This window comes from Oryctolagus cuniculus, chromosome 1, assembly GCF_051225735.1.
Source record: "Oryctolagus cuniculus isolate XC-2025 breed Fujian yellow rabbit chromosome 1, ASM5122573v1, whole genome shotgun sequence".
Lineage (NCBI taxonomy): Eukaryota > Metazoa > Chordata > Mammalia > Lagomorpha > Leporidae > Oryctolagus > Oryctolagus cuniculus.
In genome coordinates, this window is record NC_142867.1 from 83,080,192 (window position 1) to 83,152,280 (window position 72,089).

General features: G+C 36.7%; 1 pseudogene; it reads left to right on the forward strand.

Moving 5' to 3' along the window:
- Nucleotides 1-6,508: 6,508 nt before the first annotated feature.
- LOC100354498 (eukaryotic translation initiation factor 5 pseudogene) lies at nucleotides 6,509-52,965 on the forward strand (annotated as a pseudogene).
- The last annotated feature ends 19,124 nt before the right edge of the window (nucleotides 52,966-72,089 follow it).

Consider the following 72,089-nt stretch of genomic DNA (forward strand, 5'->3'; position numbering starts at 1 on the left):
CAGCGCTCCCCTACGACACCTGGAATGCTTACATTCAGCTCCAGATGGAGAAGAATGAAGGATCACTGAGATATTTTCAAGGGCTACATCTATAGGAACCATATATCACTTCTAGTATTGTTCCATTGGCCAAGAACTAGGTCCCATGACCTATAACAGAGGATATAAGACAGGATGAGACACGTCATCTAGCAACCTTATTCAGAAGGAAAGGAAATATGAACTATTGTAAACAACTTAGCCAGACTACTCAATAGTCAATTACCACGCAGAACCTCTGCAAGGAAATGGTCACTGATTACTTGCTATGAGCATTTTCTGAACCAGTGTTTTAATACAGGTTCCAAGTTGTAAAGAAAACAGATGCAAAAGAAGGCACATATCTGTCTTGAAATGTTACTAAGCAATTTTTATTTTACACTTAAAAGGATATATGATTTATGGAAAATGAAGATGAGAGCAAAAATTCAAATTTTGTATCAATGTATTTCTTTTTTAAAATTTCTTTTAAGTGATTAGATACCTAAGAAGTTGAAAAACAGTACAACAAGATTAATGTATTGTTGACCCATTTCTCCTCACTAGATACCACTTACATAATCATAGTAATACACAGGTTCAATACATTGGGCTGCATCAGAGTTTTACTTCCCCTCTACCACCACCTACTGAGCTCAGAGGGATAGCACTGCCATGCTGCATTCTCCATGTGGCTTTTTCTGAAGCCTTGTTACCACCAGCCAAAGTCCTAACTCTCTTGGTCTGTGCAGATGCGACCATTGCACAGAGACAGAAAAATTCTTAACTTCTTACTATCTAACAGGCTCTCCAATTTGTCCCCACTGACATCCTTGGGGACAGAGTTCATTATCACGTGGCGGCATTGTATTGAGATGGATCTAGAGATTACAAATAGACTCAAAGGGAAATATCCATGGAATCATTTAAGCGATGGCAAGGTTGGAATTCTAGACTCTCAACTTTGCTAATGCAGATGAAGTAGGGGTAAAGTGTGTTCCAGGGTAATGAGCTGCAGTAAAACAACTATCTAGAATTTTCGTGTCTTGCTAAGATGCCTCTTCTCTGGTCCTTTGCCTAGAAAAAGCAGACTTTTCCAGTTCTTTCTGTATCTGCACCTGTGTATTTTGGGTTGCTTGGTTCTCCTGCCCCAGATCTAACATAGAAGAACAGCAACAACAGCAAAACCTGAAAAACTACCAAGCTGTCCCTTGGATCTCAATGCTCCTATCTCATCTACCTTCTTTCAACCACCTCTTAAGAGTTTTTTTATTTTTATTTTTTTTCATATATGATGTCCACAGTTTCCAGTTCTACTTGCCAGGAGGAATAGGGAAGAAAACTACACACTGCAGCACCTTCTGAGAAGTTGTAATTTCCTCTATCTTAATTTAAAAAAAAAATCACCTACTCTCTTTATAACAAAAGCCATAGGTTTTAAGTTTCATTCAGTCTAGACATCTGTTCTGTACAGAAACACTTATACTTTTTGACAAAATATTTAGTAAATACTTTTTTTGCACAGAATCATGACTTTTACAAAATATTTCAATGTTTTCATTCACGTATTTTGTGGAAAAACAAGGCGTAAACAAATACTGTAATGAAATTCTCACTTGTAGGTATTCAGTAAATCCTGAATTGATATTTACATAAAGTAATATATTCATAAACTAGTAATGATTGTGAGTGCACACAAATAGCTAAAAAGCCTTTTTCTGATACATCTTTAAGCCAGTAATTTTCTCCAACCCATCTGAAAGTGAATGCTGCTGGCAGGCTATTTCTCTCCCCATCAACACCAAAATGATATCAAGAGTTAGGGACATGGTGACTTTGCTTCACAAAACATAATTAAGGCTTCTTGTCTAAATTAAACAACAGAAAATGTTTAGTGCTAAATATCAGTAGAAAAACATAAATTGGAGAAACTGAGTTCACAGCAGAAGATAATCTGCATTTGTGATAAAACCAGGCAGCAAAGAGAACCAAAAAATGCTAGGCATTCTAGAACTTTCACTGTTTCCCCAACATTCGCTCTTTAAATGTCGGATACAAGGTTACAATGACAGTTGTCAGTGGAGAGGAATTACAGATCTGCAAAATCACTCACTCAATTCCAGTGATTTAGCCCTCTTCCCTTAGGGAAAAGTCTAGGTAAACAACACACAGATAACATTTACCTGACATTTTCTCTTTCTTCACCTTGATTGGTAATACAGCAGTAATTCATGTTCCCTTGGGCACACCTCTTAGGATCAACATAATTCTCAGAAATCTTGAGAGAAAGAGAAAATGAACAACTTCCTCATGCCTCCCGCCTTCCCACAGGGTTCAGCTTGCTAAATGACCTCCCTGGAACCTTGGATTAAGAACACTCAACCTGTTAGGAAAGCACAGACAACCACAGGCAGACGGGTGGGGTCTCAGAGTCCACAAAAGCCAGCTGACTGAACTAATACAATTACCCTGAGTTGTTACTGCCAAGTCCATGCGATGGGAACAAGTGGCTTGTGTCTTATCTGGATGGAAAATCATGTGAGAATTCCTCACCCCCACTTTGATTATTCCCACAAGAACGGCAAAGTGATCACTGACCACAGTGTTCCTGGGAAGCTCTGACAGAAAACACTTGACTCAGGATGAACGCATCTTCTCTGATGTTGCTGCCTGGGTCAGCACTCAGTCTTTTAACCAGCCCTACCTCCTCACAACTCCCAGTGAAGCTGGGACATGCTCTCAGCAACAGACATGTACAAAAGCACAGGTTTTGCTGCCACTGCTCCCACTGGCACTCAAGAGTCATGCAGGTCACGCAGGGTCAGGGTTTTTGATTGCTTGTCTCCCATTTCCAACACCTTACCGTTTCCACTGATAATAATGGACTGTGACTTCCTTGCTTTTGACACCATGTGTCCCTAAGAACTTGCAAAGCACTTTCTTCCTAGTTCTTTCTATAACTGGATTTTTTTGCATGCAAAATAACCAGAGCAAGCTCTGAAATTCATTTTTTTAAACAAATGTTACTGCACAAGCCAGACTCTCTGGCTTCTCTAGGATGACTTAAACTACATTTCAGAGAAATAATTACCTGAAAATTGTAGCATCTTCATGACAGTTTTTATAACATTTTGATAAAGTATCTTTATCATAGATCAAATGACTAAAAGTACTAAAACAAGAAAAGATTAATAGCATCTAAAGATTTTTAAACACATTTTATTTTTTATTCCAATTTTTTTCACTTTTTGTATGTCTTTATTTCTTTTTTTAATTTATTTTTTATTTAGTAAATAGAAATTTTCAAAGTACAGTAAATGGATTACAATTTTAAAAATGGAAGAATATAGAAATTTTAAGATTCCTTGTTTCCCTACTTATTCCCATTCTACTTTTTTCCTCCCTAAAGGCAATTGCTTTCAGTAATTTGGTGTGTAATCTTCTTAATAAGTTTGGGTTTATTCTTAAATAATATGTAGTATTACTGTGAGTAGGTTTTTTGCAAGGTAAGTACTATCATGCTGCATATTTCATTGTAAAATGTTATGTTCTCATTCAGTATTATATCTTCAACATATATCCTTCATTCTATCTGCATATCTAGAAATAATTCAGTCACTCATTTTAAATCAATAAGCAGTATTATATTATACTACTAAGTAATATGTTATAAATCCATTTTGTTGTTAAGGGACATTTTAAAAGTTTTAATTTTTTAAATAAAACTTTAGTGGGTATTATAGCACTATTCTAAACTTATGTCCCATATATGCTGCTCTTTTCTAGTACATTGGTTATCAAACTGTGTTTCAAAATTATTTGTAGTATTATCATATCAATTTCATATATTAATAAAAATATTTTTAAAGAATGACAAAATAAAATAAACCCAGATAGATACATGGAATACAGTAGATTAGAATACCAGCACTCATAACACATGTATATTAGATTGTTTACACAGAAAATCCTGTAAGAAAAAGGGGGCAGAAACAGAGAGGAGACAGAATATGATCTCATAGTCAGACAGAATTTATTCAGGGAAAATAAATCTGCAGAGGTGGGTGACCAACTGCCAGTGTGCACACAGACTACACACGTGGCAGAGGACCCAAAGGTTCCTGTAAGAACGTTTGCAATAAGTTAATGATACATGGCACAAATGGAGCACTATTATTATGAAATTAAAAGGAGATATTAGAGATATTGCCATGGTGGAAAAGATGGCCAAAAAGAGGCAGAGCTAGAATTATTTGGAGAAATCTGTGAAATTTGGGAATTGTCAGAGACATGAGACAGTTCTTCTGGTATTGTGAGGAGCCTTGTCAACCTGAGAGAGGTGGGTCCTGTGGTAGTAGACCTATATGAGGGAGATGTTACTAGTTTTAAGGAAGTAAAATGTACCTGAAGGGCATGCCTGTTGAGTTTGGCAGCAGTGAGGGTAGTCAATATCACCTGCTGCATTTTTTCTTTAGAAAACCTCATTTTATTTTACATAAACCCAGTCACTAGGTTGAAAAGTAGTATAGCTGGAAGGCAGAGAGTGTGTTTTGGGTAGGTGTGTGTCTGCATAGGTCCATAACTGAGAGTGTATTTCAGTAAGAGGAAGGAAAATGAGAGGAGGAGAAATAGCTTCAGAATGTTGTAGGAGAGAGAAGCTGGGTGAAAGAAGAGGTCTTCCATAGAGAATTTCAAATGGGCTAAGCATTAATGAATTCTGAGGAAGATATCTAATTCTTAACAGAACAAAAGGAAGTTTTATCAAGTCAAAGTAGACCTGGGTGGAGAGTTTAGTTAGAGCCTGTTTTAGAATTCCATTTATCCATTCTGCTTTTCCTGAAGAGGGGAGACATAGGGAATGTGAAAATGCCATGAGATATGAAAAGAGACAAATACTATTTGAATAATTTGAGAGGTAAACTTCCATCTGTTATCTGATTGAATAGAAGCCAGTAATTCAAATCTTGGGATGATGTCATTGAACAGTATACTGGAAACAGGGGAAGCTCTTTTATTTGTAGTAGGGAAAGCTTCCAGCCACCCCAGAAGGTGTCCACCATAACCAGAAGTTAACATGTTCACCAACCGGTGGCATATGAGTGAATTCAATTGTCCAGTCCTCCCCTGAGAGTGATCTGTGGGACTGGAGAGTGGTGAATGGGGGTGGCCTGATATTAGAGTTAGGGTTACTGGTTTGACAGATGCTACATGCCTAACATATATTACGCAGAGTTTCTCGAATGGGGGAGTTAGGTGTGTGATCTCAGGAAGTCAAAAAGAGAGTTTGGGATTGAGTGATAGAGTGGAGCTTTTTAGGATGGTAACTTGGAGAAAAGAAGGAAGTATTAGTTTTTCATCTAGAAACCACCATGAGTCCTTCCTAGATGCCCCTTGTTGTTGAAACTGACAGATTTCTACATCTGAATATACAGGAGCTAAGTTACAGAGAAAAGATGGGATGGTTTCCCCTTGGGCCCCTACTTTAGCTGTCAGATGGGCCTGATTGTTAGTTTCAGGTAGGTATTGTTTATCTTTCAGGTGGCCTTTGCAGTAAATAATAGCAGCTTTTGTTGGCAACTGGTCAACATCAAGAAGAGCTTTAATCAGCTTGCCATTTATGATAGGGGTCCCTTGAGCTGTCAGAAAGCCCCTTTCTTGCCATATCTGGGCATTGGAATGGATGATATCACAGGCATATTGGGAATCTGTGTATATATTAACTGTATTTTCTTTGGCTAAGGTGAAGGCTCTATTCATGGCCAAAAATTTGGCCTGTTGGGAAGTAGTGCCTTGAGGTAGGGGCCTAGCCTCTATGACCCTCTGGGGGGAAGTAGAGGAGGTATCTTCACAATACCCCTCAATTATTACATACCCAGCAGAAAAAGGGGGAGTTTCAGAGGCACTGCCATCAATGAAACAATCCATTGTTTCACTGTTTCATAGTCTAACTATACTTAGCACACCGGAAAGGAAGAGAGTATATTGCCTTTTTTTCAGACTGGAGTAATTGGGCAAGTGTCTGGCATCATGAGAAGTCCCAAGAAGGTTGACAGCAGCAGAAACTGGCTGACCTTCTTTTGAGATACCCTATAACCTTTTTAAGCTAGAAATTTCAAAAGATTAGTGGTATGTTGGAGATAGGTCTCTCAGAAAAGAGGGTAGAAACAGAAAGGAGACAGAATACAAACTCACAGCCAGACAAACTTTATTCAAATATAAATCTGCAGAGGTGAGTGACCAACTGCCAATGTGCACAGACTGAACACTTGGCAGAGGGCCCAAGTGTTGGGTGACCAACGGCCAGCATGCACACAGAATGAACATGTGGCAGAGGGCTCAGACCCCAGCAGGCTGGGCCTTTTTATCTTAGGTGGGCTAGGAGTATGGGTAGGGGTGGGAGGCAGTAGGATGAGGTGAATTCCTCCGTAAAGGTCTTTCAAGTTTGGTGTTCCATCCTGCTTCCAAACCTGGAGAAGAAAGTGGAAATGGCATGGAGACAATCAGGTATGGAACTGAATTGAGAGATCCCCTGTCCTTCTGCTCCAAAATGTTCAAGCTCCCCACTACCCCATCAGGAGATGGTATCTGTGTCCACTCCCTTTCAATATGGGAAGGCTTTCTGGCATGCTTTAGCCAGATTAGGATGATGCGCATTGTACAAGTTCTGAACCCTGGATCTAAAGAGATCTGGTATCTTCTCTCTTGTTCTTTTAGGGCCCTGAGCCACCAAGTAAATAAATCAATATTTGTAAACAACACACATGGAGACTCACACAGTGAAGAAGGAAAGAAAGGGGGAGGGGAGAGGGCGGAGGAGAGGGGGAGAGGGGGAGGGGGATAGGGAGGAGAAGGGAGAGGGGGAGGGAACACTATTCCAGGCATAGCAGCTGAGGTTCTTGACATTGCACCAAAGCCAAATATGATTATCTAGTCCCAGTCTAGCTTTCAAATGATGTCTTTCAATGAGTAATCCAGCAGATCTAGAAATTGCAAGGTGTCCAGCGCATAACAAATCTTCCCAGGCAGACAAATCAACCAATTCACAAGCTGTTATTGGAATTCCTCTCCCAGGTGAGGTTCCCCTGTCCCAACAGAGCGGGGCCGGGGAATTCATGCATCAGAGTTTGGGAGGGCTCCTTTTAGAGATACAGGATGTGGGGGTTAAAGGTTGAGGCAGGTCTGATCCTCATTGGTTGACCTTTAGGCACCCGTGGGGACCTTGACAAGGACTTCTCTTTCCTGAAAGTACGGGTAGGGACTCTCCATTCCTGGAAGTATAGGCCTTTTCTCCTTGCAGATCCCAATGCCACCAGAAGTCAACTTCCCGCTGACTCCAATCTAAAATACAGCATCATTAGCAAATAGTTTGTTCTGATTTTATCTGCTCGGCTTTACGGTGTTGTATCTATGTAATAAGAGTAAGAATATTCTAACAGTGAATATGGACTATATAAAGTTGCAAGACCACAAACTTTAAAGTATTAGTAGTTTATAAAATCAAAGACCTGTTTTTAAATCAGGCCAAATACCAAGGACCTATTTTTCAATCAGCCGGTTTTGGATTGGTTGAGTCTGGTCCTGTATCTACTCACCTTAGGACACAGGTTGAGATAGCCAGAATCATCTCAAAAGCTTTCAACTGCCATAGTAGAAGAAAAGTACGTAAGATCTTGCACTGCAGCTACAATGAAATGCCTTAGCACAGGTGTCATAAAAATCACTTCTGCCCATCAGTTAAAACTTGTCAGCTGACACACCTAAACTCAATGGGAGTAGAAAGTTCAACTCTTTCATGTAGCAAAAAAGCAAGAAGCCTGCAGTATTTGATGAACTATACTATGTCTGTGTGTCTACTTTAATGTGACATTTGTTTTTCATTGTGTTGCATTTTTATCAAAGTTGGAAAAGAAAAACAGTTCTAAGTCATATTTCTCATAGTGACTAGATGATATAGAGAGTACATTTTCAACTCTTCACATTTCTATTAAAATGCTTTCCAGGATGGATAGACTCCAGAGTTTTGAAATGCATCCATATAAACAACTACTTTTTGTGAATTCTCACTCCCGCATATTCAGCCAAATTATGGTACTTTTAAATTTTATGGTCAAGTAATTTGATGTTTTAAAAATTATGTTTTATTTTTATGTGTAAGTCCTTAAATATTAGTAAGTCAAGTATTTATTAGCTGTATATTTTTTTGATTTATCTATTTGGATTTTCCACTTTTGTACTATATTGCTTGTCAATTTCTTATTGGAGTTTTTATGTATCACAGATACTTATCTTTTGGTAGTAGTAATATATCCTCCCCATCTTTCTTTTATTGATACACATTTCCCTTTTTTTTTCTCAGAAAAGTTAAATGTATCAGCGTTTTCCTTTAGGATATGCTGTGGCTTTACAAATTTTGAAACTATATTAGTTGATGCATATTACTTGCACATTACAGAATTTTGTGGTGATATAACACTTGGTAATTACTTTTGCTTTAAAGGCTATTATACTGATATTAGCTTTACCACACTATCTATCTTTTGTGTAGTGTGATTTAAAGCATTGCAGGTATGTCGCCCATCTAGATTTCCACATGAGGAACATCAAGCCAATAAAATACACAATTGTGCTTTTAGGTAAATATTATTTGTAAATGACCATCATTTGCCTCATTTATATAATGTGAACTTTGACTATAATGATCTCTAATATCTTTTACCACACTGATAGTATATGATCTTCTACCTTTTCTATCTATAATTACACTATGCCAAAACTCTTCAATTATTTTAACTTATATTTTACTAGTATTTGAACATAATAAATGTCCGTAATTTCCAGGTAATTCCATATCTCCAGATGGAAAAGGAATCAGAAGCCCATGATATTCTTTTGAAACTACCGAGAAAACAGGCATTCTTTTTGTTCTGATTTTTACAATTCTGGCTTTCATTGTAGTTATACAAGGAAAATACTTGTTAGAATCTGCCTTGGATTTTTATCATTTTACTAAATCTATGGATTATAAAAATGGCTAAGTAGAAACAGAGACGAAGTTCAGCATGAGGGAAATAAGGGCAGGGAAGATACCTTTATCTCAGCAGGGGAGGGTAATTTACAATAATTTGTACACCGTTACCTGTATTCCTGCCAAGTACATTTCATTCAAAGGCTGCTGGCCAGCAGTCTTATCATCAACTATGACAGAACATAATAAATAAATATTAAATCTCTCATATCTAGCACAAAGTGTAGTATGAATTTAAAGCCAGAAAGGACAATAGAAGCCATCAATTCTAAAATCCTCATTTTCAGAATAGAAAATAGGCTCTAAAGAAAGAGTAGGTTACTATACTATTGTTTTTTAACACAGTATGCCTCTGATAAATATGTTTTGATTATTAATTTCCTCTACTTAGACCTGGACAAAGGTCATTATTTTATAATTTAGGCCAGTTTAGGTATACTCTGTTTTCACTACATTAGCCAAATTGAATATTTTATATTATAAGAATTTATTGTTGTTCATTATTTACAATATCTATAAATATATTTGCAAACAATTTAAGGAAGATTAAAAAATTATGTTGAGATACTGGAAATATTTTTGACTAAAAGACTTTAAAAATAACTTTTATTCAAACTTGGAAATGTTTTTCTTTATTCAACTGCTTTCCTCTCCCTGAAATTGGCAGATGTTAGATTATCATTGGCATGAATTATATGACTGAAGAATATTCATATTGCAAATATATCTATGTTGAACTCTCTCCAACTGGATTCTATCCAAAATGGCTCTTCATAACCATGTGTGGATTCAAGGATTTAGGGGGTACATATCACAGACATTGAGTCCTATGACTTGATGTGAACATTCCTAATAGTTTAAGAGATTTAGAATTATATAACATACAGAACTCTAAAAATTAAAAATAAATGTATTCCATGGAAGAAAATAATTACTGAAATGGAAACTTCTAGAAGTTTCTTCAGCTAGCCCTATTTTTGGTAGCACTTCAAACTGTTCTTTATGATCATATAGACAAAAAGTTCACAAGTGCTGTTCCAGGACCAGCACCATCAGCATTACCTGGGAACTTGTTAGTAAAACAAATTTTCAGCAATCCCAGAGTACTCAATAAGAAACTCTGAGTAGAAGGTAAGCAGATCCATCAACCTGCATTTGAATGATGTTCTGGATGATTTTGACACATGTTTGAGGTTAAGCACCATTAATCTTGATCATCTATGCACTCTCTGTCTGCATTTTTTTTTAAACAGGGAAAATGAAACACAAAGAGGTATGAGATCCTCTGGTCCTGAACATGCTGATCTTCTGGCTTTTCTTATGTTACATATGTACTCAACAACAGATCCAGATAAGATCACACATCCCCCAACTTATTTAAAATGCAAAAGTAAAATGACTACAAAAGATAAGTAAAAGAGACTTTGAAGATCAATGTGTTTGACGTATTTTGTGCTTCCATGTAATTCTTTTTAATTTAATAGTTAGTATTACCAAAATTGCTTATAGACATCTATCTTTTTTACTGAATTAGAAACCTTAGGAAGCAATGGATGATACTATTTTGATCACTATTAATTTTCCAATGTCTTCACAGTAATTTTAACATCCTAGCTACTTAATATCTATCTATTGACCAAAAGACAATTTCCTATATAAACATAAAAGATTTTCTAAAGATCTGGAGACAGATAATAATATTGAATTCCATTCTCATACTCTGTCTAATCTGGTGAACCTTTAATAAAACATCTCTAGCCTGTTGATTCTTATACATACATAAAATTACTGGCTTTGACAGAGTCACTGCAAGGTAGAGAGTTGATTTCTATTTAGAAATATGTTTTGAAATTTCTCAAAATAGAAAAAAAAATATGACACTGATTTATCTCTGACTTACAGAGACTCCTGGAACAAATAAAAAATATGTTTCTATAATAAAATAAAAGTTTAGGAGACAGAATAATCAATTTTTAATTTCTAAGTACACACCTCTGTTTATTTAACTAAAGACATTTACAAAAATGTATCTTCTCCTTTACAAGTTAAGTCAGCTATAATTCATCTTGACACTAATTTAAATGTACACACACAAATATCCATCATAAGTGATATTATTTGGATTTATTAAGGCCATATCCCTACCCCTACTGCCCAAAATCAGAGGTTTACAAAATTTCATAGAAAAATCATTTATTTTTATGAAGACATAAAAATAAGCCTTTTGGGAAAAACATTTAGCATGTGGTGATACTCTTCTTGGGATAACCAAGTTCAAGTCCCAGTTTCACTTCCTATTCCAGCTTCCTTGTAATGCAAACCCTGGAAGACAGCTATGATGGCTCAAGTAATTGGATCCCTGTCACCCATGTTGGAGACCCAGATTGAGTCCCTGGCTCCCAGCTCCAGCCCCAGCCATTTTAGGCATTTGGGGATTGACCAAGTCAAGAGAACTCTACATATCTGTTTCTTTATTCCCCTCTCTGCTCCCTCTCCCTCTCCTTCTCCTTTTCCCACCCTCCCAGTCTGAAGCAAATTAAAAAAATAATAATAATAATAAGGCTTTAAATGTAAAACAAATCATCACCATTTAGACAGCATAAAAATAAGGGCAAGACTATCTTACACTTTATCTCAGTAGAGGAGTTCTGTAGACAGATATCTATATTCAAATTCTACCTCTGATATGTACCAGTTGTGTGACCTTAGACATGTACCTACTTTATCTGCTCTGTGAAATGTTACATAATAATAGTACCTTCCTTGTAAGGGTAAGAGGATTCAATGCATTGTTAAATGTAAAGCAGTTAGACATAAATATTAGACTTTTTTAATTTTCAAAAACAAATTTATCTTTTCATTCAATTTTCCAAAAACTTTTGGAGATAATCTTGCATTTTTATATAAACTTTCAATATTTAATTTTGGTTACCTAAAAACCTTTTATTTAAGGTATAAAAACCCCATGCATTTCCTATATACAAATTTAGGAACATAGTGATTCTTAAATGTTAGTTATTATTTTAGAGAACAGGAACTTAACCAGGTGCTGTATATTTAGTAATATGCTCTGAATATTAAAAATAAATGGGCTAAAAAGAAGCTACTTCAAGTAACTTGAGAATAATGTTGCAAATATAGAATATCCAACCCTCTGATGTCTCCAGTGAACATCTTGTGAGTTCCACCTAAACTCACAAAATCCAGTTCAATTAAATGATATCTCATTAGTGAAAGTACTTTGGAAATGGAAATTCAGTCCAGAGATGAAAGGTAATGACAAAATAACAAATCTCCAAATGCTTTACATGGCCTGCAAGGCTCTTCTCTGCCTGCCCAGCCTCTTCCCTTGCTTCTCCTTGTTTCTCTCACTAGACAGGCCTTCAATGGGCCTGTGTACATGTTATTCCTTCTTGTTCTTGGATAGCTGCTTTCCAACCAATGTCCTAATCACTAATGGTTCATCCTTCACATTTTACTTAAACCACACTTACACAGAAAATATTCTTTAAATCAGGAAAGAGGTAAATAAGTAAGTTTCCTTTTAAATGCTAGTACATTAACAATACATTAACAGTAGTGACATTTAGGTTATAATTATAGTGAAACATATATTCAGTTTCTGTCTATAGTGTCAGATCTCAAGCTCCCAAAAGTGAGATCACTGCCTACTTTGTCCTACATATAGCAGGAATTATTTAAAAAAATATTAACTGATAGGGCCAGCACTGTGGCGCAGTAGGTTAATTCTCCACCTGCAGCACCGGCATCCTATGTCAGCGACGGTTCTAGTCCCAGCTGCTCTTCTTCTGATGATCCAGCTCTGTGCTCTGGCCTGGGAAAGCAGTAGAAGATGGCTCAAGTCTTTGGGCCCTACACACACATGGGAGACCAGAAGAAGCGCCTGGCTCCTGGCTTTGTTTAGGCACAGCTCCGGCTGTTGTGGCCATTTGGGGAGTGAAACAGTGGACAGAAGACCTTTCTCTCTGTCTCTCTCTCTCTCTCTCACTGTCTGTAACTCTAACTATATTAACTGAATTAGCCATCTGTTTAATCTGGTAATGAGTAAAATAAAGGTTATAAAGGGATTTTTAAAAAGCTAGATTCCCTGTGTTCCCCAACACAATCTCTATTTTATTGACACAATGTGGATTTGTTTTCTTTTCCTGTATCCTTGTTTGCCTCGAAATATTGTTTTTAAAAACATTATTATTAAATTATTTTTAGAGTAAAAAATAACCCACTAGTACCCATTCTCATCAAACCCTAGTGGAAATCTTTCAACTACACAAGACCCACAACACTCAGCAAATGTAGCAACTGCCAAAGAACAGAACTAGGATCCAGGTAATGACTTCTAGTTGGATTCTTTTTAGTTTGATAACAATGTTGGCAATCTGGATTTTGTCCAAATTCTGAAGAAAGAGCAAGAACATTTGAAATATTATCTTAGGCCCAATGACTCTCTCACAAGGGACACAAAATCATTTATTTAAGAAAGGGCAGAGTGTATATTTCATCCTCAGAAAACCTTACAATAACAAGATTTAACGTGAATATGGTGAGAGTTGATGTACCTGGGGAAGTAATATAAAGGAGAGCTTTTCAATTGCTGTAAAAACTTGTGAATGATATCAAAGAATAAAGTCAGGTGTTAGTAACAGGAACCAATTGGTAGGAATTAGCCATAAGGCAGTACAGAGTCTGCAGAAAGTCAATTAGGAAACCCTGCAGAGCTCCAGGGAAGAGGGTTTCCCTGAGCTGAGCTCTGCAGCCACTCTTCCTATCCAATTAAGCTGTGTATCAATCGACACCTCTGTGTCTGCTCTCCCGTCTGCATCTTGATTTTCTAAAGCATCCTCCATCTCTCTGATGTCTACACTTTGCAAAGTGTCAGTGCAGTAGAAGATCGTGGTAAAGGATGAAGGGAGATGAGGGCAGGAACAAATGTTTAGCTATTGAGGTGGCCAAGGAAAAGGCCAAAAGAAAAAGCATCAGGGGCACCTTTGTTGTGCAGTGGGTTAAGCCACTGGCTGCAATGCCAGCATCCCATATAGGTGCCTGTTTGTGTTCCAATTGCTCGACTTTTGATCCATTTCCTGGGTAAAGCAGCACAGGATGGTGAAGTGTTTGGGTCCCTTTCACACAAGAGAGACCCAGATAAAGCTGCTGGTTCCTAGCTTCAACCTGGCCCAGCGCTGGCCATTGCAGCCATCTGGGTAGCGAAGCAACAGATAAAATATCCCTCTCTCTCTCTCCCTCTCCCCTCCCTCCCTCCCCCTCTCTTCTTCTTTCTCTCTCTTTCCCTCTCTCCCTGTAACTCTGATTTTCAAAATAAATAAATAAATATTTTAAAAAAATAATCCAGCCTTTTACTCTGATAGTTTTCACTTCTTATAATGGCCTAAAAATAACTCCTACACAATTTCATCACTCATCCTGTAGTCCTTCCCTCTGATTCTATTTTCTTCTTTATTCCCACCTCACCTGGTCTTCTGAATGGATAGAAATCTGGATATAAAGACTCAGCTTGATCTTAACTACCCAAAAGACTTGTTAGAACACAGATTGTGGGGTCCCCATTGTTTCTAGTTCCGTAGTCTCAGGAGGGGGAATCTAATTGTTTCCTTTTCTAGCAAATACCAGGTATTACCAAAGAAGTATACTTAGAACCATACTTTGGAAATGATTGGATTCTAAAGATGCAAAGATTCAGGTAAAAGAGACACAATAGTTATATTTTTACCACCAAGCCTGGTAGAGAGGAGAGAGAGAGGACAGACAGATAAAACAGTTCAACACATCTACAAAGTATATCCAGGAAAGAACTGTGGTTGTGGCTGCTGGCATATAGGAGTTAACAGAAATCAAATAGATAAGAAGCCTTCCCAAAAAACCTAGGATCATTTTACAGGCAAATAAATCACAATATTGAACTGTTAAAAGTAATATGGTTGTGCAATTAATTAAATCCTGCCTTTGTGGCTTCAATCAACTGTGTGGAAATATCCCCCTATTCTCTAAGGCAGGTCTGTCTTCATGCCCTGCTAGTGAAGCAATGTCCCTAGGAAATCAGATCCATGGGTCAACATGAAACACAAATTGCAGATACCCTCCCATGTATCTAAATGGGACCTTCGCAAGATCAGTGTGAAGTTATTTCAAAGTTACCGAGGACTAGTGACCACCAGGAGACTCTCACTCTCATCAGTTCTGAATGGGAGTTTTTATTATATTTATTTTCACATCTGATCCAGCATTGTGTGTTAGTTGTGTTTGCAGAAGATTATTTACCTTTTTAATTCAAGTCTCTAAATTAGCAGTTTTGCATCCAAAATCCTTGTAGCCTTTCTGTGTCAGGGAAACACTGAGCAGTTTCACAGTGTAAGGGAGAATAAGCCACACATACTGGGATGTTTTGCCAAACATTTCAAGACTTCTGCCCTTTCAGATGGAATTGGGCATCTCTACCCATACCTTGTACTTAGGTATGTCCATGTGATTTGTTTTGGCCTATGAAGGACAATGTTTTTTGCTTACACTGAGGGGGTAGGGAAGGAGTGTACAATATCTCTCTGTCTCCTATATCGACGGCAATGTTTGAAAGAGTGCCTGTTCCATCACCCTGCGCCAATGCATGACTGTTCTCAGAATCTTTGTCAATCACACTGGACACATAGCACAGGAGAAGTAAACATCTGTTTTGGAATCACTGAGATATGGGGTTCAGTTTTTACCTCAGCATCATCTTGTTTTGATTTTTTTATTTTCATTTACAAATTAGCTAACGTGAAATTTTTCAGAAAATATCTATTACCTTTTATACCTTTCTTAGTACTGAGAACTAAAATTACAAACTTGAAATATATTTCTAAATATATAACAGTTGTGGAATATTGACCAAAATGCTTTTCTACTTACTGTTCTCTTCTCTGTTCAATGAGGAGATGGACCCAGAAAAATCTATGAATCCAGAGGAGAAAAATTAATCTATAGTATTTCAAGTATAGGCTTCCCACATTGCGTGTTTGAGTACCCAGTTCAATTCCCTGCTGTGAAGATAATTCACATATACCAGTAGGAATTGAAACAAGGAAGTTCAGGAGGGTCATTTAAATGTTTCATTGTGCAATGTCTTGTTGTAGTTCAGCCCACTGTGAAAATGAAAAGATAAAAGAATCTCTGAAGAGTTCTGGGGTTCCACAAATCGCTTTAGTATTAATGGAATGGCAGTAAAATTGGACTAGAGTAGAGAATCATGAGTTCTATGCAACTGTTTTATCTCAGATCTTTGATCCACATGCATAAAAAGAGAACTTAGTAGTTCCCATTATTAAACATCATCCGTCAAACTAGAACTAAGTGTTAGTGACTTTTCATTTTATATATGGTATCAGTTCTACCATGAGGGCTATATCCTTATGACTTCATTACCTCCCAAGGCTTTACCTTCTAATACCATCACATTGCAGATTAGGATTTCAAAATAAGAATTTGAAGAGGACACACACATTCAGCCCATGACAGAAGAAAAGGGAATGAAAGGAAAAGCAAGGTAAAAAGATTACCAAAGGCATATGGGATAAAAATTAAATTAGTCCAGTGATAATTAGCATAAAAGATCCCAAACTAGATTAGATATAACTGGCACATGGAGAATCACTCTATTAGTACTGCTAATACTAACTGGGAAATAACAGTAATACTGTACTGTCCTTTAAGATCTCCAGAAAAATCACGGAAGTAAATCTCACATATTTTGAAAAAATTATTTATATTAACTATAGTCTCTATTTAAAAGAAATAGTTAGGATTTTTTGTTTTTGTTCAATACTTCTAGAGAAGGAATTTTTTTGTTTGTTTGTTTGTTTGTTTGACAGGCAGAGTGGACAGTGAGAGAGAGAGAGAGATAGAGAGAAAGGTCTTCCTTTTCCATTGGTTCACCCCACAATGGCCGCTGCGGCTGGCGCGCAGAGGACAGCGCACCGTGCTGATCCGAAGCCAGGAGCCAGGTACTTCTGGTCTCCCATGCGGGTGCAGGGCCCAAGGACTTGGTCCATCCTCCACTGCACTCCTGGGCCACAGCAGAGAGCTGGGCTGGAAGAGGAGCAACTGGGACAGAATCCAGCACCCTGACCAGGAATAGAACCTGGGGTGCCGGCGCCGCAGGCAGAGGATTACCCTATTGAGCCTCGGCACCAGCAGAGAGGGAAGTTTTTTAAATTTTCTAGGGAAAAGACTTCCCACCCTGAATCCCTAGTCCTATTTCTTAGGAGCAACAAAACTTCAGAACTTGTGAATGTTCCCATTTTTTTCTGTGTAGCAAAAAATTCATCACTAAATTAACATTCATTGCATACCATAAATCTCAGTGTGAAAGACAGAATTTAAACAGAATAAAGTTTCTGATTTTCATTGTGCCTTTCTTTTAGTTCACATTAGCTCATAACTTGCAGAAATGTTTCTTTAAATTTAGTACATCATTATAGCTATTCTGGAGATGCTTTATGATATAGAAGAAATGAGCTCTGTTTTATTACATGAAATCTGCAAAAACTGAATGTTATTCAAAATATTGAGAGAGATGAGTAAGACTCATGTGTGCATTTGAACTTCATAGCTTTTTTGTTTAAACTTCTGTAAAAAGGATAGAGCTAAAACAATAGTTTATATAGAAATAATTTCTTTAGATCATATTTACATTACTTAAAAGTTTTCATTACTACTGTATATAGTAGTATAAAGTATAAGCATAATGATATTCATCACATTTAATAATGACATTGTTTTAAAAACTTTCCTCATGACCTTTGTAATTAACTAATCCCCTTTATAAACTCTTAGTTGATAGATCATAGATCTTATTTTCCCTCTTTGGTTTCACTTTTTCAAATCTTAATACTTATATAACCATACAACGGATAACCTTTTGTAAACATTTTGTTTCAAAAAGTACATTACTGTTGAGATTCATCTATGTTGTTTACATATCAATAGTCCATTGTTTTTATTACTGAATAATAATTCATTTTATAAATTACTAAAATAGGTTTATTCATTCACCAGTCTAAGGGTGTTTGAGGTGTTCCTAACTTGTCACAATTATGCCTATGAACATTTATGGCTATAACCAAACACAGGTTCTGTTGCAGAAAAATATTTCCCTATCTCTCTGACAGAAAGATTAGAGGCAGACTACTAATGATAAGAGTATGCTTAACTTAGAAAACTGCTGATAGTTTGCCAAGGTGGTTATGCTAATTTACATTTTCATTCTCAATAAATGAAAGCTTCAGTTGCTCTATATTCTTGACAACAGGTGGAATTGTCAGGTTTTTTGTATTTGTGTTTCTTTTATATTTATATATTTTATTTAAGTTATACAAATTTCATATATTTCCTTTACACCATTTTAGGAACATAATGGCGCTTTCCTCCCAATTCTCCTTCCCATCCATACTCCAACCAATCCTTCCCATCCCACTTAGATTCCCACTCTTATTTTTATAATGATCTTTTTCCAGTAAACTTAATGATCATATAGCTGACTCTATTCTAAGTAAAAGAGTTCAACAAATAGTATAAAGAGAAATTAAAACAAAACACTGCTCTTCAACAAAATAGACCAGGGCTATAAACAATCTTTGCTTCTCAAGATGTCTATTCACTCCATAAATTATATTTCAGGTACTCTATTAGTTACCTCAGAGCAGGGAGAACATATAATATCTGTCTTTTAGAGACTGATTTATTTCACCAACTATGATGGTTTCCAGTCGCAACCATCTTGTTGCAAAAGACAGGATTTCACTACTTTTTTACAGCTGAGTAGTACCATAGAGTGTGTGTGTGTGTGTATCATAATTTCTTTACGCAGTCATAAGTTAATGGACATCTGGGTTGATTCCATTTCTTAGCAACTGTGAATTATGCTGCAATGAACATGGGGGTACAGATAACTTGTTCATATGCAGGTAAATTCCCAGGAGTGGGAAGGCTGGATCGTATGGCAGGTCTGTATTGAGATTTCTGAGTACCTCCACACTGTCTTCCACAATGGTTGCACCAGTTAACATTTCCACCAACAGTGTACTGGGGTATCCTTTTGCCCACATCCTCTCCAGCATTTGTCAACTACTGTGTGGGCCATTCTAAATGCAGTGAGGTGAAATGTCAGTGTGCTTTTGATTTGCATTTCCTTGGTAACTAGTGATCATGAGCATTTTCTGAACTGTCTATTGGCCATTTCAGTTTCTTCTCTTGAAAAATTCCTGGTCAACTCCTTTGCCCATTTATGTACTGGATTGTTTGATTGTTGTTGCATTTCTTGATCTCTTTATAGATTCTAAATATTACCCTTTTATCAGTTGCATAGTTTGCAGATATTTTCCCCCATTCTGTCAGTTGCCTCTTCACATTTCTGAGTGTTTCCATTGCAGTGCAGAAGCTTCTCAGCTTGATGTAAAACCATTTGTCAATTTTAATTTTGATCGTTGGTGCACCTGGGGTCTTTCCCAAGAAGTCTTTGCCTGTTCCAATGTCTTCCAGAGTTTCCCCAATGTTCTCTAATGGTTTGATTATACTGGGTTATAGATTTAGGTCTTTGATTCATTTTGAATGGATTTTTTGTAAGGTGTAAGCTACATGTCTAGTTTCATATTTCTACATGTAGAGATCCAGTTTCTGCAGCACCATTGTTAAAGAGACTGCCGTTCCTGGAGGTATTGATTTTAGCTTCTTTGTCAAATATAAGTTGGTTGTAGCTGCATGGATTGATTGCTGGAGTTTCTATTCTGTTCCACTGGTCTACAAGTCTGTTTTTGTGCCAGGACCAGGCTGTTTCAATTATAACTTCTTTGTAATATGTCTTGAGATCAGGTATTGTGATGCCTCCAGCTTTGCTTTTGTTGTACAATATTGCTTTAGCTATTTGGAGTGTCTTGTGTTTCCTTATGAGTTTTAGCATCATTTTTCTAGATATGTAAAGAATGTCATTGGTATTTTGATTGGTATCATATTGACTCTCTAAATTGCTTTCAGCAGACATTATGGTGATGTTGGTTCTTCCAATCCATGAACATGGAAGATTTTTCCATTTTTTAATGGCTGCTATTTCTTTCTTTAGTGTTTTGTAATTTTCACCATAGAGATCTTTAACATCCTTAGTTAAATTTATTCCAAGGTCTTTGATTCTTTATGGAGCAACTATGAAAGTGAAAAATTTTAAAAGTTCTTTATCAGGAATGACCTTGTCTTTGTATACAAAGTCTGTTAGTTTTTCCATGTTGATTTTATATCTTTCCACTTTACCAAACTCTTGTATGAGTTCCAGTAGTCTCTCAGTGGAGTTTTTTTTGGATGTCCCATATAAAGGATCATGTCATCTGCAAATAATATTTTGAGTTCCTCCTTTTCAATTTATATCACTTTGATTTCCCTTTCTTGCCTAATGGCTCTGGCTAAATACCCTTGGACTATATTAAATAGCAGTGGTGAGAGTGGGCATCTTTTTCTGGTTCTGAATCTTAAGGGGAAGGCTTACATCTTTCCCCATTCATTAGAATGCTTGCTGTGGGCTTGGCATAAATTGCCTTGATTGTGTTGAGGGATGTTCCTTCTATACCCAAGTTTCTTAAGGTTTTCATCAGGAAAGGATGTTGTATTTTATCAAATTCTTTCTCTGTATCTATTGAGATAATCGTATGTTTTTTGTCCTTCAGTTTGTTAATGTGATGTCTCACATTGATGTGTGAATGTTGAACCATCCCTGCATATCAAGGGTAAATCTCACTTGGTCCGGGTGAATGATCATTCTGATGTTTTGTTGGAGTAGTAACATTTTGTTGAGGGTTTTTGCATCTATGTTCATCAGGAATATTGGTCTATAGTTCTCTTTTACATCTTTTTCTGGCTTAGGAATTAAGGTGATGTAGACTTTATAGAAGGAGTTTGGGAGCTGTCCATCCCTTTCTTCTTTTTTTCCATAAATAGTTTTCATATTTTCAGGTTTTTTTTGTATTATTTGTATCGAAAGCTTTTATTTGATAAATATAAATTTCATAAGTACAACTTTTGAAATATAGCAGTTTTTCCCCCATATCCACCCTCCCACCCCCAAACCATCCCACCTCCTACTCCCTCTCTCACCCCTTTCTTCATTAAGATTCATTTTTAATTATCTGTATATACAGAAGATCAACTCTATACTAGGTAAAGAGTCGATCCCTTTCAATTATTGTGGATAGCTTGAGAAAAATCGGAATTAGTTCTTCTTTAAATGTCTGGTAAAATTCAGCAGAGAAGACATATGGACTTGGGCTTTTCTTTGTTGGGAGGATCTTTATTACTGATTCAATCTCCATCATAGTTACTGGTCTGTTTAGATTTTCTATGTCTTCATAACTCAACTTTGGTAGATTTAATGTCTTAAGAATCTATGCATTTCTTCTAGGTTTCCCTTTTTTTGGCATAGAGCTCTTTGTAGTAATTCCTGATTATTTTTATTTCGGTGGTAGCTGTTGTTGCATTTCCTTTTTCATCCTGATTTTGTTGATTTGGGTATTCTTTCTCTCTTTTTTTTTTGGTTAGTTGTGTCAATAGTGTTTCAATTTTGTTTATTTTTTCGAAAAAAACAGATCTTCACTTCACTGATTTTTTTTATTATATTTTGGTTTCAATTTTGTCTCTCCCTTGTATAATGTTAATTATTTCTTTCCTCCAACTAGTTTTTAGTTGGGTTTGTTATTGTTTTTATAGGTCCTTGAGATGCACTGATAGCTCATTTATTTGGTACCTTTCCAAATCCTTCATATAGACACCAATTGCTATAAACTTCCCTCTTAATACTATTTTTGCTGTATCTCACAAATTTTGATATGATATACTGTCATTTTCATTTGTTTCCAAAAACATTTAGATTTCTTCCTTGACCCACTACTCATTCAGGAACATGTTTTTCTGTCTCCATGTGTCTGCATATAATCTAGAGATTCTTGAGTTGTTCTACCTTCATTCCATTGTGGTCAGAGAAGATGCATGGTATGATTGTGATTTTTTTTTTTTAGTTTAGTGAGACTTGCTTTCTGGCCTAGTGTATTTTATTCTAGATAAACTTCCATGCACTAATGAAAAGATGTATATTCTGCAACTGTGGGGGGAAAGATTCTGTAGATATCTGTTAGGTCCTTTTGGTCTACAGTGTCAATTAACTCTGTTGTTTCCTTGCCAATTTTGTCTGGTTGATCTGTCCATGCTGAAAGTGGAGTACTGAAGCCCCCGTTACTACTGTATTGGAGTCTACATCTCCCTTTAGATAGTTTACATTTCTTTTAAATTGCCAGGTGCTCTGTAATTAAGTTCATAGTCATGTATTCCTGTTGAATTTATCCCTTACTCATTAAATACTGTCCTTCTTCATTTCTTTTAACAGTTTCCATGTTAAAGTCTGATATTTAGATAGCAACACCTGCCGCTTTTTGCTTTCAGTTAGCATGGAATATCTTGTTTCCATCCTCTCACTTTCAGTCTGTATGTATCTTTGTTGGTGAGATGTGTTTCTTGTAGGCAACTAATAGGTCTTTTTTTTTTCAACCCACTCAGCCAGTTTGTGTCTTTTAACTGAAGAGTTGAGATCATTTACATTCAAGGTAACTATTGAAAAGTAATGACTTGGCCCTGCCATTATTCCATAAATATTCCTATTGTTTTTTTGGATTTCTGTTGTACTTCTACTGGGGAATGTTTTGCCTTATCACCCTTTCATAATGATGTCTATATTTCTATGTATCTATGTAGCACCTCCTTAAGCATTTGTTTAAGGCTGGATGAGTGACAATAAATTCTTTCAATTTCTGTTTGTTACAGAAGGTCTTTATTTCATCTTCATTCATAAATGAGAGTTTTGTAGGATACTGTATTCTAGGTTGACAGTTCTTTTTTTCTTTTAAGACTTGGACTATATCTCACCATTCCCTTCTAGACTGCAGGGTTTCTGATAAGAAGTCAGCTGTGAGTCTAAATTGAGAACCTCTTAAAGTAATCTGGCATTTCTCTCATGCTCATTTTAGAACTTTTTCTTGATGTTTTCCTGTGGAAAGCTTGACTAATAATGGGTCGTGGTGAAGATCTTTTCTACCTATGTCTGTTAGGAGTTCTATGTGCTTCCTCTACTTGGTCATTCCTTTCTTTCTCAAAATTCTGGAAGTTTCCTTATTATTTCACTAAATAGGACTTTTAGTCAATTCTCTTTCCACACCTCAGGAATCCAGACTCATATGATGTATCCCATAAATCTCCAACACTATTTTTAAATTTTCTATTTTCTTTTTTTTGTTGTTGTTGTTCTGATTGTAAGATTTCCAAAGATATGTTTTCTAGATCAGATATTCTTTCTTCTGCTTACCGAGTCTGCTGTCAAGATTTTCCACCACATTTTTATTTGATCTATTGAGTTCTTTATTTCTAATGTTTCCTTTTGATTTCTCCTCAAAAATCTCAATTTTATAGGAAAAATTTTCATTCATGTCATGTATGCATTTTCTTTATAGACACGACCAATTGTCTCAAACTGCTGTGAATGCCCCTGCCTACAGTCCCATCTAACCACTGTGTGTGCACAGAAGAGCAGGAGCAGCTGCTACCTGTTTATGTCTGAAATGGCACCTCCCTTCTCACAGCTAGCCACAGGGTGCTGGTGAGGAGGGGGAAGAAGTGGAGAGATGCACCACTTTTTTTTCCCCCCCTCACTGAGTGAGAAGTCACCCTGAGGGTTCTGGGCCAGATTGAAACATGATGCAGTCTACGAGGTTCTCTCTCCAGCTGTATCAGCAATAGCATGGACCAGTGCAATCTGACCTCACCTTGCTATCCCGTGTGGGTGCTGGGTTCTTTTTTGTATATGGGCTCCATGTTCCATGCTTGTTGCTCCACATCTGCTTCTTCCATTCAGGTCCAGACCATTTCCACTGCTTTTGCAAAACCTCCCAATACAGATTTCCATGCACCTTTTCCCTGAGGATGTACCTTCTTGACTTTTTCTGCTACATTCATAGAGCCTAGAGGAGACCTTTCTGTTGCTATTCTGCGATCTTGCCTCCTCTCTCATTTTGTATCTATAGTCACTCCAATAGGTGTAGAGTCATGTCTCATTGTAGTTATAACATGCATTTTCCTAATATACAAAATATTTACATATTTTCATATAGTTGTCATCTTTTTTTGTTTGATAGAATACTTAAAAATTTTGGTCAGTTTTAAATGCTTTAAAAATATTTTAAAGTAGCAGGAGTTGTTTATGTATTATAGATAAAATAACCTTTTCATGTAGGTAATCTGTAAATATTGTTCCTATATGGAACTTGAATTTGGATTGACTTAACATGGTCTTTATAAAAAGATACCAATAATTTTGATAAAATCAAATTTGTTTTTATGTGACTTTCTAGAAATTGCATGCTTTTAAGATTTATATTAAGGTATATGATTAATTTCTAACAACTTTTGCTAGGTTAAGGAAAATACAGGCTGAAGTCTGTCTGTTACATGTGGCTATCCAGTTGCTCCAGCACCATCTGCAGAATACATTACCATTTCTTCATTGAATTGGTGATCCAACTTTGTTAAACATCATTTGATCACATGAATGTCTCTCTCTAAACTTCTTATTTTTTCTCAATGATTGATATGTTTATATGTTTACAAAAATATCATCTTGATTACTGCAGGTTTACAGTAAGTCTTCAACTCTTTGTGAGCACTCAAATTTTTGTCTCATTTTTGCTTTAAGCTTATTTTCATTTTCAAAATAGGCTTGGTTATCCTAAGTGTTTTGATTTTCCATTAAATTTGTAGATTATTGTCAATTTCTGTAAAATACATTCTGAAATTCTAATTAGTGTAGCACTGCATCTATAGATCAATTTGGAAGTAATTAATATTTTCATTGAGCCTTTCATCTATGTGGATACTGTGCATTTGTAATATTCTTTGAGTTGTGTCAGAAAGTTTTGTATTATAATCATTATATCCTATTATGTAATTTAAAGATCCATTTTATTTTTATTTTCTACTTGAGAGGTTAGAAAAAGACAGACTGACAGAACTTCCATTCACTGGTTCACTCCCCAAGAGTACATAGCAGCTATGGCTGACTTGAGGCTGAAGGCAGATGCTGGGTAGACAATCCAAGCCCCTTCCTGTACTAGAAGGAAGCTGGAGCCCAAAGCTAGAACTGATAATCAAATTTAGTCACTCCAATGTGTGATGCACACATATTAATGGAGAGGAGTGAAACAAGATTTATAACTAAATACCCAAGGATATGTCCTCCACACAATTTTTATCATCTCTATATATTTACTTTCACAATAAGATAACCATGTGATATTAATCTTTCTCATTTTATTTCATTTGGAATAACAATATCCAATTCCATCCATTTTGTTGCAAATGTCAGGATTTCATTTTTCATGGCTGAGTAATATTCCCTCGTGTATATATAATACATTTTCTTTATCCAGTCATCTAAGATCATTCCATATCATTCTATTGTGAATTGATCTGCTACAAACCTGGGAGTACAGGTGTCTGTATATATACTGATTTCATTTCTTTTGGATATATTCTAAGAAGTGCTATGGGTGGGTCCTACAATGAATTTATTTTTAGCTTTCTGAGGAATTTCCATATTGTTTTCCATAATGGTTATATTAATTTGTATTTCTAACAACATTGTATTGGGGTACTTTTTTTCTACAAATTCATGGATATTGATTTTTTTTTTATTTTGAATTGATAGCCATCCTAATGGGAGTGAGATGACACCTCATTGTGGCTTTTATTTGCATTTCCCTGATGGCTAGTGATCCTGAGAATTTTTTGAATTGTTTGTTGGCCATTTGAATTTCATCCTTTGAAAAACCCAGGTTCATATCCTTTGTTGACTTCTTAATTGGGTGATTTATTTACACTTATAGAGTTTTTTGCGTTTCTTGTATATTCTGGATATCTATCCTCTATGAGATGAATAGCTCACAAACAGTTTGCCCCTATTCTGTCAGTTTCTCATGTTTTGTTAATCATTTCCATTGCTGTGTAGAAGCTTCTCAGCTTCATGTAACTCTATTTGTCTATTTTTGCTTTTATTGTCTGTGTTTCTGGGGTCTTATCCATGAAGTTTTTGCATAGGCCAATGTCTTGCAGCAATTCCCCTATGTTTTCCTCTGGTAATTTGACGGCTTCATTTCTAAAGTTTAGATGCTTAGTCCATTGTGAGTTGATTTTTGTATAGCATGTTTTGTTTCAAACTTCTGCATATGGAAATGCAGTTTTCCTGACACCATTTGTTGAAGAGACTGTCCTTTATCCAATGCTTTCACCTCATTTGTCAAAGATTAGTTGGTTGTAGAAATATTAGTGAGTTTCTGGGGTTTCTATTCTGTTCCACTGACCTATTTTTATGCCTGTACCAGTATGCTTTGATAATAACAGCCCTGTAGTATGTCTTAACATCTAACATTGTGATTCCTCCAGCTTTTATAGTTTAAGATTGCTTTCTGTGTTCAGGGTCTTTTTGTTTCCATATGAATTTTAGAATTGTTTTCCTAGTTCTGTGAAGAATGTCCTTGGAATTTTGATTGACATCACATTGAATCTGTGAATTGCTTTGTGTATTATAGACATTTTGGTGATATTAATACTTCATCTGTGGACATTGAAGATTCTCCCATTTTTTGTGTGTCTTCTATTTCTCTCATTAATGTTTTCTAAAATGGCTTGAAGAGATCTTTCACTTCTGTGATAGGTTAAACCTATCACAAGGTATTTAAATATTTTTGTAACTATTGTAAATGAGACTGATCTTGTAAACTATTTCTCAGCCAGAAGATTGCTGTTGTATAAGAAGGCTATTAATTTTGGGGTGCTGATTTTGTAGCCTGCAACTTTGCCAATTCTCTTATGAATTTTAATAATGTTTTAGTGGAGTCTATTAGTTCCTCCCTAATAAAAGATCATGTAATTTGCAAACAGGGGTAATTAACTTCTTCCTTTCTAATTTGTTTCCCTTTGATTTATTTTTCTTCCCTAATGGCTCTGGTTAAAGTTTCCAGAATTATATTGCATAATAGTAGTAAGGCTAGTCATTCTTTTCTGATTCTGGATTTTAATGGAAATGCTTCCAACATTTCTCCATTGAATGTGATGCTGGTTATAGGTTTGTCATATATTGCCTTTATTGTGTTGAGGTTTGTTCCTTCTGTACTTAATTTTTTAAAAAAAATTTTAATCATGAAAGGATGTTGTATTTTATCAAATGCTTTCTCTGCATCTGTTGATATACTCATATGGTTTTACCCTTCATTTACTTGATGTGATGCATCACACTTACTGATTTGTATATGTTGAACAATACCTGCATCCCTGGGAAAAATCCAACTTGTTCAGGATGGATTACCTTTTTTATTTATTTTTGATTCAATTTCCTAGTATATTGTTGAGCATTTTTGAATATGTGTTTATTTTGGATATTGGTCTATAGTACTCTCATTCCGTTGTTCTTTGTCTAGTTTTGGAACTAAGATAATGTTGGGTTCATATAATGAGTTTGAATTGTTTTGAATAGCTTTTCAATTGTTTTGAAAAGTTAAAGAATACAAACATTTTTCAAAATACTATTTTATTTACATTTATGGGAATTGTCTATAGTTTACTTCAAAAACATTTGTTGTTTCTAACATATTTTGTTTTTTAGATTATTTATTTATTTGAAAAGTGGCTAGAGATATAGAGACATACAGATAGACAGAGATCTCCCATTCACTGGTTTACTTCCCAAATGCCCACATCAGCCGCAGCTAGGCTAGAATTAAGTCAGGAGCCAAAGATTCAATTCTGGTCTCCTACATATGTGGCAGGGACCTGAATACTTGAACCACTGCCTATTTGTTTCAGAGTGTGCATTATAGGAAACTGGAATCTAGAGAGACTCAATCCCAGGCATCCTAAAGGGATTTGTAGGTACCTCAAATGGAATCTTGGCTACTATACCAAATAATCACTCCTATTTCTCCTGATATATTTTGGTATTGGAGTAATATGGAACTCAAAAGGAGTTGCACAGTGTTTTATCTTTTTTCTACTTACTAAAAAACTTTATGTATACTTAGAAATTTATTCTTTAAATATTTGACTGGATTCAACAATAAAGGTATTTGGACCTATATTTTAATTTCTGAAAATGTAGTCAATAATGAGTTTTTCTTTTTTTTACATTTTTACTTATTTATTTGCTAATGGAAAGTGCTTACACTTTACTTTTTTTTTTTAATGCAAAAGCAAGAGGGTTTTTATTTCTTTTTAAATATATTTTTTTAATCAAGTACTTCTGGCTTATCCACACAGCCCAATATTTTAATAAGCATTTAAATACATAGTATAGGGCCAGCACCGTGGCGCAGTAGGTTAATCCTCCATCTGCTGTGTCAGCTTCCCATATGAGCACAGGTTCTAGTCCTGGCTGCTCCTCTTCCAATCCAGCTCTCTGCTATAGTCTGGGAAAGCAGTGGAAGATGGCCCAAATCCTTGGGACCCTGCACCCACATGAAAGACCAGGAAGAAGCACCTGTCTCCTGGCATAGCTCCGGCTATTGCGGCCATTTGCGGGGTAAACCAACGGAAAAGGAAGACCTTTCTCTCTGTCTCTCCATCTGTCTATAACTCTACCTCTCAAATAAATAAATAAAATATTTAAAAAAATACATAGTATAAGTATAGAGCCATGAGACTGATGGAGCTGTTTAAGTAACAAAGAATTCTACACAGTCAAGTGAGTAGTAATCATCACGAGTCTTTTCTAGGGATGCTACAATGGTTAAGGACAGTCTTGAAATGTCTCTTTTGTAATTACTTTCTAAATTATATGAACTTCATAACTGAATCATTTGGTTGCCAATATTATTCTAGTTCAATCCTCATTTTTTGTTATGTTTTTAAACAATTTAAAAATTCTGAATTTTTTCAACTTTTATCTAATAAATGTAAATTTCCAAAGTACAACTTTTGAATTATAGCTAAAAATTCTAAATTTTAATCACTTTTTAACAAATTCAATGCACTTTGTATTCTAGGAATATAATGATATTCCCTTCCTCCCCCTCTATCCTTCCCATTCTCTTTCCTTCTCCCCTCCCCCTTCTATTGGTTTTTGTGATAAAATATTTTCAATTTACATTATAGTAGCAAGGCTTAATACTTCACCAAGTGAGAAGTTTAACAAGTATAAAGCAAAATCATCCTAGGTTAGTAGAATATAGTCAACAGCTATAAATAATAATTGAATGGGAAAATGATCATTTCACTCATATACAGGATTTCTTTTTATTTGACAGGCAGAGTTAGACAGTGAGAGAGAGAGCCAGAGAGAAATATATACAGGAAATTTTAATCTAATCATAGATAATTAAAACTTTAGTACTATAACATTGTTAACCACTAGTTCGATAAAATTATAAAACAAAATTTTACAAAAGTAATTTGCAGCAATACTAATACACACAGACTTTTGTTTTGCTTTGTTTTGTTTTTAAATTTCAGCTCCCACATATATGGAAGAACAAGTGATATTTGTTTTCTGGGTTTGGCTTATTTCACACAATATGATATCTTCCATTTGCATCCATTTTGTTGAAGTGGTAGAATTTTGTTCTTTTTTTATAACTGAATAATAGTCCATTGTGTATATATACAACATTTCTGTATTCCTTCATCTAATAATGAACACCTTGGCTGATTCCAAATTTTGGCTATTTTTAACAGTGTTGCTATAAACATTATGGTACAGGTATCTCTTTGATAACTGTGTTCAAGTATTTTAGGTATATACCCAGCAGTGGGATTGCTGGATCGTATGGCAATCTGTTTTCTACAGTGGCTGTACTAACTTACATTCCCATCAAGAGCATGTAAGTGCTCCCTTTGTCCACATCCTTGCCAGCATTTGTTACTCTGTGTTTTGAGTTTTAGCCATTCTGACAGTGGTGAGGTGATACTTTCTGTGCTGTACAAAAGCTTCTGAGTTTTATATACTCCCATTTGATTAGCAGTGCCCTTATTGACTGTGCTTTGGGGGTCTTATCCAAAAAGCCATCCCTTACTTCAATGTCTTACAGTTAGCTTCAGAGTCTCAGGTCTTAAATTTTGGTCTTTGATCCTTCTGGAGCTGATTTTTGTATATGGTGGGAGGTAGGGATCTAATTTCATTATTTTATATACATACATTCAGTTTTGCCAGCACTATTTGTTGAAGAGATAATCCTTACTCCACTGTGTGGTCTGAGCACTCTTGTGAAAAATCTGTTTGGTGTATGTATGTGGATTAATTTCTGAGTTGTTTAACTTCTAAATATTTATGTGTTTGCTATATTCTTGTTAATTCAACATCTTTACTAGATATTTGTTATTTAGATTATTTGTATCTTATTAGTGAGCTTTAGTAGTTGTAGCCTTTTTTCAGGAATTTGCTCAGTTCACGTAAACTATCAAATTTATTGGAATACTTATTTTGGCCTTTACTCTCCATAGGATCTATAGTGATGCCTCATCTTTTATTCCTAACACTGATAATTTCTGAATCTACTCCATTTTTTATCACCTAGCTAACATTTGATCAAATTGATTAATCTCTCCCAAAAGTATATTTATTTTATTGATTTGTCATTTTCTTTACTATTGAAATTATTGTGCTTTTATCTTTATTATTCCTTCTTTTTGCTTCCTTTTTGGTTTAAATTGTTTTTCTTGTTCTAATTCCTTAAGATTGATACTTTGTAGTTATGTAACCTTTTTTTATTTTTTTTTCTAAAGTTATGGCTGCATGCTAAGGCTTCCATAGCCCTGGCAACTCATGACAAGAGCCTAGGGTGATTACTGACGCCATAAACAAGAGTGTCAATTTGTTAAGTCGACAACAGGAGTCACTGTGCACTTACTCCTCATGTAGGATCTCTGTCCTTAATGTGTTGTTCAATGTGAATTAATGCTATAACTAGTACTGAAACAGTATTTTACACTTTATGTTCTGTGTGGGTGCAAACTGTTGAAATCTTTACTTAATATATACTAAATTGATCTTCTGTATATAAAGATAATTGAAAATGAAAAAAAATAAAATATTTTTGAAGGAAAAAAACCTTATAGATTATTTGAAATAAAAATATGTGAAAAGAGCCATTATAGAAATTTATTGAAGACAAAAAATAAAGTTTATCTTTGGTATCTTTGCAAATGAAGGTGATAGCAGGGTTCCCCTCTTTTTTAAATAGAGATAAGAACTAAATAACATTTGTGTCACAAAGACACTCTCAAAGAAACACTTCAGAGACAGAAAAACTTGATATTAACCTTAATTAATTAACATTAAAAAGAGTATGCCAATCAGAAAGGAACTTGAGAAAACTTTCAAGCCCTATGAGAAAACTGATGTTGGCAAGGCTTCTCACTGGTCCTATTCAAGGGAGCCATTTTATTATTAGATCTTTCTGGAAAGCATATATCTGCTTCCTTTCTGTTACAATAGATACATCAGGCTATCACAGCCTCCTGCTATTAAACATTCAAATCCTATAATTATCTTCTTTTGTTGATTTCATGTTCAACCAGCGACCTTCTGATAATTTGACTTCCTGAGTGGCTTTCACATGGAGAGGGAAGGTAAAGCTCAGGCTAAAGGTATTATCTATTCCCTCAAGCAGTTGCAGCTGTCACTGAAATTAAAGAGTTCATCATCCTGATAGATAAATCAGCCTTCTGTGAATACTGTCATCAGCCACCATCCCATCGAGGGACCACCTCTGGGACATTGACATGAACAAGTTTTGAATGTGAACATCTAAGTTCCAAACCCTGTACAAAGGAGAATTCCCTGAAGAGAAACATGTAACACTGTGGTGTTAAGGGTTCCACCATTGACAGGAAACTGCATGACATGTAGAAACAAAGCTATTGCTTATCTTACAGGACAAGTAGCTCTGTGGATGTCACTAGGTCTGCAGCTTTCTGGACATTCTTAACTGTGTCATCTTCTTCAATATTGTAGGCAGTTGAGATAATTACTGGAAACCCCTTTGATTCTTGAAATCTCATGATTTCCTAAAATCAGATGATGACTTCCACCTTTCACAGAACTTCCAACTTTTAGCAGCAAATTTTTTGCTTCAGATGTCTATATCGAATTATTGTCCCATATTTAAACCTAAGCTAATAAAAATATATTCTTATATTTGGAGTTATTAGAAATAAAGCATATTGGGGCAAGAGTTGTGATATAACAGATAGAGCTACTGCATGTAACACCACCATCCCATAGCAGCAATGGGTTCATGTCCTGGCTATACCACTTCTGCTTCTGATCCAGTTCCCTACAAATATGCTTGGGAAAAGCAGCGGAGGATGGTCCAAGTGTTAGGGACCCTGTGGCCCACTGGGGAGATCTGGATGAAGTTCCTGTCTTCTGGTTTCAGACTGAACCAGCCCTGGCTGTTGTGGCCATCTGGGGAGTGAACCAGCAGATGAAAGATCAGTATCTCCATCTCTACCTTTCTCTATAACTCTTTCAAAGCAAATGACTACATCTTTCTTAAAAATAAATTTTTGGAGGGTAATGAGCATAAAATTAACAGGAAAACTCAATTTCTCATGATTTTATACCATGAGAATACTCATGTGTCACTAAATGTATTTAAGAAAGTACCACAGTTATGCCTAAAAAAACAAAGCATCACTTAAGTTTTTACATGTACAACTTTTAAAGATGTTTGTTTTAGTTTGTATATATTCACAAAATAAATAGGGCTAATATTCATCAACCAGGTTTCACTAAGTAAAGGTTTGTTAAAAGCAACTATGAACTCAGTTTTATTAAAGTTTTTTATTAGTACAACATCAAAATATTAAACTTCTTTTGGTGAATGCAGTTGAACATGGGTGCAAGGACTTGGGCCATTTTCCACTGCATTCCCAGGCACATTAGCATGGAATGGATGGGAAGTGGAGCAGCCAGCACTTGAACTGGTGCCCTAATAGGATGCTGGCATTGTAGGCGGTGGCTTAACTCATTATACCACAACACCAGCCCAAACCTCCTATAATTATTTAGGTGGATATTTCACTAGATAGAAATCCTATTTCATTACAATAACAACAGAATAATAGGAAGTGTCAAGGACCTGAGAGAAGGATGAAAAACTGTTACAAGGAGAACATAGGTAGGCAGCAATAACAGAGGATCAGCAACAATAGAGTTAGAAGTAGAACAGGCAGGGAGTAGGTATGCTTAAAAACTCAAAGATAACAAAAATTTCTGAAAGCAGATACAAGCACAAAGTGAAATCTCATCGGTGAGCCAGTGGAGAGGAATATGCAGTTCTGGTAAACAGTAATTGCCCATTAGAGAGGCCAACTTCAGGGATTAGCTATGTCTTTATAGCTTCATAGAAAACTTGGGGTGGCAGTAGGTGGTATAAAAATGCAGTAATATTATCTTATTTTATATTTATAAATATTATTGATATACTTGCCAAAGTAAACAATATTCCTTGAAAAAAAACTTTCAAAAAAGGCTCATAAGGAACTTCCAGATAAATGCAATAATCTAAATAATGATCTTTGTTTTCAATCAACTACACTCCACTATAAATAAGGAAAACAGAACAAAACAAAACAAAAAAAACTCCAGTGATACAATACTGCAAAGGCAAAGGGGAGAAGAGAATATAGTAACTGAGAAGAATTCTGCTGTGTGTAAGCAGATGGAAAAATCAGTGAGAAGTAAGTTACACTTTTCTGATGAATATCAGAAAATACAAATTTGGAGGGTCCAATTATTTCTCAATGCTGGGAAATATGATGAGAATGTAACAGAAGAATAAGTTGACAAAGAGAGTTGCTAGAATACAGATTCTCTTAGACTTCTTGGATGAACAAACTTTATTATCTCAGGTAGTATTATCAGAAACATTATAGGTTGAGTAATACTAGTCAATGATGAAAGAAGAGAGGCAATGCCTTATGGAAAACAGGGAATGAACTGAAACACAGTATAATAAGCAATGACCTTGAACCACTCTCCCAGTTCTAGTTTTAGCCCTTGGAATGCTAGCTTCTTAATATTGCCCTTGATTCCCAAATAGGAAGAAACAGGGCTGCTCTCAGGAAAAAATACCTGCAGATATGTTTAGAAGTGATTCAGCACACATCCAAGCATTGTGAAGTGCCCAAGTCAAGAGGCATTATCAAAATATAAAGATCCGGGGCCAGCATTGTAGCACAGCTGGTTAAGGCCCTGGCTTGAAGCATTCAATATGGGTGCCAGTTTGAAACCTGGCTGCTCCACTTCCAAACCAGCTCTCCACCATGGCCTGGGAAAGCAGTAGAAGATGGCCCAAGTCCTTGGATCCCTGCACCCACATCACAGACCCAGAAGAAGCTCTTGGCTCCTGGCTTTGGATCAGCGCAGCTCCAGGCATTGCGGCCAATTAGGGAGTGAACCATCGAATGGAAGACCTCTATCTCTCTCTCTGCTTCTCCTGTCTCTGTGTAACTCTGATTTTCAAATGAATAAATAAATCTTTAAAAAAAATAAAGATCTCACAAATTGCCTTTCAAAATTTGTTTTAATGAGTCAGTCTTATTTGTATATGCAAAAATTTGCTAAATACTTCAAGCAAGACTTAACATAAAAGACAGAGGCTGAAACAAACAGGAAATGCATTGAGAAGAAATAGAAAAATAGAAAAAGCTGGAGACTACTTCAAAAATCTATAACCTATTTTCAGAAAGATATTCTTCAAGCACAAATAATACAGTATTTTTTAAATTATACATATAATAATATGTACATAATGAACACTTGTAAAAATAAAGTTCTTGAGTTGATACTTGTGAAAGTAAATCAAAACTATAAATCAATAAAGTAGAATAGAAATCAACTTGAAGAAATATCTTAAAATATGAAAAAGAAAAATAGAAACTAGAGAAAAAAATTGCAGCCTCAATGGGAGAGGCCCATCACACAACTCAAATAAGAATTCCAGGAAGACAGATGTTAGAAAGGACTCTGGGGGCTGGCGCTGCAGCTCACTAGGCTAATCCTCTGCCTGTGGCTCTGGCACACCGGGTTCTAGTCCTGTTTGGGGCACCGGATTCTGTCCCAGTGGCTCCTCTTCCAGTCTAGCTCTCTGCTGTGGCCCAGGAAGGCAGAGGAAGATGGCTCAAGTGCTTGGGTGCTACACCCGCATGGGAGACCAGGAGAAAGCACCTGACTCCTGGCTTTGGATCAGCGCAGTGCGCCATCCACAGTGGTCATTGGAGGATGAACCAACGGAAAAAGTAAGACCTTTCTCTCTGTCTCTCTCTCTCACTGTCCACTCTGCCTGTCAAGAAAGAAATAAAGGAAGGAAGGAAGGAAGGAAGGAAGGAAGGAAGGAAGGAAGGAAGACGAACGGATGGACTCTGGGAAACTTCTTATTGCTGGGACATATTTCTGATCGAGAATGAAAGGATCACTAATACACAAAAAATAAGTCGAAAACTAAGGCTCTAGCAAACCGTTGTGAAACTTCAGAAAGCAAAGGTCAAAAGGAAGATCCCAGATGTTCTTGAAAGAGAAATATAGATTATTTGCAACATTATAGCAATTATAATGGCATCATATTTTTCAAGCTAAAGAGTGTAGATGGAAAGACATCTAGGTATCGCTCCCAATGTTCTCAAGCAAAATTATTCCAGCACTCTGAAATTCTATACACAACCACAATAACAAGCAAGAATATAAGCAGAATAATAACTTTGCCAGATAGGAATAGTTGAAACAAATTTACCTCCTATGCTTTCTTTGACAAGAAACTGATGATGAACGTTCCATACTATCAACAAACAGCAAATTAAGAAATGAAGTGAAACTGACATTTCAAGATTTGATAACCATCACAGCCCTTGTATGTACTATTGAGGAGCAGTGTTTTTTTTTTTTTTTCCTTCACACTATTTGTTGAACTCTTTGCTTAGTGTAGGGTTAATATTATGAGTATAAAGTAAACTGAAAATAGATCTTTGTAAAGATTAAGAATGGGGATAGAAGAGCAAGGAGGAAGAAGGGTAGGAGCATTGACAGGAGGGAGGGAAGGGTGGGAAGTATCACTATGTTCCTAAATCTGTATACATTAAATATATGAAACTTGTATACCTTAAATAAAATTTTAAAAGTAAAATAAAATTTAAAAAAAATAAATGGAGAAAGAGAGCCAGAGTGACTAAGACAGAGAGAAACAAATCAAAGTAGAACATAACAAAAAAAAATATCCAGGATAGTGATGAAGAGTAGTTTCAGAACAACAGCTGTGTACAAACTGTTTTCTATAGGAAAATGAAGGGCTCCAAAAGAGATGACTGAAAGAGGCAAGAAAATGTTTTTCACATGATCATTTAAAAACAAGTTTTTTATGTTCAACAGAAAATTTATGAAGATTAGACTCATAAATATTAAGGACACAAACAGTACAATTATCAGCTTTACGAAAAATATGTAAGAAAGGAGATACAATCATAATAAAGTATGTAGTAAACAGTAAACATTATTTGGCTATGAAATCAGATTGCTACCTTTCACCATATACAAAAATCAACTCAAACTGGAACAAAGGACTAAATTTAAGACCTGAGACTATAAAGTTACTACAAGAAAGTGTAGGGAAAACACATTAAGACATTGCAGTAGGACTGTAGGTGATGACATTTTGAATAAAGTGCAGGCAACAAAAACAAAACATGACAAATGGGATTATATCAAAATCAGAAGTTTTTATATAACAAAGTAAACAATAAAGAAATATCAAAAGAATTGGAGAAAATATTTGCAAGCTACTTATCCAACAAAGGATTAACATCCAGAATATATCAGAGGCTAAAAAAACTGAACAACAAAAGAACCAATTCACTTAAGAAATGGATAAAGTACCTGAATAGACCTCAAAACAAAAATTCAAATTTCCAGTAAATATATATGAGAAAATGCTCAATATTACTAGCAACCAGGGAAATGCAAGTCAAAATCACACTGAGGTATCTCCTTACCCCTGCAGAATGGCTATTATCCAAAAAGCAGAGAACAACAGATGCTGGTGAGGAGAAAGGGGATCTGGCATACACTGATGGTGGGCATGTAAATTAGTGCAGCTGCAATGGAAAATTGTGTGAGATTTCTTTCAAAACTAGAAATATACCTGCCATATGACCCAAGAATCCCATTACAGGGTGATGACATGAGCACATCGTATCAAATAAATACCTGCATCAATTCAACACAAAGATGTGACTATTATAAATGTATATGCATCTAATTACAGGATGCCTGGCTGTTTGAAAGATTATTAAGGGATTTAAAGGGAGATATAAACTCAAATACAATAGTAACAGGGGACTTCCATAACCCACTTTCAGCAATGGACAGATCAACCAGACAGAAAATCAACAAGGAGACAACAGAGCTAATTGACACTATAGACCAAATAGACCTAGCAGATATCTACAGAGCCTTCCACCCCACAGCCAGAGAGTATACACATATTTCCCCAGTGAACGGAACTTTCTCTACTGTTAACTATATGCTAGGCCATAAATGTAGTCTCTGCAAATTCAAAAAAATTGGAATCATACCAAGCATCTTTTCAGACCACAATGCAATGAAGCTGGAAATCAACAACTCAAGAATCTCTGCATCATATGCAAACACATGGAGAATGAGCAACATGATTCTGAATGAGCAGTGGATCATAGAAGAAATCAAAAGAGAAATAAAAAAATTTCTAGAAATAAATGAAAATTACAATACAACTTATCAAAATTTCTGGGATACAGCAAAAGCAGTGCTAAGAGGAAAGTTTATAGTAATTGGTGCCTAAATCAAGAAACTGGAATGGAACCAAACAAATTAAATCTCTGTGTACCTCAAGAATCTAAATAACAGCAGCAAACCAAACCCAAATCCGATAGAAGAAAAGAAATAATTAAAATTAGAGAAGAAATCAACAAAATTGAAACCAAAAAATACAAAAGATCAGCAAAACAAAGAACAAACAAAATTGACACACCATTGGCCTAACTGACCAAAAAAAGGAGAGAAGACTCAAATCAATAAAATTAGAGATGGTAATGGAAATGTATCAACAGACACAACAAAAATAAAAAGAATCAACAGAAACCACTACAAAGAGCTGTATGCCAATAAACTGGGAAACCTAGAAGAAATGGAGAGATTCCTGGACACATACAATTTACCTAAACTGAGCCACGAAGACACAGAAAACCTAAACAGACCTAAAACCAAGACAGAAATTGAGTCAGTAATAAACTCCCTCCCAACAAGGAAGAGCTCAGGACCAGAAGGCTTCACTGCTGAATTCTATCAGACATTTAAAGAAGTACTAACCCCAGTTATTCTCAAATTATTCAAAATAATTGAAAGTGAGGGAATCCTCTCAAATTCTTTCTATGAAACCAGTATCACCTTAATTACTAAACCCAGAAAAGACACAACAGAGAAAGAAAACTATAGACCAATCTCCATGATTAACATAGATGCAAAAATACTCAACAAAATCCTGGCCAATCAAATCCAACTACATACATATCAGAAAGATCATTCACCTGGACCAAGTGGGATTTATATTTGGTATGCAGGGATGGTTCAACATTCAGAAATCAATCAATGTGATACATCACATTAACAAATTGAGGAACAAAAACCATATGATTATCTCAATAGATGCAGAGAAAACATTAGACAAAATGCAACACCCTTTCATCACCCTTTCATGATAAAAACTCTAAACAAATTGGGTTTAGAAGGAACATTCCTCAACACAATCAAGGCAATTTATTACAAACCCATTTCCAACATCATATTGAATACGGAAAAGTTGGAGGCATTTCCACTGAAATCTGGCACCAGTCAGGGATGCCCACTCTTACCATTGCTATTCAATATAGTCCTAGAAGTTTTAGCCAGAGCCATGAGGCAAGAAAAAGAAATCAAATTGATAAAATTGGGAAGGAGGAAGTCAAACTATCCCTATTTGCAGATGACATGATTCTATATACAGGGGATCCAAAGGACTCCACCAAGAGACTATTGGAACTCATAGAAGAGTTTGATAAAGTAGCAGGGTACAAAATCAATACACAGAAATCAAAAGCATTTGTATACACAGACAATGCTATGGCTGAGAAAGAACTTTTAAGATCAATCCCATTCACAATATCCACAAAAACAATCAAGTACCTTGGAATAAATTTAACCCAGGTTGTCAAAGATCTCTATGACGAGAATTACAAAATATTAAAGGAAGAAATAGAAGAAGACACAAAAAAATGGAAAAATCTGCCATGTTCATGGATTGGAAGAATCAATATCATCAAAATGTCCATTATTCCAAAAGCAATTTACAGATTCAGTGCTATACCAATCAAAATACCAAAGACATTCTTCTCAAATCTAGAAAAAATAATGCTGAAATTCATATGGAGGAGCAGGAGACCTGGAATAGCTAAAGCAATATTATACAACAAAAACAAAGCCAGTGACATCACAAAACCAGAATTCAAGACATATTACAAGGCAATTATAATCAAAACAGCCTGGTTGTGGTACAAAAACAGATGGATAGGCCAATGGAACACACTAGAAACCCCAAAAATCAATCCAAACATCTACAAATATCTTATATTTGACAAAGGAGCTAAAACCAATCGCTGGAACAGGGATAGTCTCCTCAACAAATGGTGCTGGGAAACCTGGATTTCCATATGTAGAAGTATGAAGCAAGACCCCTACCTTACACCCTACAGAAAAATCGACTCAATGTGGATTAAAGATCTAAATCTATGCACAACACCATCAAATTAATCAAGAACATTGGGGAAACCCTTCAAGACATTGGCACAGGCAAAGAATTCCTGGAAAAGACCCCAGAGGCACAGGTAATCAAAGCCAAAATGAACAAATGGGATTCCATCATGAGAAGCTTCTGTACAGCAAAAGAAACAGTCAGGAAATTGAAGAGGCAACCAACAGAATGGGAGAAATTCTTTGCAAACTATGCAACTGATAAAGGATTAATAACCAGAATCTACAACGAGATCAAGAAACTCCACGGTAACAAAACAAACAACCCAGTTAAGAGATGGGCCAAGGACCTTAACAGGAATTTTTCTTTTTTTTTTTTCCACAGGCAGAGTGGACAGTGAGAGAGAGAGACAGAGAGAAGGGTCTTCCTTTGTCGTTGGTTCACCCTCCAATGGCCGCCACGGCCAGTGTGCTGCGGTTGGTGCATCGCGCTGATCCGAAGCCAGGAACCAGGTGCTTCTCCTGGTCTCCCAAGCAGGTGCAGGGCCCAAGGACTTGGGCCATCCTCCACTGCACTGACTGGCCATAGCAGAGAGCTGTCCTGGAAGAGGGGCAACCAGAAAAGAATCCGGCGCCCTGACCAGGACTAGAACCCGGGGTGCCGGTGCTGCAGGCAGAGGATTAGCCTATTGAGCCGCAGCACCAGCCTACAGGCATTTTTCAAAAGAGGAAATCCAAATGGCTAACAGACACATGAAAAAATGTTCAGGATCTTTAGCCATCAGGGAAATGCAAATCAAAACCAAAATGAGGTTTCACCTCTCCCTAGTTAAAGTTGCCCTCATACAGAAATCAACAAACAACAAATGCTGGAGAGGATGTGGGGAAAATTGCACCCTAACCCACTTTTGGTGGGACTGTAAACTGATAAAGGTTCTAGGAAAAACAGTATTGAGATACCTCAAAAAATCTGAATATTGACCTACAATATGACCCAGCCATCCTACTCCTGGGAATTTACCCAAGGGAAATGAAATCAGTAAACAAAAGAGCTATCTGCACCTCTGTGTTTATTGCAGCTCAACTCACTAATAGCTAAGACATGGAAGCAACCTAAATGCCCATCAACCGAAGACTGGATGAAAGAAATTGTGGGATGTCTACACTATAGAATACTATACGGCAGTAAAAAAAGAATGAATTCCGGTCATTTGCAACAAAATGGAGCAAGCTAGAAAACTGCATATTTAGTGAAATAACCCAGTCCCAAAGAGACAAATACCATATGTTCTCCCTGATTTGGGAGAATTAATAGCACTCCCAAAATGAAAGCTACAGAAGCAAAATTGACACTTTTAGAATCAGTGACTTGAATAATCCTTGAATTGACTGTTAAGGGACAGTACGTTATTATTACTTTTCATTTTGTATATTCTTTTTTTGCTCTGTTTTCTTTTTTTTTTCTTTTCTCTTCTTCATACTATATGCTGAACTATTTAAAGAGTTAATCATATATATTTTAAGTCAATTGGAAAAATATCCCAGTTAAAAATAAGAGGGGGAATGAAAGGGGGAGGAGGTAGTCTATAACTGTAAAGCAGTATAGTTCTGCATATAGTCCTACAAATTTGCTTCTAAGGGTACAGCCTAGAAACTTGTCATGGGACTCCAAACCCATAAAAATCGGTGGTATAAATGCCATCTTTACTGTTAAAATGATCATATTAAATGTTAAAGTCAACATATAGATAGGTTTAAGTATAAAAGCGAATATATGAATAACATCAAGTGCCTCCTAATAATAATAGAATTAAAAAAGAAGGAAAGTACAATATGGGAAGCAGTCCACACAGCAGACTCCTAGAATTACTTTCACTGTAAATAACACTCTGACCTCAGAATCAACCCTTAAGGCTTCTTTTTCAGCCATGGAAAGTCAAGACTCTGTGGCAAAAAAAAAAAAAATATCCTACACAGAGGATCTCTGTGAGACCTCAGTGGAAAGAAAGGGTCATCAAAGAAGGATATACTCTTCTCTGAAGGGAGGAGAGAACATTCACTTTGCTTATGGCAGTGTCCAAATATCAGTGGAGTCTATCATCACAAAAGGCTTCCATAGCCTTGGCAGCTCATGGGAAGAGCCTTGGGTGATCACTGACAACATAAATAAGAGTGTTAATTGTTAAAGGAACATCAGCAGTCACTGTGCACTTAATCTCCATGTAAGACCTCCATCCCTAATGAGTTGCAGTATGATAATTGATAGAAAATTTTGTTCCCAAAATATATGCTATATGTTCTGTGTGTGTGGGGGTGCAAACTGTAGAAATCTATGCTTAAAATGGAGCTGGTCTTATGTATATAAATCAAACTAAAAATGAACCATAATGAAGAAGGTGATGGGAGAGGGTGACGAAGTGGGGATGGGAGCGGGGTGGGAGGGTGGTATGGGGGAAAGAGCCACTATATTCCTAAAATTGTATCTATGAAAAAATGCATTCATTAAATAAAAACTTTAAAAAACATAAATAAAAATCTGCTCCACCATGTTGGTAGCAGCACTGTTCATAACATCCAAAACATGGAATCAATTAAGATGTCCATCATCAGATGTTTTATTCATTAGAAGACTAATCCCACACAGACACACAGACAAAAATCTCTTACTGGCTTGTGGCTGACATCAGCCCACTGAGAATGTAGGCTCTAAACATTTTATTTTTGATACATATTATCAGATTCTCCTCCAGAAATGTGTTACTAATCTCAACATTTATCAGCAATACAGAAAGGTTCATATTTACCTATGTTATCAGGTTTGAAAATAAACAATTGATATGTAAATGAAAATTTCTCAAGACCAAGTTCAAAATTATGTTACTTTTCTTATAAATATACCTTTGTACCAAATGCTGGGAACCAAAATATTTACTTGATTCAGATTTTGTCCCACTATTATAGACAAAGACTCATTTTAAACTTTCAAGCAATTTACATTTAGAAAATAACTTCAAAGTGTCACCATGGTTCTCACTACAATTTAGACTTTTTAAGTCAATTTGTTATTGATTCAACCAAAACAGTCAATTATATCCTGCAAAACTTCTTTACATTTCAAATTATTGACCTGGTCAGGTCAATTTGTAATTAGACAACTTTTAAAAAGTGCTTTCTCTCCATGACTATAATAGAGCTTTTATTCTGTTCTTAGTCCTCCAAGACTTGGTGATTATCTGGGGCTGATACTGTTTTTGTCTATAGTAATTACTTTTTATTGAGGTACATGCTGTGTTTCCAAAAGAAATTGTTAGATTACTTAAAACACTCCAACACTGGGCTGAATATGTTGGTTCAATATTATGTATGAATCATACAAAATTCACTTTTTGAAGTCGAAATGATGAAATATTAGCAATTTCACATTGTTTGACATCATAGTTTAATTTCCTTTTAATTGCCCTAAACACATAGAGGGTGTTTCTAAAGTATTAGGATGATCTAGGACCTACCAAATTGATTTTGCACATTCTGTTGTAGGTTATACTCTTTACAGGTATGCAAACCAACCTAGCTACAGAGCACTATGTATTCCTATTTATTTTTACTTTGATATAAATAATGTACAACCTCCCTCCATTGAGTTAAGAGTGCAGTCACAGCCTAAACTTTGTAGTAAAAAGTACACTGGGGTAGAAATCAGAGGATTTGCATTGTATTTCAGGGTTTTCCATCTCTTGGCTATGTGAGTTTGGGACAGGCATTACTGCTTACTCCCTCAGATCTCAGTAGCAGCCTGGCTATTTAAGCTCCTCAAAAAGACCTTCCCTGAATATTGGTATGTTGAAGAATGTGTAACACCTTATGCTCTGATTCCTGTATAAGGATTTGTGATACTAAAAATCATTTATTAAATGCCTGTATTTCCTACTAAAAAAGAGGTGTAAAGGTAGGGAGATCTTGTTGTTTATCTTTTCCTTCAGGTTATCTAACACCGTAGCTGATGCATACTAAGCAGCCAATGTACTACCTTGAGAAACGTGTTCATTTTTAAATAAGCAAATAAGTTAAATGAATCCAATATATCAAAGCCGCAGTTTCATCATTTGTAAAGGATATAGAATAGTGCCTGTTATGCCACCAACGAGTGCATGGTGTAGAGATGAGGTGATCAGATAGATGTGAATAACACAGAGATTACACAAGTATATTTCAAAAAATACTTAGAAAAGGAATTGGAAGATACATTTATTTTGTTGCTAAAATTTAAAAGTCTATAAAGATATGAGATTATCAAAAATTCATGAAAAATCAGAATTATAAAAAAACTATGTATAGACATAAACTATTTTCAACCAATATAAACATCCTTTAATCTAATGCTTCCACAAATTTTTGGAAGTACCCTGTTATATTTAATCCATCAATTATGGGACTCTTCTGAAAATCTAAGAGAGATAATATATGCAGAAGTGTCTTGTTTGCTGAGTAGCTCTTTACCGGCATGATTAAATAACATCTTCCATATAAGTAAAGACTCATGTCTTGATATAAAGATTTTCTTCAGGCTTCATTTCACTATAGTGGTCTTCATGTAGTTAGCTACTTGCATGTTTGATTTTTCCAAACGTGTTATACATACCATTTCATACCAGTAGTCTCACCTCTATCCCCTTTGCTGCTTTCTCTCCTGTCATTGGGAACACATTTATATCACAAAGATATAAACTAGGGTTCAGACGGAAAAAACAGATGCCAGTCTTGCTATTTCAAATCAGAAAGGATTAATAGGAGGAATTAGAAGATTAATTAGCCATTGAGAGGGAAAATAAAGATCAGAAAAACAGACACCAAAAATCTTAGCTACCTGGAGAAACAAAGTTGGTGATCCTCAAAAATAGTTCAAGAAAGTATCACAAATGATAAGAATATCGAAAAAGCCGCCACCAAGGGTCCCAGTGGTATACAATACTTTTATAGGATCTTGGCAGGATTTGCCAGATCTTGGCATAAAATTTACTGCAAAGCTCAAAGAAGCTGCTTAAGGAACTGCCTGTAACATCCCCATAAAATTAATTCTCCTTCCACTATGTCTTCAAGCACCAGAAAGACAGGGCATGTAAGTGGATCAATCAGGGGCAAGAGAAAGATGAGCCATTTCCATTTTCATACTCCTGTTTTCAGCATCCTCTTATTTTGGCTTTGGGAGAAATGGCTTCTATACAGGTCACCAGTACAAACAGCATGTTGGAATAATACCACAGCTCTGCAAAGTGTTGTCATCACCCTGTCTGAGCTGCAATTGCATCTTCAAAAGTAATTTGGGGAGACCATCATGATGGGTCAGTGGGTTAAGCCACCTCTGCCTTCCCATATCAGAGCACCAGTTCAAGTCCTGGTTGATCCACTTTCAATCCAGTTCCCTGTTAACGTACCTGGGAAAGCAGAAAAGTATGGCTCAAATGTGTCACCCCCTGCCTCTCACGTGGGAGACCCGGATGGAGTTCCTGGTTCCTGGATTCAGATTGGCTCAGCCTTGGCTGTTGTGGCCATTTGGGGAGTGAACCAGCAGATGGAACATCGCTTTCTCTGTGTCTTTCCCTGTCTGCCACTCTTTCAAATAAATAAATCCTTTTTTAAGAAGCTTTTGGGTAAGATGATACAGATAAAACTTGTATATTATGTGAAAATCAGTCAAAATAATTTATCTGCATCTATGAGATCTATTTTATTTAGAGTGTAATGAAATGGTGACTGAAATATGCATGGTGTCACAGCTAAAACATGTGTGCAAGAGAAAAATCTATTTTCTGATTAAAATGCTATGCCAGTGTGGATTAGTTGATGTCCTTAATATTATATCTTATTTGTCATCTTGAATTTCTTTCAGCAACATTTTATAAATTACATGGAGAAAAGCTGTCCATATTTTGTGAATATTCATGCCTAAGTGTTTATTATTTTTCTTGTGCAGTTATAAATGTTATACATTTAAATTCCAAATTGTTGGGCCGGCGCCGCGGCTCACTAGGCTAATACTCCGCCTAGCGGCGCCGGCACACCGGGTTCTAGTCCCGGTCGGGGTGCTGGATTCTGTCCCGGTTGCCCCTCTTCCAGGCCAGCCCTCTGCTGTGGCCAGGGAGTGCAGTGGAGGATGGCCCAGGTGCTTGGGCCCTGCACCCCAAGGGAGACCAGGAAAAGCACCTGGCTCCTGGCTCCTGCCATCGGATCAGCGCGGTGCGCCAGCCGCAGCGCGCCGGCCGCGGCGGCCATTGGAGGGTGAACCAATGGCAAAGGAAGACCTTTCTCTCTGTCTCTCTCTCTCTCACTGTCCACTCTGCCTGTCAAAAAAAAAAAAAAATTCCAAATTGTTCACTGATAATATGTTACAGTGCACTTAGTTTTTATATATTGACCATGCATCCTGTGATCTCAATAAATACACTTGTTATTACTAAAAGTTCCTTTTGTATAATTTTTATATTGAACATATATATTCATATCATCAGTGAATAAAGAAATTCTATCTGTTTTTCTTGTCTTATTACACTGGCCATAACTGCAATACAGTATGGACTGGATACTGCAAGAGCAGGCATACTTACCACTATGATCTGAATATATGTATCCTCTTTCTAATGCAATAATATTAAGAGACAGGGCCTGTAGGAGGTGATTATATTATGAAGGCTTGACAATGAGGCTGATGCTTTTATAAGTCTTGAGGGATCTTTCTTGTTCTTCCACCAAGTAAGTATACAGATTGCATCATCAATGAAGAATGGGCACCTACCTCACCAGTCACCAAATCTGCTAGATACTTGATCTTGGGCCTCCCTGTCTCCAGAAAAGCAATAAGTTTCTATTGTTAACAAACTATCTACCTAAGGTATTTTGTTACAGAAGCCTGTCTTGTTCCTGATCTTAGAAGGAAAGCAGTCATTCTTTCACCATTAAGCATGATATTACCCAAAGTATTTTAATAAATGCTCTTTATAGACTGGAAGTTTTTGGCATTATTACATCTTGAATTTTTCCAAAAAAATATTCTGCACTTATTGTCTTTTTTTTTAATCTGTATAACTAGGCAATTGCATAATAATTACTGTAGGGATTGCTCACCTGTATGTATACCAGTGGCACATGTGTAAGAGTTGTCCAGTGCTTTTATCAGTAGTGTGAAATAAACAGGAGTTATTCATCTGACTTATTTTTATGGTTCCATGTTATCCTATTTCATATCTATAACAAAACTTCAAATACGCTACTATCAAAGAGCCAATTGTGATATGATGCAAATCCTTTCAGGGGAAAAACATAGCATGTACATGTTTCATAATTCCTTTGTTAGTCATTTTGAATATGGAAATGTTCACATACAATGGAAAAGTATTTTTTTTCTCAATTTACTCACCCTCCCTCCACATGCACATTTTTTTTTATTGCATCACTCATTATCTGGATTAAAATCCGGTTCAGAAACATTTGTTTTGTCTTAGCAAAAGCAGAACAAGGGTCCAGCCTCCAGGGAATCAAATTCCTTCCATTCTACACACATTTAACCAACCCTCCCTACACACAAGACATAGTACAGGATGTAAGTACAAGCAAGACATGTTCCCTCTCCTTAAAAACTTCGGGCATTGGGAATCATCAGTACCTTGGAGTTTGACAACTTGACCTCTCTTGGAGGACAGGAAATCTGGAATCTAACAAACATCTGATATCAGATATCTCAATATCATCATTTCACATGTTTTATGTTTGCCTTTTCAAAGACAATATTTCACATGGACACAGTGATTCCAGTAACTTCATACTCAACTTTTATCTTTGTTTCACCCATGTTAGGTAGAACAATTTGCTCTTGTTATTTAACAACTGAATAAACCAGATATAAGAAGCATTGCATTCCTTTTTTTTAAGATTTTACTTATTTATTTATTTGAGAGGTAGAGCTACAGAGAAAGAGAAGGAAACACAGAGAGAAAGGTATCCATCTGCTGGTCCAGGTCTCCCACATGGGTTCAGGGGCCCAAGTACTTGGGCCATCTACTACTGCTTTTCCAGGCCACAGCAAAGAGCTGTAACCAGAGCCCATAAGAGATGCCAGCACTGCAGACAGAGGCTTAGCCTACTATGCCACAATGCCAGACCCTGAAGTGTTATATTTCTTTAAATGGATGACAGATTATAATTGCATGATCAGGAACTATACCTAAATTCTTCAAACTTCATACTCTGTCCATTTCCTAGGAATATGACACTTAGGAATTATTTTAAATGTTTTTTTGAAATAAAAGGATGAGAGGCAAAAAAGTAGTGAAGGTGCATGCTTAGAAATACAATGGTGCCAGAAACTATGAACTTTCCAATGGAAGGTCTGGTGTAACAAAATGAGCACAAGCCATGGTGTCCAATTACTAGTTTTTTCATTTTAGAGAAGAAATGAAAGTGCTTTGAGATGCAGTTTTATAATCTGAACTATGAGGAAGAGAATGAAAGAAAACACCAGGTCTGCTCCTCATAATGATTGTTATCATGATCAAAGGACAGCCTACATGTTAAAGTATAAACATGGAAGCTAATGAGTGTGCCATCTCTAAAATGTTAGCCGTTGTACTTACGATTTGACATAGATCATGCCTGATATCAGAAATGCCAGGAACGATGAACCAATGTACAGAGATTGTCTACTGGTATTAGAGCAGGCCCTGTCCCCAGGCAAGAATATAGAAATACGGAGAGAAATGAAAATTATAGAGCAGCAGAAGAAACAAAATATGTCCTGGACTAGAATTTTAGTTCAGTTATATATTAAATTAATTCAATAAGATCATGGAAAATAGAAGATAAATTTATTTGGTGCAGAATTTTTGAAACCGATGTATACAAGGATTCTTCAAAACATTTATGAAAGTCCATATTATGAAAAGCTGAATAGATTTCCAAAAATTTTGCACCAAGATTAACTTATCATTAAATTCCATTTTCCATATATTTTATGAGGTACCTTCATATGTGATAGGTGGTCTGAAGAAAGTTCTTATACTTTCTTAAAAGTTTTTCTATCTTACTATCTTTCAAAATAGAGATGCGACATACTTTTTCAGTAATCATGTGAGGATTTAATGGAAATGTAAATAAAACTTCAAATATTGTGCCACATTGGTATTCTAAGCACATTAGCTGTATTATCCATGTTTATATCATTATATTTTTATGAAGCCCACTTGAACATCTGCTACATTCCAGTTTCATTTGGGCACTGGGACACCGGCCCTTTCTTTCCCCTGCTGTTTATGTTAGTATTATAATTCCAAGGGGTGGCATCATGGCCTGTGATACCTGAATCCCATATAGGTGCAGGTTCAAGTCTCAGCTGTTCCACTTCCAATCTAGCTCCCTGCTAATATGCCTGAGAAAGTAGTGGAAGAGGGCCCAAATGCTAGGACTCATGCACACTTGTGGAAGACATGGAAGAAGGTAGTGACTTATGGTTTCTTCCTAGACTACGCTCGGCTGCTGTGGCTATTTGCAGAGTGAACCAGCAGATGGATAATCTCTCTTTGTCTCTCTTTCTCTCTCTATAACTCTACCTTTCACATAAATAAATATAAAATTTCTTTTTTTAAAAAACCTTATAATTCCAAAGGCTAAGAAGTCACTGTTAACTATCTTGCTTCCACAGAGTACAATGGACTCAACTCCCTCCATCTTCTTTCTTCGAAAATGTGCCAAGGATTAGCAAATCCAATGACAAAGCAAATCCAAATTTAGAAATCACAATATTATTAAAGTAAAAAAAGAGAAGTATGATAACTAATGACATATCAGAGATCTGAAGCAATAACATGATACAAGGCAGAACCTAAAGAAGACCAGACCAAGAAGATGCTAGGATCAAAAGAGAATTGAGGATGGAGGAAAATGGTTTCATTTCTCTTTGTTCATTTTTTATTCATTTAATACATATTGAGTACCTACAATTTTCCACATTCACCTTAAGGTGCTGAATCTAAGACCAGCTTATTGGAATCAGATGGTGATGCCTGAGAGGAACTTGAATTTATTGCAAGCCAAAGCTTAAAAGCAAAAGATTTCAGGTGCCATTACCAATTCTCAAAGTCATTTAGTCACCAGTATGAGCTATAATGGATTATTGATCTCATAGACTATAAAGGCTTCCTAAGATCTATCATAGGCTATTGGGTTACTCTAGCAACTGAACATGCATACTTATTTGTCTATTGTCTCCTTTCATTCTCATATATAATTCCTCTTTCTGGATGTAATGGAACATATGTGCCTGCTTCCAAAGGAAAAAAAAAAAACTTTTTTTTTTTTAGATTTCATGTTTCAAATTCCCCAAAAATAATAGCTCAAAAATGATGCTTAAATTTGAATCCCTCTAATGTTATATTCATTTATGTGTCTACTATTATTAAATCTGTTCAAAAGTAAGTGCCTGGCAAATTTCATTTTAATTTACATTCTTTTTGAAGCTATAGTACACATATGAATTAGTTATGGCATCCATAACTGTTTCATGTATTGTGTTATATTTATTGAGGTGAGTTTGTGTGTATGAGAGAGAGCAAGAGCAAGTGAGAGAGCGAGAGAGAGAGAGAGCCAGAGAGAGAAAAAATAAGTGAGAGTAATATGCGGCTGGCTTTCTGTCAGAAACATGGATTCAACTCATCTCACCCACTACCCTTCCAAAAGCAGATGGATTAGCAAGCCCGATTACAAAGCGTATCCAAATTCAGGAGGAGAAACACGATGATTAAAGTAAGAGAAGAGGGGCCAGTGCTGTGGCTCACTTGGTTAATCCTCCACCTGCGGCACTGGCATCCCATATGGGTGCTGGTTCTAGTCCCGGTTGTCCCTCTTCCAGTCCAGTTCTATGCTGTGACCCAGGAGGGCAGTGGAGGATGGTCCAAGTGCTTGGAACCCTGCACCCACATGGGAGTCCAGGAAGAAGCACCCGGCTCCTGGCTTCAGATTGGTGCAGCAAAGGCCATGGGGAGCCATTTGGGGAGTGAACCAATGGAAGGAAGACCTTTCTCTCTGTCTCTCTCTCACTGTCTACAACTCTACTTATCAAATAAAAAAAAATAAAGTAAGAGAAGAAGAGAGCCAGTTAAAACCAGAGACCAGAGGAAAGCAATATGTTAGCCAGCCGGGAGAGGTCTATATAATACATCTCATGATTGATCAAAGATAGACCCTGACTGAAAACTTACAAACCCATGAGAAATGAACCGTGTGATGTAAATGCTTGTAGTACTATCACCATATAACTGTCAAACCATCATTAATGAGTCAGAGCTAGAACATTCCAGAGGTCGCAGCTCCATGCTGCCCAACCACAGAAGTTGCTGAGACAGCCCCTCCCACAGCTCGGCAGCTGCACCTGGCGGTGCCGCTCCCTGCACTGCGCTCCTCAGCCCCAGACTCCGACTTGGGTTGTAACACGTCTGACTTCATCCCAGTCCTGCGTGAGCAGCTTTGGGTTTATGTCTTTATTTGATGAAAATGAGCTGTTGTGCAGCCATTGGTACCTGTATTGGGGACACATAGCATACAAGCAAGAAGTTTGCAGCCTCAGTGGTGAAATTTTTTCATATCAGAGGCTGAGAACTCTTTCAGTCGGTTGTCATCCCTTCTTCTCCAAACAGAAGATACCAAAGACTTACAATCAAAGATCTCTTCATCTTATTGATAAAGGCACTAATAAGCCAAAATATCTGTCAATGTCAACTGCAGCGTGTCAGACCAGTTCTATCCCTACAAGATGCCCATCTGATTGCCAAAGTTGAGGGCAAAGGAAATGGAATCAAGACAGTTATAGTCAACATGGTTGACATTGCTAAAGTGCTTAATTGGCCTCCAAAGTATCGCAGCAAATATTTGGGTGGTGAGCTGGGAGCACAGGCCAAGTTTGATGTTAAGAATGACCATTACATTGTCAATGGATCTCATGAGGTGAATAAGCTGCAAGACATGTTGGATGGATTCATTAAAAATTTTGTTCTCAGTCCTCAGTGTGAGAATCCTGAAACAGCTCTGCATGTCAATTCGAAAAAGCAAACAATAGGTAATTCTTGTAAAGCCTGTGTCTATAGAGGCATGCTTGACACACATCATAAACTCTGCACGTTCATTCTCAAAAACCCACCTGAGAATAGTGACACTGGTACAGGAAAGAAAGAAAAAGAAAAGCAAAACAGGAAAGGCAAAGACAAGGAAAATGGCTCCATATCCAGCAGTGAAACACCACCACCCACCACCACCAAATGAAATCAGTCCTCCGCCACAGGCTGTGGAAGAGGAAGAGGAGGATGACTGGGGAGAGGATACAACCGAGAAAGCTCAGAGGCGCAGAATGGATGAAATCAGTGACCATGAGAAAGTTCTGACGCTCAGTGAGGGCTTGAAGAGGACTGCAGAAGAGCAGGTCAATATCCTGCTTGATTTTGTTGAGAAAAACAAAGAAGAGGGTGTTACTGACTCATCTGACAAGGAAATTGTTGCTGAGGCAGAAAGTCTGGATGTAAAAGCTATGCATCCTCTTGTTCTGACTGAAGTTCTTTTTAATGAGATTAGAGAACAAATTAAGAAATACAGGTGCCATTTTCTAAGATTTTGTCACAACAAAAATGCTCAGCGGTGCCTTCTTTAGGATTTGGAGTGTGTGGTAGCAATGCATCAAGCTCAGCTTATCTGCAAGATTCCACACATCTTGAAGGAGATGTATGATGCAGACCTTTTAGAAGAAGAGGTCATCATCAGCTGGTCAGAAAAGGCTTCTAAGAAATACGCCTCAAAAGAACTTGCCAAAGAGATTCAAGTCAAAGCAGAACCATTTATTAAACGGTTGAAGGAGGCTGAAGGGGCGTCTTCTGGTGGTGAAGAAGATGATGAGGATGAGAACATTGAGGTGGTGAATTCAAAGACTGCCAGTGAACCCAAAGTTGAAACTATGAAGTCTGACTGCAAGGATGACAACATTGATATTGATGCCATTTAAAGGGCTGGATGCAACCTAGCTTAAGAGTGTAATGCTGCAACTTTTTCTCCATTATAAGCCAGAAGTGCAGCAGTGTATGTGCGAAAGCTAAAATAGATGTAACATCATGCTATACTTTATACTAAAAAAATCTATTACTGTGAATGATCTGTAATTAAGTCCAATGAGACATCTAGGGAGTCCATACACATCAGTGAGCAGATATAGTTTGCTAATTTTACGGCATGTTTCTTTTTGAAAAACTAGTGATGAACACGTTTGGATCACATTTATACAGTTAACAAAAATAAAGATTTGATTTTGGTCATTCTTAAGATTTTTGGCTCTGTCTGACTTTGGCTGAAGTAATTGGCTTCTTGTTATAATGTACCATAATTTAACCTGATAGGATTCTTGGAGCCTGTGATATATTGTTAGGTGCTGAGACCATAATGAGGTCTTCAGAGTGTAAGTGTGTGTATTTGTAATGACTTTGTTCAGTACTTTTAAAGTTTTACCTCTGGCCCCACAGATTGGTATTTGGCAATGTATGTTTTAGGCTGAGGTAGACTGCTAATCAAATGACAGTGCAACATCTGAGGAGCAGAAGTGACCTGAGTGTCCTATAAAAGTTAATTAACAGCAGGTTTTGAAATGTGAAATTTTGTTTTTCCAGTTTGTGTACAATTTCCCCAAATTTGTAGTCTTTGAAGTCATGTGCACTGCACATTGTATGAGCCAGGGAAATTACTACTACATTAATAAGTAAGCATTTTATGTATATGTAGTGGTTGCTTTGTACTGAAAGAAAAAACACAAATTCTGACGTGTGATTAAATAGTCAACTGATTCTATTTGGGGGAAACAGGTAAAGATGCACTTAATTGCTGGCAGAAACTGAGCATGGTTTTTTAGCTTTTACCATTATGGTTTAAATTATAACTTCAGAATTCTTAGACATACTGTATATTTTGTTTAGTGTGGTTTTTCCCTGAATACTATGGTTTGTTCTTTAATGCCTTTCCCACTTGAACCACATTGCTTATGCTTTCTAGATTTTGGCTGCTATCTTGCTAAAATAAGTGTTACTGTGTTTCAAACTTAGTTTTTGTTTTTCTGTCTTACTTTAAAAATAAGGTTAAAAGCATATTTCTAAGTCAAAGTCTCTATTTTGGTATAAGACTTGGGATTTTTTTTACTTCACATTGAATCTAGGCAGACACCTGAGAGGTCTGTGACGCTGGCTCTGTGTGCAGGTGACTGGGGCCGATGGTGGCCCCTGCAGAGTTTCAGATTTGGACTGTGAGATAATTTCTTGCCCAAGTAGCTAATATAAACTCACTTGATCCGAGTTCTGACTATATTTGAGTAATCATCTTCAAGATGGAAATTTTTTGTGTTTATTCCTTTGTTTGGAGGATTTTCACAGTGTTTCCTTATTTCCCTGTGACCCATATCACAGATTATAAGACATTAACAAATGTAGGAAAAATATTTGTTTCACATTGAAATTATACAGACATTCGATAAAATAAAACCTTGTTAGAATGATATTTTAAGGAATTGAAACCTAGCAATCTTATTTGAGAGAACTTATTTACAACTGCCTTTTATAGATTCTGGTGAGAGTGGAACAGGAACCATATAGCTGGATGGGATGTGCTGTGTCACACCAAAGAGGGGAGTTCTGCAAACTCACATGTTGTCTAGGTTTCAAATTCTGCTGTGTAGCCAGTTTGCTTTCATCGACTGAAATACCCATAGGAGATCCCAGTGACCTAAGCTAAGTTGCACTCAACAGCGTCAAGTTAATGATGTTCTGTTATAGAGTGTTCTACTTTTAACCTGAAAGAAAATATGTTTAGGGCTTCTCAACACTAAAGAAAAAATTTTTGCTTGGACTAATGTTCAGTCTGGTGCCAAATTTCCAGTGGAATTCAAATTCACATAATCTATTGAATTTTATTCATGGAGAGTATCCTAATAGAGTAATCCTTCACTTTGCTCTATTGAACTGCCTTAAAATTTCTTGTTTCAAACAGCTACATTACTTGTTTAAAACAATTAAAAATTTTTAAAAAAATCATCACTAATGGCAGATTCAATGCTTACTAAAGAGACATTTCAATAAAAGCAATACAATGTCACAGTGAACACATCTTTCCTTATCCAGAGGATAAATAAGGTGACAAATTCACCTTAGTGAAGTCACGATTAAATGAAAGAGTAGAGACAGGTAGGTAGGTAGATAGATCAGGCTCTTAAAAAAATTCATGAAAATTATGTAAGTTGTGGATTTCAAGCTTTTTGTACTAAACTTATGTTTTAGTTCTGTTTCCATGAACGTTTTAAAGTTTTTCCCATATATATGTACATGTGTGTGTACCACTGTGTGTGTATGTACATATATATATATATGTATGTGTATATATATATACACATATATAATTTCTCTCACTATGCCTCATGCAATATCCTAATAGCTCAAGATTATATGAAACCAAGTTTCAATTCATGCATGATAGTCTACAGGAGAAATATCTATGATTTCAGAATCTTGATACAAAAATAAAATCTCATTATTATAGGTATTCAAGGTGTACAATAGAAGACACAACTCCTTTTCACTGATCGACTTAAATGCCCATTGTACCTTTGTACCAGGGTATATCTAATCATTCTCACCATTCAAAGTCCTTCATAAGATCCATATTATCCATGTAGACTTTCATAACTTCTGCTCAACCTGATCAGCCATCTCTGCATTATAAGTGCCCCTACAGTTTAGGGTCATAGTGTACATTTAATTGTTTTTCAGTTTTTCATGGGAGTTACTTTAGGAAGGAGAAAATATTCTATGGGGCTCAAGATTTGTTAATGTTCATTACTCTATAGTTCCACAAGGAATGGGCCTGCAAACAAATTGGGTTGATAAGCACAACATGGGCATGAGTGTGAGAGACACACTGACTCTCTTTTTGGATGCAATGACCCTATTCTTTTGACCAAAGTCCATGTTCTGACTGTAGACTAATGAGTCATTATTTTGTTTACATAAACATGAGTTTAATTAATAGAGCATGCAGGAGAGAAGAATCCAATTGGACAAAGAATAATCATGATATTAACAATGTCTTACCACTTTTACAATTATATTCATTCTGGAGTTTAAAAACTAAGTTCACTTACATTTTTGCATTTATATACCATAAGTAATTTTTGGACTAGTTTTTTGAATCAATGTAAAACAACGGTCATGGCTGTGAGTTCTCAAGGTATATAAAAACTAGTTTGAACCTAACATTCTATATGATTTTAATTTCCTCATCTCTAAAGTAGTTATAACAGCATTCCCTTAGTTTATTATAAAAGATAATAAAGATAATGCATATAAAACAATTAATTCCTGACTTAGAGAAAGTAATCAGGAGCTGGCATTGTGGCATAGTGGGTAAATCCACAGCCTGCAACACCAAATTCCCACATGGTCATAAGTTCAAGACCTTGCTGCTCCACTTCCGATCCAGCTTCCTGCTAATGGCCTAAGAAAGCAGTGGAGGATAGTTCAAGTGCTTGGACCTCGGCTACCCAGGTGAAAGGTCTGGTTGAAACTCTTGGCTCCTGGCTTTGGCCTGGCCCAAAAAGGTGTTGCTCCCACTTGGGGAGTAATCTAGCAGATGGAAGACGTCTTTCTTTGTCTCTCCCTCTCTCTCCCTCTCCCTCTCTCTCTGTGTAACACTGCCTTTCAAATAAATAAAATAAATATTTAAAAAGTAATCAGTGAATTTTTATTATGGTTATTATTGTTTTGCTTGTATTATTGATTTATTATTATTATTATTATTATTGCCATAGTTCATGGAGGACTTACCATATGACTCACAATTTTTATAAAAGATTTACTTATTTATTTGAAAGGCAGAGTTACAGAGAGAGATACAGAGAGACAGAGAGGCAGAGACAGAGAGATAGGTCTTCCATCCAATGATTCACTCTCCAAATGGTCACATTGACTAAGATTGGGCCAGGCTGAAGCCAGGAACCAACAGCTTCATCTGGGTATTCCATGTAGGTGAAGGGGCCCAAGGACTTGGCCATCTTCCACTGGTTTCCCAGGAGCATTAGCAGGGAACTATACAGGAATTAGGACAGCCAGGATTTGAACCAACACCCAAATAGCATACTGGTGCTATCCCATTATACCTTAGTACCAGCCCTATTAGCCACAATTCACACAAACCAATTTCTACAATTAACTTAGGTGATTTTTAAAATCTACCTTCATTTATGAGGTATATTTTTTACAATACATATGCACAAGCCTCCTCCACTCATCTCAGTCACCCACTCACAGTCATTTTTTGATTTCCTCTGATCCAAATCTCTCCATTCTCAAAATCCTTAGCTCAAGAATCCTGCTTTATGATCATAGTCTCCTCTCTCCCTAGCTTGCTTGCTTCCACTTCAATCTTTTTCCCCTTCACTGTTCACAAGTAACAAAACATTCTCTGCAATATCTGCCTCTTTTCTTTCCTCCATTTATTCTTAAGTCCACTTCAATCTAATTTTCCCATCCACTGCATTGAAATGGTGTTTATTAAATTCATCAAGGAGTCAGTGTTGCTGAATTCTTAAAAAAATTTTTAGGGGGCTGGTGTTAGCCAACACCTGCAAGACTAGCATCCCTTATGTGCACTAGTTCAAGTCTGGCTGCCCCGGTCTCGATCCAGTTCCCTGCTAATGCACCTGAGAAAGTAGCAGAAGATGGATCAGGTGCTTGGGCCCCCGACCTTAGAGGAAACCCAGAAGAATCTCCTGGGTTCTGGTTTCAGCCTGGCCCAGACCTGTCTGTTCCAGCAATTTGGGGAATGAAACAGCACATGAACAATCTCTCTCTCTCTCTCTCACTCTCTCTCTTTCTCTCTCTCTCTCTTTCTAACTCTGCCTTTAAAATAAATATAATCACTAATTTTTATTATCACATTGCTTAAGCAGAGATTCTAAAAAGTTAGCATTTATTCTGAAATGTTGATGGCTATCAGATCATTTCCCTACTTTCCCATATTCCTTTCCTTCTGAGTATTACACAATTCTCTGTCCTAAGATGCTCACCTATGTACAAAACATCAATTACTATCCATAGCTAAACATTTTCCTAACCTGTATATCTAGCTCTGTCTTTTGAACCATAAACCTATATTACAACATTCTTCCTTGACTACTGGAATGCCCAGGGGCATTTCAAGTTTAACCTACTGAGAACTGAATTCATCTTAACCTTCAAACCTAGTTCCTTGGGGTCAGCACTGTGGCACAGCTGGTAAAGCTGCTGCCTGCAGTGCTGGCATACCATATGGGTGCCAGTTCAAATACCAGCTGCTCCACTTCCAACCCAGCTCTCTGCTGTTGCCTGAGAAAGTAGTGGAAGATAGCCCAAGTCCTTTGGGCCCCTGTACCCATGTGGGAGACCCAGAAGAAGATCCTGGTTCATGGCTTTGGATCAGCATAGCTCTGGCAGTTGCAGACAACTGGGGAGTAAACCAGTGAATGGAAGACCTCTCTCTGTCTTTCTCTCTGTGTTTCTCTCTGTGTGTCTCTCCCTCTCTCTCTGTGTAACTCTGACTTTCAAATAAATAAATCTTTAAAAATTATTTATTCATTATCATTTTATTATATTTATTTATTATTTATTATTATTATTTATTTGAAAGTCAGAGTTACACAGAGAGAGAGGAGAGGCAGACAAAAAGAGGTCGTCCATCCGATGGTTCACTCCCTGGTTGGCCGCAATGGCTGGAGCTGCGCTGATCTGAAGCCAGGAGCCAGGAGTTTCCTCTGGGTCTCCCATGTGGGTACAGGGGCCCAAGCACTTGGGCCATCTTCTACACCATAGCAGAGAGCTGGATTGGAAGAGGAGCAGCCGGGACTAGAACCGGCACCCATATGGGATGCTGGCGCTTCAGGCCAGGGCGTTAACGCACTGTGCCACAGCAACAGCCCCAAATAAATAAATCTAAAAAAAAAAAAAAAAAACCTGGTTCCCTTTCATTGCTTTCCATCTTAATGAATGGCAAGTCATCTATCATCCCAGTATCCAAGTCAGGTATCTGGATTTCTATAATCTTCCTTCCTTCACTAAGCCTCAGTGATATTACCTCAGTTCTCTAAATTATTCCATTCTATTTTCAAAAATACCATCATCACTTGAGCCAGCTTCTAATCTTAATTACCATCATATCTCACTGTGACTTTTTATGGATCATGTGCTTTCTCACAGTTTATTACCTAACTATAACTCCACAATCACACAAAACAGAAGTCAGATCATTTCATTATATGCTTAAAATCTTCAAAGGTCTCCCAATCCTTTTATAATAATAATAATAATAAATGTTCCTTAACATACTTTTAAGCTACCATAGAATCAGTTCTCTTCCACTGGTCTCCCCATTAAAATATTAAGAATAATTTGAGTTGAGTGTATACTAGGAGAAAAGAGAAGCAATGCTATCTTTTTTTGCCAGATACATTTTGTAAGGCCCTTGATACTTAATCCAGATTAGATGCTGGTTTAAAAAAAAAAAAAAAAAAAAAAAAAAAAAAAAAAAAAACCTCCTAAAAAGGAGGAAGAGGAGGAGAAGGAGAAAGAGAAGAGAAAGTAAGATCAGAGACTAAAACAAGGAAGAGGAGGAAGAAAAAAGGGCAGGAAGAAGATTGAGAAGTTTTTGTAGAACTCATATTTGATCTATCATTAAAAGTTTTCCATTAGAAGAAAACATGAGGTGACTATACAGAACAGAGTTTATGCAAAAGGAGGGAAGAGAAGCCATTTTGCTTTCATTTCCTGCCTTAAAATGCTTCCCTTTCCTTTTGCCCTCATTATAATGGGTCTTGAAAATCATCATTTTTTAGCACTGCAAACTAAACAAGCTATTGGCATTTCTAATACAAAAAGGTGTCATAATTTCATGCTTTTGCAAACACACACTGTGAGCAATCAAGGGAAAAAGGAAATTAAAAACTAATTCTGCTGTTTATTCTGCTCATTTATTTTATCAGTCATCTCAGGCTCACTCTGAATAACAATCAACAGAGTTTGATAGACACACCTAGGGGAGGCCAGACATCTTCTCTCAAAATCTCCAGAAAGCTGCAAAGGCAAGGCAAATAACAATGCATCAGGGAGGTGTCTCTAATTATGCAATCAAAAGTATCAGCATTTACAGTTACAGTCAATGTAAAACATCTAAAATCAGAAATTGAAGTGGAATATCAGTAATTAAAAAACTGGAGTGCTTGTTTGTAAAACAGTGCAGTCTTATCTGTGGCGCTATCTATGCCCCAGACACTATTCTAGGCTCTAGCCCCCTGGCCACCATTGCTGGAAGCCAGGTGACCACATGGCCCAACCACAGGTGTCAGCTCCAGCCCCACCCTAATGGGATTCACTGCTTCTACTTCCCTGCCCGTCCCCCACCCTGCAAAGGTTTAACAAGACCTGTTCCTGAATATGTGTTCTCTCTTGACCTGTCTCTCTTATGCTCTCCTCCTCTCTCTTACCCTCTTGCCCTCTCCCCACCCCTCAGCCTGTCGGGTTTCCCCCACCCAACAGTAAACCTTTCCTCTAACTCCAGTGTTTGGTGTGTTTTGTGGCATCCTTACAATATAATTCCCAGAAAAATATGGACTTAGGAAAATTGCTACCAATGACTAAAAGTACTCTGTCTCCATCTGGCTACATTTTCACAATCCCTTCTTGAATGTTGGTGGTTGTGAGTTCTTCCAGTTTTTGATGTAAATTCCACTGATGATTCAGCAACATTAAAGAAATGATTCATAAAGCATAAAACCAAATTATCCAATAGAGAAGAGTCTGTCGTTCACTACTGCTGATACCCTTAAGAATGTGGGGTGTGGACTGGACAGGATGGGAGTCATTAGCTTGAACTATACTTAAACATTAAGAACTCTGTGTATAATTACAAGCTTGGTGGTAGCTAACTTTCTTTGAAGCCATGAGAAAATGAGAGCCCAGCAGATTGCATAAATGAATGCTACTGAGCTACATGGATTGCTTCTAATATTTTCAGCAGACAGTAAAAATTATTAGCAGTTTAATATACTTCTAATATTTTAGTGGCCAATCATAATTATTAATGTATAGCTTATAGCTTTCTTTATTTCTTAATAATTGTTGTTAGGCAATCAATTAATTGGTATTTATTAAGGATCTATTGTAAGCTAGATTTCCTAGAAACAAACTCTGTGATGGATATTTGCTATGTGAGTTTACTGAAGAACCACATCTGCGGTAGTGTGATGGAAACAGGATTGAACAAAAGGAGAAAGCTGAAATGCAATGAAGTCATAACTAATAGCTGATTATAGATTATACAGATAGCTCTAAAACTGGAGAAACCTTCAGATTAAGGGAAGAAAACATGACATTTTGTGTCTCTCCCTGCCTCTCACCATCCCTAATTGACCAGTGTGTAGATTCAGTGACAGAATTTCCAAAATAGTGATTCACGTACATAGTATTGACAGTCTGAGTGCCACAACACAACATCCACTAAAAAATGTATCATGTTTCTGTTGTACGAACTCTGTAGCAGTAATAGAAGAGTATCTACATCACAGCTAACAATCTCACATGTATCCTTTGTGTCGTATCCTGGTATCCTGGTCCAAACATTCTTAAGTATATGAAGATGTTCCAGAACAAAGAAAATCATTCTCTCTTCTGTATTTCCTCATCACTACACTCATAGATTTATAGTAATATATGCTGAATGGAATTCAATACTCTTGTTTTCTGATCTGTGTCAATTCCAAACTGTTTCTTGAGAGCTGGCTTTAATTAATTTATTTTTTAAATATTTATTTATTTATTTGAAAGGCAGAAAGAGAGAGAAAGAGAGATATCTTCCTTTTACAAGTTCGTACCCCAAATGGCTGCAATAGCCAAACCAAAGCCAGGATCCAAGAATTTAATCTTGGTCTCTCACAAGGGCAGCAGGAACATATGTACTCGGGCCATTTTCTACTGCCTTCCCAGGTGCATTATGAGGAAACTAGATCAGAAGTAGAGCAGTCAGGATTAGAACCAGTATGCTGGCCAGAGCCGCGGCTCCATAGGGTAATCCTCCGCCTTGTGGTGCCAGCACACCGGGTTCTAGTGCCGGTCGGAGTGCCGGATTCTGTCCCGATTGCCCCTCTTCCAGTCCAGCTCTCTGCTGTGGCCAGGGAGTGCAGTGGAGGATGGCTCAAGTGCTTGGGCCCTGCACCCACATGGGAGACCAGGAGAAGCACCTGGCTCCCGGCTTCGGATGAGAACGGTGCGCCGGCCAGAGCACACTGGCCGCAGCAGCCATTGGAGGGTGAACCAACGGTAAAGGAAGACCTTTTTCTCTCACTGTCCACTCTGCCTGTCAAAAAAAAATTTTTTTTTAATTTAAAAAAAAGAAAGAACCTGCCGGCGGCGCCATAGCTCAATAAGCTAATCCTCCGCCTTGCGGCGCCGGCACACTGGGTTCTAGTCCCAGTTGGGGCACCGGATTCTGTCCCGGTTGCCCCTCTTCCAGGCCAGCTCTCTGCTGTGGCCCAGGAGTGCAGTGGAGGATGGCCCAAGTGCTTGGGCCCTGCACCCCATGGGAGACCAGGAAAAGCACCTGGCTCCTGGCTTCGGATCAGCACAGTGTGCCAGCCGAGCGCGCTGGCCGCAGCGGCCATTGTAGGGTGAACCAACGGCAAAGGAAGACCTTTCTCTCTGTCTCTCTCTCTCTCACTGTCCACTCTGCCTGTCAAAAATAAAAATTAAATTAAAAAAAAAAGAAAGAACCAGTATGTTGATATGGGATGCTGATGTCAGAATCCACAGCCTAACCCATTGTTCAAAATACTGCCCACAGGCTGGTTGTAATTTAAATGTCATTTTCCAAACAATTATCTCAATAATATCATGCTCATTTCCCTAGTTAGCATTTATCCTGACCCGTAATTTTAGGTTTCTCTCGTGTCAAACAATTAGAAAAAACATTGTTTTATGTTTTCATGTAAGTAAGAATAATCATACATATATGGAAGATGGTTTTATACTTGGACTGTGACAAGTAATATGTAGAATCCTGTTCACATGTTTTTTTTTTATTTTTTTATTTATTTATTTTTTTGACAGTTAGAGTGGACAGTGAGAGAGAGAGACAGAGAGAAAGGTCTTCCTTTGCCATTGGTTCACCCTCCAATGGCCGCCACGGCCGGCGTGCTGTGGCCGGCGCACCACGCTGATCCGAAGGCAGGAGCCAGGTGCTTTTCCTGGTCTCCCATGGGGTGCAGGGTCCAAGCACTTGGGCCATCCTCCACTGCACTCCCTGGCCACAGCAGAGAGCTGGCCTGGAAGAGGGGCAACCGGGACAGAATCCGGTGCCCCAACTGGGACTAGAACCCGGTGTGCTGGCGCCGCAAGGCGGAAGATTAGCCTAGTCAGCTGTGGCGCCGGCCAGAATCCTGTTCATATGTTTTAATCATGTTGAGGAAACGTCATTGTGGCACAGCACCTTAAACTGCCATTTGTGATGCTAGTTCATATCCCACCTACTCTGTTTCTGATCTAGCTTCCTGCTAATGTGTATGGGAAGGCAGTGAATGATGATCCAACTGTAATCCATGTGAGAGACTTTAATGGAATTTCTTACTCCTGGCTTCAGCCCAGCCCAGTCCTAATTACTGTGGCCATCTGGGGAGTGAATCAATGGATTGAAGCTCGCTCTCACTTGCTCTCTCTCTCTCTCTCTCCTTGTGTGTGTGTGTGTGTGTGTGTGTGTGTCTTTCACTCTGTCACTCTTCCTTTCATAGGAATAAATAAATGAATCTTTAAAAAATAATCCTGAAATTGTAACAATTCTGGTGTTTTTCATTCAACTTTATGAACAACAATCTTATACTTTTTTCTATTTAAAAACCTCAATTTGAGGTACATACTTCATGGGAACATTTTATAACACTAGCAGCTCAGTAAAAGTTATATTTTACTTTATTACCCAATGCATCTGTTTGTAAAATAAGGTAAATCAACAATTTGCGTGATTTTATGGTCTACCTAATCTAGAAAAATACATTGCCTTGAATATGTTTATTGACTAATTAGAGACTTAAGTAATATAATAGAACAAGGTATATACTAAATAATCAATTATATAGAAATAGCAAAGAAATTTTGGCTATAAAACTGTATTACTCATTTACTGGTAGGTACCAATTGACTATCATCCATAGAAATAGGTACCTTGGTTCTGTTAAATTTCTATTAAATAAATAGAAATTCTATCCATTTTTAGTCAATGATATGTTTTCTCAAGTCATTTGTCTTGATTTCCAATTAATACACCTTTAAATTATGAATATTGGGGAACATGATTGCCAGATTTCCTGGATTTCTACAATTCAATATTAATTTCCTGTAATCTGAATTCAAAGAGCCAATAAAACACTAATTTTTTTCAAAGAAAAATCAGTAAAATTCATAGATGTATAAGAATTTTTTCTTCTAAGTCTTGGCTATCTTATAGGCAATTTTGTCTGTTGCTATTCATAGGAAATAAGACTATACTTTCATGGACAATTTCTTAAGTTTGCTATGCACAGGAAATCAAAAAATATAAACTGAAGATAGGTATGAATATTTAGAGAGAATAAAATGTAAGATTTATTTTAGCAGCAGATTCTGACTTCTTTGTCTCTCACTCTTGTACAGTTTGGCTGCAGAAGCTTTCCCCATAGTATTTAATTCTCCTGCAGATAAATTAACTTGCTTAATTATTAAATACACCCTCTACAATTGCCAAGGGCAGTAGAGGAAGATACAGAATGTAATATGGGATGGTGTCAAGAAAAAATTGACTTAATAATTAAAATGTTTGGACTTACATTGTAAGAGAAAAGAAGTATTGTATTAGAAAAAGAAGTATCAAGGCCGGCACCGCAGCTCACTAGGCTAATCCTCCATCTGCGGTGCCAGCACCCCAGGTTCTAGTCCTGGTAGGGGCGTCGGATTCTGTCCCAGTTGCTCCTCTTCCAATCCAGCTCTCTGCTGTGGCCCGGGAAGGTAGTGGAGGATGGCCCAAGTGCTTGGGCCCTGCACCTGCATGGGAGACCAGGAGGAAGCACCTGGCTCCTGGTTCCTGGCTTCAGATCGTGGCTGCCATTTGGGGGGGTGAGCCAATGGAAAAAGGAAGACCTTTCACTCTGTCTCTCTCTCACTGTCTAACTCTGCCTGTCAAAAAAAAAAAAAAAAAAAAAAAAAAAAGAAGGAAAAGGAAAAGAAGTAGCCATTGTCTCCATTTTCTACAGTTTCCTTCCTTTTGTGCACAATGGCTAGTGGTTCTTAAAACCCAGACAGAATTCAATCTAGTGTTGAGCCCTTCAAAGTCCTAAGGCTAATCTAAGAACCAACTCCTTCCAACGTGGCATCTTTTATAAACCAAGTCCTAAATTCTAACCAGGACTCCATGATCTATAGTTTTGGTATAGTCTTTTACCAAACCTTTTGCAAACAAAGTAGAAACTCAGAGAGAGGGCCAAGGTGTGGAGAGCCCAAGGCATAGAAATACAATGAAAAAGGCTAATGTCCTCATGAGGTTGGCTGATAGAGAGATCCCGAAACACAAATATAGGAACCATCTGTTAAAAATGTACTCTTGATGAGTCATAAACCTCTAGGACCTTTCAAAGCCTTTACTACATTCAGTACATCTGCAATCACACCAGTTATTGGGTGCTCAGAAAAGGAAGCAGACTCCTGCAAACCCTGACCACTAGTAGTCAAATGGAAGCCAAATAATAAGGCAAGTTATTAAGTAACTCCCCTCAGGGAGCAGCACAAAAAAAGAAAGAAAAAAGACTGGACAGAGCTATTTTCTTCAACACTCTAAACAAATCTTGCAAGTTCTGACAACTTGGCCAGAATTTGATATTTCCAGAGGGACAGCCACTTCAATAAAGGTCATGTTAAGGGAAACAAGAGAAATTCTTTTTTCTAAAAGTGGTACCATTCAAGCTTTCTGGAACCACTAGCTTCTTATAATGAGTATTTACTATGTGTGAAGGTGTTGGCAAATCTCAGGTAATATCAGATTTAATCACTTAAAAAAACTCTTTAAAGTGCATGATATTATTCCACTTTATAGATCAGAAAACTGGATATCACAGATACTATCACAGTAGTTTCTAGAAGTTCACAAAGTCAGTGTAGGTAAAGCTCTAAATCCCAAACTAGAATCTGTAAAACAGGGTGATTTGCAGGAATAACAGGACACTCAGCAGATACTTTGCTCCTTGTGTCTTAAACAAAGAAAAGGAAAACAATAAGAGCCACTTGGAATTTAAACAGAAAGCTTCAAATGGGTCCATAATTCATATACTTAATGATTCCTAGACTCAAATGACCACGTTCCACATATATAATTCAGGAAATCAAGTTTCCTAAGCAGATTACATTAGGAAGCCTCCAGCAGATCCTGAAAGTTAGTGAATTCAAAAGAAAGAGCAGCCAATGCTCTTGGTTGGGTACAACACTGCTCTTGGTTACGTACAACTCCTATTTGAAATAAATTTTAAAAATGTATATAGGGAATAAATGAAATATATTCCCTTACATAAATAAATTTTTAAAAAGAATTTAATTTCCACAGCGTTAATGTCAATGCAAGAATACCCCATTAAATGCAATTCGATGAATCTAAAATTGTCTTGAAGGAAAAATGAAACTCATTGAAAATAAATTATCTTGCTTCTTTTCTCAGCACATATGATATCATATATTTACTCATACACACATACACATCCTCTAATATGACCCTATGTCTCCAAGAAGAGCCAACAGAGCATTATAAACAGGTAAGATTAATTTAACCCTATCTTTTCTATATTGCTAACTTGCTTTTTCTGATTCCCAATATGTACATTAATTCTTAATAGAAAAATTAGAACATCTGTTCCAAAATTTAGCTAAACTTCAGCAAAATTCTTCTTTCTCAGACTTGACCCCTTGATCCTTCCTTAGTCTATATTCTAAATTTACAGTTAGAAAAAGAAGCAGAAGGTATTGTTGATATAAAGTAGGGAAGTGTTGTGCCTTGATAAGTCTCAATAAATAAAATTGTTATCTCCAGGAGCCAAAATAGGACTAAAATGCCACCCTTTAGTATTATTTTTAGATTTTCTGAGGCAACATGAAAAGGAATGGTACACAGTTGGAGATGTAACAGGAACGTAATTAACACTATAGGTGTGCAGAGTATTGTCAACCTAGATATGTATCAATACTGATAAAGAAATAAAGTTACAAATTTAAAAATACACCAGATAAATATACCAAAAGTATTTGCAACACTGGAAGTGTTACAATATATGTCAAAGAGAAGTCTCATTCTCTTTGCAGTTCTGTTCAATGTTTTATGTTCCCATCTTTTCAGCTTCCTCTTCTTTTGGCGATTTTTAAGTCATGTGTCTGTAGATGTAAAGGGAAAGCTTACATAAATGCAATCTCTGCACTGACATTTTTACAATTTGTCCACAGTGAAGTCAGCGTCTTGTGAATATGATACAATTCCATTGCTGTGCAACTTTTAAAGATCTTGTAGAAGAGAAAGGTTAGGTGTTTAGCCTACTAGACATTTTTGTATATTTCTTATTTTGCCTTAAATTCCAACATCCCAATTAGACCAAAGATGAGCAAAAAAAGAATCGCATGCCCTTTTTTGAAACACTAGGATCTGATTTTAAATAATGAAATAATGATTTTTTTAGCTATTGGGTGAAATTTCCATTTAGGAAATATTGGAAGTCAATTTCTACAACATTAAGTACAGCACAAGAATGTCTGATTAAATGAGATCCTTCAATACAATCCCATCAAGATTGCATGTACCAATGCCATCTAACTAGTCCAAGTGATCAATTTCAATTCACAATTGATCACACTGATAGGTCTAAGAGTCAAAGGGATCACACAAACAAGACTAGTGTCTGCGAATACTAACTGATAGAATAAAAAAGGGAGAGAACGATACAACATGGGAAGTAGGATACACAGCAGACTCATAGAATGGCAGATGTCCTAAACAGAACTCTGGCCTCAGAATCAGCACTTAAGGCACTCGGAACTGGCTGAAGAGCCCATGAGAGTATTTTAGGCGTGGAAAGCCAAGACACTCTGGCAAAAAAAAAAAAAAAAAAAAAAAAAAAAAAAAAAAAAAAAAAGAAAGGTCTCTGCGAGTGAGATCCCAGTAGAAAGAACACGACATCAAAGAAGGAGGTACCTTTCTCTGAAGGCAGGAGAGAACTTCCACTTTGACTATGACCTTGTCTAAATAAGATCGAAGTCAGCGAACTCAAGAGGCTTCCATAGCCTTGGAAACTCATGACTAGAGCCTAGGGAGATTTTTGACGCCATAAACAAAGAGTGTCAATTTGTTAAGTCAACAACAGGAGTCACTGTGCACTTACTCCTTATGTGGGATCTCTGTCCTTAATGTGTTGTCCAATGTGAAGTAATGCTATAACTAGTACTCAAACAGTATTTTACACTTTATGTTCTGTGTGGGTGCAAACTGATGAAATCTTTACTTAATATATACTAAATCGATCTTCTGTATATAAAGAGAATTGAAAATGAATCTTGATGTGAATGGAATGGGAGAGGGAGTGGGAGATGGGAGGGGTGCGGGTGGGAGGGGAAATTATGGGGGGGAAGCCATTGTAATCCATAAACTGTACTTTGGAAAATTATATTTACTAAACAAAAGTTTTAAAAAAAATGAGATCCTTCAGATATAGCAATCATATGGAAGGCAACAGGGATAGCAGATATTTCACTAAATCCTATGATTAAATAGGACTCTTTTGGTGAGAATAGTGAAAATTCAACAGAAGCTGACTTAAAGTATAATGATAAGAGCAATAACAAATAATATTAATTGAGAATTTACTATGTTCCAGACACTAAGCTAAGTATTTGTCTTACAATAGCACTTAATTCTCAGAACAATAAGTTGAGTATTTTCAATGCTTTTTTTGACAGATGAGGAAATTTGGCTTAGAGAACTCAAGACACTTAAGTGTAAATGCAAAGCTGGTAAATGATAACTTGAGATAGGCATCAAGCAGTTTGACACTGAAGCTCAAACTTTTTATTATTGTGTGAGTAGGAAAGAAAATTAAGTTTTATGAAGAAACTAGGTGTGGTCACAAAATTAAAGAATAAAACAGAACAATTTTCCAAAAAGTCAGAAAATAGGGAAGAAAATAAAAACCAAGATTCCTCTTATGTTAAAATATATGTATCATCTTATCTCACACAGTAGCAGCCTCCCTGTGTCAGGGAGAATGATTGCAGACAGACCAGGGTCCCAATCTCTCACCTTCACCACGGAAATGGAAAGGACACAGCCTCACCACAACCAATGTCCCAGATTAGAGTGCTTGTGGAGAACTCCACCACACACTTATTCTTGGACCTGACACTGGCCTGGTGAGAGGCTGCAAACTGTTCATGTGCTGATTTCTAGGAGAGGGAAAGGGTTTAGGACTCATTCTGGGATGACAGAGAAAGATGTGGAAAATAGTTCCTCTAAGGAGAAATATGATGTTAATAGGAAAAAAGGCAGCTGTTTTAGAATGGAGATAATAGTAAGTGTTCATTATGCTTGGACACAGAGGTTGTAGTTCCCAGCCATGCTCCCATATGAATGAATCAGGGACTTTCAGAAATATCTTTGCATCCCCCTGTATCTTCTAACCTCTGTGAAAAGAAAAATCATTCCTTCCCATCTGTTTCACAATCTTTTCAAATAAGTTGACAGTTCTCAAATAATTAAAAAATCATTCATGTGACTTACAACCATTCCAATAAGGCAAAGCTTTATATTATTTCTAAGAATAAATATGTTTATGAGTTAGGTAAATTGTATGTAACAGTTTGGCCTGCTGAAGAGAAAAATATTCTTCTAGTATTTTAATAGTACCATTTCAAATACCAAACCATTGCTGTTGAAATATGTACTAAATATATTTTCTAATTTATTTAAGCAAATATTATAAGAAGTCTTTGACTAACATAAAACTCTATTAACACTTTTCACACTTTCATACTGAAATAAACATATAAAATTTTTCTGTAATTCACTTTTTACTACTTAAATTCACATTTTTCCTATTCATCCTGTTGCTCTTCTATTCATCTACTTACTTGTTCATCCAAGGTATATCACAATGCTGTTATAATAACTTTATATTAATTGATATGACTATCAATAAACTAGCAACCACTAGGCTGATATATTCATTCAACAAATCCTACCAGTGACAGTGACTTCTTATTTGTGAATTTTACTTAGTCTAAGAATCAAGTCTTGTTCTTCTGTAAAAGATTATGCTTTTCCCAAGGCAATGAGAATTTCACAATATATTTTGAATTTCTAGAATCACAGGTAGCTTTTTCTGAATTTTGTATGTTACCTTACCACTCTACCCAAAACTTGTTAGCTTCCTATCATTCTTTTCAAAATATACTACTAAACATTTTAGTCCATATTAGTAATTAAGAAATTTAAAATATGTTTTTATGTTAACAAAGGAGAGAGAAAGGAGAGCTGCCCCATGTTCCTAAGAATTAATTTCAAGAGATACCTGTATAATAAAATTTCTCCATATAATTTGAAAACCCCTGGAATCATTTCATTCTTACGAACCCCTAAGATATTTTAAGCAATCATAAGAGAAAAGGGGCTTCACAGCATCTACTCAAATTTGGCATGAAAAAAAGCATATTTTATTGATCTGAATTAGTGATATCCAAATGAGGAATAAAAATAACACTAAAACATGCTTCCTATTTGTCTAATGCACTATTAATAAACAGTCTAGATAATGTTGCTCAAGAATTTTCCATCAGATTAATACACCCTTTTGTTATACAAATGTTCCACAGAAAGATAGTCTTTCTCACACCCATGATGAATTTCTATACCTATGTCACCTTATAAATAAACAATGCTTACAGACCACCTTAAATGTCAGTAAGCACACAATGCAATATCTCGAAAGAATGGATATAAATAATGAGGCCAACTGGGTCCACATTTCCAAGAAATCAAAACAGGAATAGAAAGAAACTACTTATGAAATTCAGAAAGTACAGTACTGTTGTTTTTTTTTTTTTTTTTGTCAGTACTGATGAGAATTGGAGTAGCCAGTTCATTGTCCTGTCTAAAAGTTATTTTGTTCAATGACTGAAAGGAAATTGCAAAAATATTTTGAAAGCAAAAATAAGTTGGAAATAAAAAAGTCACTACCTAAATAGATTTGAATGTGAAGGCTCTTGGTTCCATTTAGCAGAAGAGAAACTACCCACGCAGATTTTGCTATCTGTAAGGCAAATCCTCAGAACAGTCCAATCTATGTTTCTAGAGCATTTAAACATAGAATTTAACTTAACACAGAAGCCTTCCAACTCTGACACATTTGCAAGCTTTCCCTGAGTGAAGTCATATTTGTATTCAGTGCGGGATGATGGCAATTGCTACTTAGTAAAAGTAGTGCAGTTTGCTGAAATGTCTATTTCAACCCCAACATCTTTGCTATAGTGGTTAGTCTCTGATGCTGTGTTCTCAGTTCCTTGTCAAAGTTGCAAGAGGAGGGCAATCCCCACATTCTGGTAGTAGCTGGCAGGTGCTTTTCACCAAAAAAGCAGGACTACCTCTCAGTGTGTTCCAATGAGGTGTTCTGTTGAAATCTAAGCTATCCCTTAGGTTTTATGTGCTGGTGAAGATCTCACTCCACCAAGAGAAAGAATGGTTTAGAATGATTTGCAATGGTTTAGAACAAGAAGGAAGAGGAAAGAAGATGAGGAGAAAGAGAGTAAGAGGGAGAGGGAAGAGTGAGGGAGGAGGTGAAGGAGAGGGAGAAGAAAGGGAAGAGGAAGAAGAGGCTGCTATTGGTAGCCTTCAACTGGCAAAAGGAAAACTGGTGTCTTTGTTTTCCAGCAACCCATATAGCAGCTGAAATCTCAAAAGACAATGGGAAAAAAAAAAGGATTTTCTTAAAGATGATCCAGAAGAGTGATAAGCAGAGAGGAAAAAATTGTTACT